We start from the raw sequence: 66078 nt of genomic DNA, 5'->3' as shown, positions 1-66078 counted from the left end.
CTTCCGCGGCATTGGGTAGTTTTTGATAATGTCTGGCAGCGTCGTGGCGGAGAAGTACTTCTTGCTGGGCTGTTCCTTTGTTCCGTGTTCTCGCGAATACTGCTCCATGGACTTGAGCCGGTACTGCTTGCGGCCGTACTCGTCCTGCGACTTTTCAAAAAACTCTCCCGATTGCTTGCCCATCTCCAGCATCCAGTGCGGCGGAAGTCCAAGCATCTCCGTTATTCTCGAAACCTGGTTGTATTCGGAGGAGCCGGGGAAAAGCGGCAGACCGAGGAAGAGTTCGACAACGATACATCCCAGGGACCACATATCGATGGCGGCAGAGTATGGCAGGCCGAGCAAGACTTCTGGGGACCGGTAGAATCGCGACTGGATGTACGTGTATACGGTCTGGCGTTCGTCGCACGCAGAACCAAAATCGATAATCTTGATAATCGGGCTTTCGAGGCTGGCACACGGTTAGCTATGTGCTATGACCCGAATGCGGCTGTACGTACTTCTTGAGCAGGATGTTCTCAGGCTTCAAGTCGCAATGTATGAGCTTGGCCTTTCCGAGCAATGCCAAACCATTGATGAGCTGCTGCGCAAACACGCGCACCAGGGTGGTCGACAGTCCGCGGAACTGGTTCTGCTTGATCAATTCATAGAGGTTGACGCTCAAGAGCTCAAACACAAGACACAGATGTTGCCTGTGGATAAAGGTATCCTTGAGCCTCAGCAGGTGGTGGTCATCGTTCTTGTCCATCTGCTTATTCAACTGTGCCCTGTTAGCACCGCCCAATGTGTCTTAGGAAGAAACACGCACCAAGTCAAGTACAGATACTTCCATCATACTCTGATTGAAGTATGCTGTGCGGTTCTTGATCACCTTGACCGCCACCACCTCCTGCGTCTTCAAGTTCTGGCACTTGACGACCTGGCCAAACGTTCCCTGGCCCAGCACATCGAGAATCAAGTAGCGGTTCTTGTGTCCAGACTCTTCCGATCCCAAGATGTCGTTGACATAGAGAATGTAATCGCTGTCCTCGTTGTCGTAACCGTCGTTCTTGACTCCTTTGCTGGGCTTGGTGAGAACACGGCGAGGATTGCGCGAGGATTGGTAGTTGAATCCGCCGTTGCACAACTTGTACGTCATGGGCAAATGGGCGGTCAGCGCTTGCAGGGGCTGTGGGGCAGGGTCAGTACATTTCGCCTTGTCAGAAGCAGACTAGACATACACTGATGAAGCCTCCTTCTGGATTGGCGCGACGAAACGGCGGCTGGGCATTGATCTTGGGCTGCAGGTCGGCCGTGTTGGTGACCTTTTCGAATCGGGGAACAGGCCCGCGGCCCATGGGCAGCGGCGGGGGGTTGGAATTAGCATTAGAAGCAGTGCGCGGCGAGCGGGCTTCTCTGTTGTAGACAGCATTGAGCTGTACGGTCGCAGACTGCGGGTAAAAGTTCTCGGGGCTCATGTTGGAGGACTGGATGGGCGGCAGCTGGGGCGCATGAGGGCGCGAGGCTAAAAGCAAAACAGTGATTAGTATACAGGCGCCCCAAGGATTCATTCAGGCTGGTACGGGGCACATTCGACATACATGGTGGAGAGTAGTAGCTGCTGGGAGGCGACATGTAGGGATTGGTTCGCGAGGGGCTCTGGCGGCTGGTCTGGGTCTGAGCCTGTTGCTGGGCCTGGGGATTGAAGCTGGTGTAGGTCTGACCGCCCTGCTGGGGATTCGCCGAGTAGGGCGACGTGGGCGAGAGGTTCATGGGCGAATACCTGCGCGCGGCGGCACTCTCCTCGTGCTGCTGCATGTACTGCTGCGAGTGCCGGGGCGGCTGCTGCTGCTGCTGCTGCTGCTGTTGTTGTTGTTGCTGCTGGGACGGCGGTTGCTGCGGCTGTGGCTGTTGCTGCTGGCCGGGGCGCGCCATGTTCAGGCGGGGCTTGTAGGCGTCCTCCATGGGCACGTCGCCGTCGCCGTCGTTGTAGTCGGGGCCGCGGGCAACGGAGCCGGCATTGGAGTTCTGGCGGGAGGGGGTAGCATACGAGTCGTGCTTCATCTGCGAAGACACGGCCGGGTCCCGTGAGGCGTGGGGCGGCGATTGCATCGTGTGCGAGTAGCGGGCACTGGGCGTGTCTGAATAGGCAGTCCACTGGGGCTCCATGACGTCGGGGCGGTGGCTGGGGCCGAGGGGACGGGAGAGGAGGGGGGGGAGGAGAAATTAGGGTGCAGGCAGAGAGCGACGGAGTCGCAGAGGGAGACGTGGTGCAGCCTGTCACTACGAGCGGTGCATGCCGATGCAACCAGACCTAATGCGCGCGGGCGGTCGGGCGGTGATGGGTGAGGGCGAGAGCGAGAGCGAGGGCGAGGGCGAGAGCGCGTGGTCGTGGTCGTGGGCGTGGGACTGTGTCGGGCGGGATAGTGCACGTCAGGTCGCCGTTAGGTTGAGTTAGCTGCGAGTTGGGTCGACGTTGGCCGTGGCGGGGTGCGTGTGTTACGTGGTCAGCGGCTGTTGATGCCCGTCGCTTCAGCAGGGGGGGGGGAGAAGAGAGAGCGCGGCCGTTGCAGAGAGGAGAGAGGAGGGCGAGGCGAGGGCAATGATTTCACGGCGAGGATTCAAAAAGGATGGGATTGCAGGTCAGCGAGGCGCTGAGGTTGGCGCCGTTGCAGCATCCATGAATTGGGCTCATGGGCTTGGGCGCGCTAGTGACGAAAGCGGCCGCCTCCTCATGCCCATGACGGTGTGGGGTGAGAGAGAGAGAGAGAGAGAGAGACACGCTATGCCATGCCATGCCATGCCATGGCTACGCCCACGCCTGTTCTCTCCCGTGCCTTGGGCTGGCGCTGTGCCGCTGCGGCTGAGAGAGAGGCAGACAGGCAGATGGAGACGAGTATCCACTCGGTCGCTGGCGAGCAGCAGAGAAAAAAAATAGGCTTATCAGGACCCCACCTGCTGGTGCTGCTGGTGTTTGCATACAAACACACACATATGTATATATATACATATATATATATATATATATATATATGCACAGAGAGTGCGAGAGAGACAATGGCGAGAGGCGGCGTTTGCAGCCATTGGAGCCATAACATGCATTGTTTGGAAGCGTGTCTGGGCAGGGAATGGCTGCAATCAGCTGTGTACAGTAATCAGGCAAGCAGGTAATTCCAGGCCGGGCACCGCACCCGCGCCAAGCAAAACAAGCGATCATGACGCGACTCGAACTCGAGGCCGGCCGCCGCCGCCAAACCAAACACGCAATCACCGTGGCACTCGCACTGGCAGTCGCTCTTGCGCAATCTGACAATAAGGCGTCATAGCCATGGTCCTATAGTAGTAGTAGTAGTAGTCATCATAGCCACAGTACACCTAGCACTGCCACATTCACCTGCTGTACTGCCTCAGTCGCGCACCTCATACCCGCCCAGCACATGGCCGTTGTCCCACGCCGCCGCCTTCTCAAACAAGCTCCTGACCATCTCCCCCCCTCGCGTCGCAAGCACCGAGAGAAGCGTGTCGCTCAGCTGTCACGTCTGTTAGCCGCGCCAGTACACCAGAGGCCTCGCCCGCCAAATCACACTTACGCCATGCGTGCTCTCGCAGCATCCTTGCAGCCACACGCCCGCGCCCTCGCCCACGCTCTGCTCTGCAAACTTGACCCGGTAGTCGCGCTGCACCTGCCACTTGGCGCCCTCGACCTCGCCGCCCGCCATCACGTGCCGCGCATCCTGGAGCAGCGTCTCGTGCACGTCGCGGTAGTAGCCCGTCGCCACAAACACGGCGTCCACGTCGAGCGTCTCTCTCTGCTCCGCCGCCCCGGCCTTGTCCGAAAAGTACAGCGGGCTCGAGTCCTGCACCTGCAGCCGCACTCCGCCCGCCATCACGGGCGACTCGCTCACCTCCACCACCCGCCGGTACGGCATGATGCGGTGCGGCCAGTGCGCCTCCTCTGCCGCCGTGTTGCCATGGCGGATGCGTTGCATGTACAGTGTTTCGTAAATGTGCTCGAGAAGAGGCAGCCGCACAACGCCGTAGTTGGTGCCCTTGTCCTCGACTAGCGTCGTCGCCCGCACCTTGGGCGCCCGGTTGTATGTGCAGTCGGTCCGTGAGGGGTTGAAGATCTCGTTTACGCTGCCACATGTCAGCCTCTTCCATGACATGCCAGACCTGGCCTGCCAGCAATGTTGCCGTGATACTTACAAAGGCGAGTCGTCGCTCGGCCGCAGCGCCCCTCCCTTGATCAGCAGCCGCGTCTGCGAGTTGGGGTAGTTTGCGTGCAGATAGTCGAAGATCTCGGCCGCGCTCTGCCCGTTGCCCACCACAGCCACCTTGTACGGCGCGTCGTGCTTCTTCAGAATCTCCTTGCACATGTACGAGAACTTGGACGAGTGGATCACTCGGGGGTGGTTGGTGGGAAACGGCGCGGGCATGTTGGGTCTGCCTCCAGCAGCAATCACCACATGCCGTGCTCTCCGTGACTCGGTTTGGCCCGTGAGGTGGTTGACCGACGTCACGCTGAACGCGGTAATCTCGCCGTTGGCCGACTTCTCGGGCATCACCTTGACCACTTCCTGGCTGTAGGCCACCACCTCTTCGAACCAGCCAGCGCACCACTTCATGTAGTCCTCGTACTCGACGCGCGCGGGCAGAAACGTGTTGAGGTTGGCAAACTCAATCAGCCGGTCCTTCTGGTGCAGGTAGTTGATAAAGGTAAACTCGCTGCGCGGGTTCCTCATCGTGGCCATGTCCTTCATAAAGGTGATTTGCATCTTTGCGCCCGGGAGCAGCATGCCCGCATGCCACGCAAACTGCGGCTGCTTCTCCAGGAAAGCCACCTTGGGCGCCCGGCCCTGCAGGCCCGGGACATCAGCGAGCGAGGCATCCGTACCGTCCAAGGCATCGTGCAGAGCCACGCCAATGGCCAGAGACGCCGGCCCAAAGCCCACGCATATCAGGTCGTGGAGCTCGTCCTGCGGGGTATATCGGAGGTGGGATCGCTTCTCCAGAGCGGGGAACTGGCTCTCGTCGAGGTTCTCCGTCAGGAAGCCATCAAAGGCCTTCTGCACCGCTGGCGCTGCGCCACTCGGCGAGCTCGACGATGACAGGTCTGCGTGAGGACTCATGCTGCGGATGCTGACGTGTGTGTGTGTGTGTCGAGTAATGCAGACAGGCAAGACACTGGTACTGCTGCTGTCAGTCTGGCTGCTCGTGCTGTCAAACCATGGCCCCGCCGTGGCATGATGCATGGATGCGTACCCTAATACTTGTCACGGTGACGGTTGATGCTGGAGTCGTGTGTGCGGACGGGTCGACTGCAGGTCACAGAGGCTAGAAGCGCCTGGAGTTGGCAGACCAGCTTGTCAGCGGATTTATCATATCAGATGGATTGGGCCATGACGTCTACACTCGACACGGACACGGACGGGCCAGGGAAGGGAGAGAGAGAGAGAGAGAGAGAGAGAGAAGAGAAGAAAAAGAGAGAAGGGAAGAGTCTGCGTGGGACAACTTACACGCTCAAGTATGCAGCCCTGGGCACACGGCGAGGAAGTGATTGTCGAGCAAACAGCTGCCGCCGCCGCTCATAATATGGGCGGCGGCCATTGTTTCTGTGCCTGGCGACCCAAGCCGTGGGCGGGGGGGCGTTTCTTGGGCCCCCTGCAGCGCTCGTCAGAGAATGGTCCGATACACGTTGCGCAGGCCGGCGTAGAGGCGCTGGGCGGGCCGTTGCAAGGTGGCACTACCGTGATGCCATTCGCTGGGCTTGGGGATGGATGGCGGGCGGCGGGCGATGAGGCCCTTGTCGCTGATCGTGCGCCTCGCACCATCTGATAAGATGGCCGGCTCGCCGCCAGCCCGCGCGCGCGCATAAGAGGGCGCAAAAATTTTCGGCGTCGCCCCGCTGCGCTTGGCCCGGCTCTGCTAGAGTTGGTGTGCGCCGTCCGTATGCGGCGTGGGGTGGTGGAGAAGGCGCCCGGGCTGAGGGCGCGCGGAGATCAGAATTATCAGATGGAAATCATGGCTCCATCTGATTAGATGAAGAGATTTCCTGCGACTTCGGAGCGCCCTCGGCTTTGGCTGGCCTGCCCTTTCACCTACACCCACACCCACACCACTACTCGATACTTGCATGCTGCTGCGGAGCAATTGCTGCCATGGGCTAGGATGCAGTCACCGCTGATCCCTTGGCCGGGCATCGTGGGTGGTGGTGGTGGCCATGCCATGACGAAGAGGCGTCTGCCGTCTGGTAGAACACCACATGGCTGACCTCATGGGCATATATACTCATGTACGAACAACAACAACAACAATAACAATAACAGGCAAAGAGCATAGTAACCCCACCAAGTGAAAACAATCGGCTACAAGGCTCGGCTAATCCGGTCCAGCCAGACGCCTCGGTTCACGTCATGTCTTACGTAGGAGCCCTTGCACTTGCACTTGCTTAGCCACCACGCCTTGTTCCGTATGCGTATGCACCCAAAGTGGACCTCGACCATAGCTTAGCACCACCCACCCCCCCCCCCCTTCCTTCACCCCCGCCAAGTCTTGCGGCACTTTCTGGCCTGCCCTTCGAATTGCCTAGATGCATCCCATAGGGCCGACACTCCAGGGCCAAGATCCATCTTAATTACCTCCTAACAAAACTCGACTACCCTCACGCTATCAGATGACCAAAACGGCAACCAAACGCCGTCGGTATGCAATGAGCCCCCCCCCCTACCGGCTGGATAAATCCATAACCAAATACAAATACATGCGTATATAATACACCCCATGCAAACGCAGAGTCAACAATGCCCTTGCACACTAACCGCACACGCCGGCACATCCGTATTCACTCCCGTATTCACTCCCGTATTCACTCCAGCTCCTGAGTCGCTACCATGGCTGCATAGATGCCTCCGAGCGCAACAAGCTCTTCGTGTCTGCCCTGCTCAACAATACGTCCCGTGTCAAACACAAAGATGCGGTCTGCATGCTGTACGCTAGCCAGCCGATGCGCAATCATAATGGTCGTTCGGCCCTTGGAAGCTGCCGCAATGGCTCTCCGTATTTCCCGCTCAGTGTTTGCATCCAGCTGCGATGTTGCTTCATCCAGCAGCAAGATCTCAGGGTCGCGAATGAGTGCTCGTGCAATGGCGAGACGCTGACGCTGACCACCGGAGAGCTTGGAGCCGTGTGCTCCAACCTCCGTATTGTACCCTTCTGGCAAGCTCATGATGAAGTCGTGAAGTTCGCACTCTTTAGCAACGCGTTCTATGTCCGCATCGCTGCTGCTGGTGCCCGGACGATTGCCGAGGCTAATGTTGAATTTGACAGAGCCGGGAAACAGATCTGGTTCTTGCTCCTGCTGCGAGTCAGCTCGCCAGCCTCATAAGCTCAAAGGCAATCGCAACCAATTCGCAAAAGAAACAACACGTCAACTTACCACAAGCGCTAGACGCGCACGGTGATCACGAACAGCTTCTTTGCGTATATCCTGGCCATCGAGATAGACCTGCCCGCTGGTAGGATCAAAGAATCTCTCGATCAAATGGATCGTACTGGACTTTCCAGCCCCTACGCCAAAGTCAGCAACGCCCGGCCGTCTCTTGAAGCCTCTTACCTGAACGGCCAACAAAGGCCACATTCTCGCCCGTTCGGATCTGAAAAGACACGTCGTTCAACGCGGGGACAGTCGGCCGGCTCTCGTAATGGAGGCTGACATTGCGAAATTCAAGCTCCCCTCGAACACCGAACGTACCATACGAAGATGCAGGCCCAGACAGCAATGCTCCCGAATCCGGTCCACTAGTAGTCGTCGAAGATGGGCACTCGGTCATGATTGTCGGCTTCTCGTCATGCAGCGAGAACACATTTTGCGCAGCAGCCTTTGCTCGTGTCACTTCTGGCGCCAGACTGAAAAGCTGCCCTGCAGACTGTGCCGAAAATAGCAACGCTGGAAGTACGATGAAGAAGTCTCGCTGACTGTAATTACCGCTGCGTACTTGCTTAGAGCCCCTGGAGAACGTGTTAGAAGTCGCTCTTGTCTTTGCGTACATACCACCACAGTGAAACTCCGCAATAATCAAGAGCGATATACTTACCACCAATATGCCAGAGAGTAGACAAAGTAGGTAATCGACAAGGAAAAGGCAAGCAGGATATTTCCGAGCATGCTGAACCTGAGGTGGTCCTCGTACGGCTTCCTGATCGCTTCCTTGTAGGCCCAGAAAAAGTGATCTTCAAGACCAAAGACGGCAACAATCTGCATTGAAGACGTTGCTTCAGATGCTAAGGCTGCTGCATCATTGTATGCCGTTTGGTGGTGATCCTCTGCTATGGCTAAGATGCGGAGACGGAGGAAGCCAGCGAGGAGCATGACGGGTACAGCTGCCAGCAGAACGATGGCAATCTTCCAGGCGACAATGTGAGCCAGAATTATGCCGCCTATTACCGACGTGGCAATAGAAAATATTGTCCCGAGTATCACACCAGATAATCCGCTGATACTTCCACTATCCGAATTCAAACGTGACATGAGCGCGTGATACGAATGGCCCGGCTTGGAAAACCAGGCAATGTCCTGTTGCAGTATTGTTCGGAAGGATACGTCTCGCACTTTTAGAGTGAGGTTCTCCGAAACAATGCCGAAAGCGGTTTTCCCAAAAGAATGAGAGGCCAAAGCGATGAGCGCAAGGGCGAAGAAGAGTAGACAATAAAACGATATTTGACGTGTGACATCATCAGATCCGCTGGTATCGTTCAAAAGCTCCACCAGGTTGCCGAAAATGAGCGCCTCTCCAATAATGACGGCACCGCTGAAAATCGAAGAAATGAGACCAACAACAATGGCTGGTGCTTCGCGGCGACTCAACGCTAGTGATCTCCCAATTAGTTGAGCGGCTTTCATTTTCGGCTGGTTGCTTGTTTGAGTAACGGCTGCAGAGTCTGAATCTTCGATACCTGGGGGATGTTAGTGAAAGCGCTCATAGAATATTGCCAGTGACGCACCGTTTGGAGCTCGCGCGTCCTCTTTATGCGAGCAGCGCACGTTGGAGCGGATAGATGAAGCTGCAGAGGGATGTCCCTTTTCGAATTGCTGTGCTCTGATCAGCTCGGCATATGTCCCATCTTGCTGTTTAACAAGAGTTTCATGCCGCCCGTCTTGCTCAATGGTCCCATCTCTCATTACAATAATGCGGTCAGCATCCCTCACTGTCGCGAGTCGATGCGCAATGATGATGGTGGTTCGACCGGTGGCAGCGGAGGAACGCTTCAAATTTTCAAGTACTATAGCTTCGCTGGTGCCTGCATGGAAGATCTCATTAGTACCGATTCGTCTTTGAGTATAAACTGAGCAGGGCGTGGCTTTCCAAAACCATGCCACTCTCGGTGTGTGAGACGTATGTGAGATGGTTGAATAAAAAGCTGGAGTACAAAATACTGGCACGTACCATCCATTGCACTGGTAAATTCGTCTAAAAGAAGCAGAGCCGGGTTTCTCACCAAAGCTCGAGCCAGGGTGATACGCTGCTTTTGGCCACCAGAAAGCTGGGATTGCGGGCCAGATCCAATCTGAGTATGGATTCCGTCGGGAAGACGGTCGAGGAAGTCGCAGTATGCCTCGTCTGCCGCGGTCTTGCATCGCTCAAGAATATCTTCCTCGGTGAGATATTGAAGCTCACTTTGGGGAATGCCGTGTTTGATGTTGTCGAGGATGGTTCCTGTGAACAGAACTGGGTTTTGCGTGACAAGCGCAATATGTGAGCGTAAAGTGTGAACATTGAATGATTTGAGGTTGTCTCTTCCAAGGCTTATGTTGCCATAGGTAGGGTCGTACAGCCGCAAAAGCAACGAAGCGATGGTGGACTACTTGGAGTCAGCATGTGCTTTGAGTGTTTTCATCAAGAAATTTCCCTACTTTGCCGGATCCCGACGGGCCAACGAGGCCTGTTACTTGTCCAGGCTTCAGACAAAGATCAACGCTGTCTAGAATCCGAACAGTAGGCCGAGCAGGGTAAACAAACGAAACTGCAGAGAGCACCAACTCTTTTTCAAAATGGGCTTTTTGAGCAGGCTTCCCTTTGGCAGAGTATACATCAATCTCCGAGGTTGGGTGGTCGAGCACATCGGATACTGCAGCACCGGCGGCAGCAGCCATGGCGAATGTCTGTATAAAAGGCCCAAACGAGCCAACGACAAATGAGGCATCGAGAATGAGGAAGACGACGGCGTAGATGGTTCCAGCTTCGGCGCTGCCATGGCGCAAGTGATCGCCGTACCAGAATGCAAGGGCGTTAGTTGCATAGGCTACAAAATAGACAGAGCCCAACATGAGGGCGCCCGCAAAGCTTTTCTTCACGCCAATTCTCAGTGCGGAGCGAAGGTAATGCACATGTTCGTCGCTGAGTCGCTCAAAAAGACCAAAGGCCTGCACAATCTGCACTGCTCGAATAGCACTTTCTGCAACAGAAGACGCCTTTTCAGTATATGCTGAGGCTTGCTTGGTCAGATTGGACACGGTCTTGGTACCGAAATAAACAACAAAAGCCATTGAAGGTATGACTGTCACGAACCTGTGTTGATCAGTCAATTGTTTGCGCTTGGTTACTGATGGCAATTACATGATTCCAGTGAGCTTTGCATTGAGCGTGAAGCCGACGGCGAAGGCAGAGATGAAATAGCTGATTGAAGCAATGAACAAGCCGACTTTCTCAGAAGTTCCGAGCTGGATGGTCTGCGTCTTTTCGGTAAGGATGCTGCACAAGTCGGGCGAAACAGTGTCTGTCAAGCATCATAAGTCCAAATATCCTGCATGTACAGCTTTGCAAACACAACGCACCATAGTAAGCCATGTCCATGCCGAGAGCACGGTGCAGAAGCCTTTCTCTAGTCTTCCTGCTGACGCGCTCGCCCGTGACAGCCCAGCACACAGCCCAGCCCCACGTGACGACGAAATAGCCAACGGCGACTGTCATGAGGCGGAAAAGCAAACGTTTCAGTTCGTCTGCATTCGGGGGGAAATTGTTGATGATGCGGCCGAGGATGACGCCTATCAGCGGTAGTGGCAGGCCTGCCAGCACGGCGAACATGATGGCCAGGGCCAGGATGGCCTTTGAGCTGGCATCGTCCAACTGTCTATACAGCGTAAAGTAGGACGTCTTGAAGGGATTCAGGCCAAGAATCTGGCGGATGAAGCGCTGGCGGAATACGGTGGCGCTCTCGAAAGCTTGAGGCTGAACCGTTGCCAAGGATGGCTCGACGTGCCGCTCCCATTGGGTGCTTTGGCGAAGAGAGCGTCCATCGTCAATCTCGCTGTCTTCAGAATCCAGGAGAGGCTGGCTCTCGGAGCTCCCGTCGTCTGTATAGTCTGGCATGGCGACACGCGCCCGGCGTCATGGAACGCGACGGCTACGAATCCAGGCCTGCGGGCGGTCTAGGAAAGGAGTGTGTGCTTGAACTGGCAGGGAACGCAAAGGGCAACAGCAACAACAGCACAATGGCTGAGCCTGATGAATCAACGACGAACCATGGAGATGGAGAGGTGATGGGATGGTTGGTCAGAGTCAGTGCTTGAGGGCAGGCTAGCCCGGCCCGTGCTTAGTGCCCATCTTGGCATCCAACACGGTACGTCACGATGCTGGTGATCACGTGCCATTGCCAGACACGCTCATCTGGCTCGTCTTTTTTCCTCTGTTCTTTTTTTTATTGTTTTTTACGTGAGCAGTGGCAGCAAGGCAGGCAGCGCGTATACATGTGGTTATGCAAGCGGCATGTCGTGCGCATTTGGGCGGCGTTGTGCAGCCACAGGCGGGACGGGATGGGGCAGAGTGCATACATGTACAAGTAATAGGGCTGGCAGCTATTATGTACACAGATGCAGGTGCAAGGCGTGCCGTTGGTCAGACGATGCAGCAATACGACTGCTGTTACGGTACTAGCAGGCGACCAGGCCAGGGGTGCATTCGCATTTGCAGTATTCCATCTGATAATCCTTTTCCGGCAATGCGAGCAGCGAGCGTGCATTATCAGATGTCGGCACGGGCGCTGCCTCCATTTCCGCTCGCAGCCCCGTCTCACCCACACGCACGCACACGCACGCCTACACCCGCCATCTCCACCATCACCACGCCCCCCCCGTCCTGCCCAGCGAACGATGCGACGTGCCGATGTCGCTATGCCGAGTCACACGCGCCTCACCAGACACAAACATGGCTGCGAACCTGCCCTGGGCCAACAGCGTCGGGGCCTGCGACATGGCGCGCCCAACCAGCGAGCTCGAGTGACATGTGGGCGCTGCGCATGTGTGGGCAAGCAGCTATTACTAGCACTAGCGACATGGCATGCCTGTGGTGTGGAGCTCTCTCTCTCTTCGCATGCCTGATTAGGCCTCGTCCAAAAATCAATTTTTTCTTCCGCCCTGGCCCTCCTCCAGTCCGTCCGTCCGCTTGCCGTGCCAGGCCGCATCATCAGCCGTTGTCGAATGACACGTGCATTCGCCAGTCGACTAGCATGTATGACGCCTCTTCGCCCACTACCGACTGCGGACAACGCGCCCATCTTCACGGAGCACCCTACAGTCAGCCATGATGGCGAGGGAATAGCACGTCCACCTTGCTCTCTGCTCGCTGCTCGCTGCTCTCTGCTCTCCGCCGCTCCACGCTCCCTCGCTCCGATCCTCGTGGCCGAGTTTTGCTCTCTATCAGACCGCTTACTCACATTACACGCATACACACACAGCAGAGCACTGCACGCTGCGCCATCTCCAAGACGCGAAGCATTATCCGAGCACAACTCCAGCACCGCTGACTAAGCACCCTCATCACGTGCATGGGCCTGGTGCACACTTGGTCGTGCGTAGGTACTTGGAGCCCCTCGACCAATCAACGTGCTGCTGTTTCTCATCACTGCCATTTGCTGCCAACCACCACCTGCAACCCGCCAGCACTGCAGCTACCGATGCATTTTGCTTACTGCTTCACTTGATTCCGTCTCTTGCCAGTGTTGGGCTTCAGCACTGCCAGCTTCTCCCACGTCGCCCGCTTTCTTCAAGTACACAATACCCACTATAATCCATCCGAAATGGCCCACACGAATCGTGTAAGCCAGCCTTTGTCCATAATAAATGAGCCTCCCTCGATTCTCCATGGCCCGGGCCTCCTCCACGAGCTAATCCCGCGCCTGCACCACGACGCGACCGCCATCGATTTCCTGGAACACGGATCGAAAAGGCGCAGGTTTTCCTACAGCACACTGCACTCTCTGAGCGATGCCTTGGCTGCTAGGATGACAGAGATACTCGCCAGGCTCGAAAGTGCTTCGCCCATTATCCCTGTCTTCTTACCCCAATCCCCAGAACTCTATGTGGTCCTTCTTGCCATCCTGAAAGCAGGAAAGGCGTTTTGCCCGCTCAACCTCGACACGCCCCCGGAGCGACTGAGATTCATCCTCGACGACATATCCGCTAACCTCATAATCACATTTGCATCGTACCATGACTACATTCGAGCAGCTACCACGATTGAAGTTGTATTAGCCGACCACGAACTCCCTAGCTGCAACAGCCATCTCTCCTGTAGCATACCCCAGCCTAGCACTGACCATCTTGCATATGTGCTGTATACCTCAGGGTCCACCGGTCTGCCCAAGGCTGTGAGCGTGTCCCATCGAGCCGTCACCCAGAGCTTGCTCGCCCACGACCGTCACATTCCAGACTTTTCTCGCTTTCTTCAATTTGCGGCACCTGTAAGTGTCCATTTCCAGACTAGTGCTGCCATGCTAACTCGAAAAGACATTCGACGTTTCCATCTTTGAGATATTCTTCCCATGGTTTCGAGGCAAAACCTTGGTTGGCTGTACACGCGCACAGATGCTCGACGACCTCCCACGCACAATAGTCAACCTCGAAGTAGACGCAGCCGAACTCACACCAACCGTCGTGGGCAATCTGCTCGCTGGCCGATCTAGCGTGCCCACTTTGAAGTTACTGCTCACAATTGGCGAAATGCTCACGCAGCCTGTCATCGACGAGTATGGCGGCGATACAACCAAAGAAAGCATATTATGGGCCATGTATGGACCCACTGAAGCTGCAATTCATTGTACCATTTGGCCAAAATTTCCGACGTCTACTTCGACCAGCACGATAGGCCAACCACTGGACACTGTCTCTGCTTTTATTCTTGCACCTTCTACCGAAGCTCACTCCTCGTCCTCAGTTGAGATTCTTCCAGTGGGGCAAGTCGGCGAGCTTGCGATTGGCGGTCCCCAAGTCGCCCAAGAATATCTCAATCGCCCAGACCTCACACGTGCATCATTTGTCGAGCATCCCACTTATGGCCGCCTCTATAGAACTGGGGACAGGGCAAGAATCAATACTCAAGGGCTACTGGAGTGCTTAGGCCGTGTCGTGGCCGGTCAGGTAAAACTGAGAGGTCAGCGAATCGAATTGGGCGAAATTGAGCAGGCGATCATGAGAATGAAGGGCTGTCGCGCAGCCACCGCCATGATTATACAGGAAAACCTAGTCGCCTTCTGTCGCGTCAAACAAGAGGCATCGCGTGCAGATGTATTCGCAACTTGTAAGCGCTGGCTGCCTGCGTTCATGGTTCCGTCGGACGTGTATCTCCTCGAATCGATGCCCCAACTACCCTCGGGCAAGGTGGACAGGAAATCGCTTGAGCATATATACCTGCACTCCGGCTCGAACGGGACGTCGTCAGTGCCGGCAGAGGTTTTAGATGACGCTGTGAGCCACTCAGTTTGGAGTATCGTCAGTCATCACACCACGCAGAGTCTTGGACTAGACACTAATCTTGCTTCTGTTGGACTTGACTCTCTCAAGTCTATTCGAATTGCATCCGCGTTACGAAGAGCGGGCTTCACGCTCGGTGCCATCGAAGTCATGTCCACAGATACTCTTGCAGATCTCATTGAAGTTTGCAGGGAAAGCCAAAAGGCACATGTTCCATGTAGCAACAATGGTTTCTCGGTAGAACATCTCGGTTCTGCAAAGACCCCGCTTGAGCCCTGGCATACTGACATCGCCTGTATAATGCCTTGCACTCCACTGCAGGAAGCCATGCTAGCAGAAACGAGGTCCAACCCCACTGCCTACTGCAACTGCATTGAGGTTGAGCTTTCAGTCGGTTACACGTACGACCAGATTCGAGATGCTCTTCTACTCCTCGCACAAGATACAGAGATTTTGCGCACTGGCTTCTATACTGATGCTCAACATGGGACAATCTTCTCCCAAGTCGTCTGGAACGAGCTGTTAGATTCTCAGATCCGTGAGGTAGCCAACTTCTCTAGAGAGTACTCACTTCAACATGACGATGACTTCCTACGGCCTTTCAGCGTCCAAATAGTACTTCAATCCCAACGGCCTCGCCTCCTGTTTCACATGCATCATGCCTTGTACGATGGTTGGTCTTTTGATCTGCTACTCCACGATCTTGACAAGCGTCTTCGTGGAGAAGTCAGCTTGGCTAGGCCATCATTCCGGGAAGTTGTGAGTTACTACACAGATTACCAACGCTCTGGCACCGACGTAGAACCAAAGAAATTCTGGACTGCCCTTCTCGACGATTATATACCGACTACCCTCCCAAACTACCACGGCAAGCTGGTTCAAAACCCTGCAGTATGTCGAGCTTCTGGAAAATCCAATGTCAGTCGAGGCAAGCTTTTCAAGTGTGCTCGCGAACTCGGCATCAATCCACAGGTCTACTTCCAAGCAGCCACTGCGTACATCCTTAGTCTGTATAGTGGCGTGAACGATGTTGTTCTGGGCAACGTCACTTCAGGACGTACTATACCCGTATCTGGAGTGGAAGATATCATTGGCCCCTGCATTGCTTCACTCCCATTTCGCATCAATTTTGCAGATGCTCGATGTGTTCGAGATATCCTGCACAAGACTCAATCAACGAACCGAGATATTCTACGTCACACTGGGCTTCCCCTGCGCGAGATAGCAAGAGCAGTAGATCTGAAACCTGGAACGCGGCTGTTCGAAGTCTTATTTGTCTGGCAACAGTCCATCGTCTCCGACGATAACGCATCACTTGCTGCAAAAATCGTCGATAGCGCAGACGAACTGGAGTTCCGGATTACACTGGAATTCGAACCAGTCCAAGACCACATTGCGATCCGCAGTACATACGACGCATCAACAGTATCAGACGATCAGATCCAATACTTGTTCCGACAGATTGATGAAGTGGCGCAGATGTTTGTGGCGAACACCAACTACAACATTGCCGAGATCAATCGAGGTTTTACAACCCCGTCCTTGTCTATAGCCAATCCTACGCCAATGTTACAGCATTTCCAGCATGGCCCTTCTTATGCTGTTGAGAAATGGGCCTCGGTGGATCCAAATCGGACTGCTGTAATATTCGGCCATGATGTACATGGGGTGATGAAGGTCAGAGACATGTTGACATACAACGTGCTGAACTTGCGCGCTAACCAACTCGCTCGCGTCCTTGCTGAACACGGGGTGGGTAATGACCAGCTGGTCTGTATCATCATGGAGAAATCGATCGATCTGTACATTTCTATTCTCGCAGTACTCAAGCTTGGCTGCGGCTATTTGCCGCTAGTTCCTGACACCCCAGTCGATAGGATCAAGACGATTTTGACAGATGCTCAAGTCGCAGTATGCGTCTCTGAATCGGCTGTATCAGCTACGCTATGTTTGGATCCTGTCGTCGACGTCATCAACTTTGATCTCATCACACTCTCCGATTATCCTGAACAAAACTTGGGTGTATCATATAACGGTCAGCATCTTGCTTATGCGATATTCACTTCTGGAAGCACGGGAACACCAAAAGGCGTTCTCGTCACGCAGGATAATCTCATAAGTAATCTACAGTATCTTTCAACTGTATATCCGTTCTCCACAAACTCGCGTCTGCTACAAGCTTGCTCGCAAGCGTTTGATGTCAGCGTCTTTGAGATATTCTTCTCTTGGTACGTCGGCATATCGTTGTGCTCAGCCACAAAGGAACACCTTTTTCACGACTTCGAGGCTGCCATCAACCACCTAGAAGTAACACATCTCAGTCTTACCCCAACAGTTGCCGCACTAGTGGATCCGCAAAATGTGCCAAAAGTCGAGTTCCTGGTAACTGCCGGAGAGGCTTTGACAGAACATGTACGGAGAAAGTGGGCAGGTAGAGGATTGTACCAAGGTTATGGTCCTTCTGAGACCACAAACATATGCACCGTAAGACCTGCAGTCACTCCCAACGATCTAATCAACAACATCGGCCCACCATTCAGCAACACCTCAGCACTGGTGCTCGATCCTGAGAGCCAAGCTATCCTACCTCGAGGTGCTGTTGGTGAACTCTGCTTTGGTGGATCTCAGGTATTCCGCGGCTACCTTAATCGGCCTGAACTCAACGCCCAGAAAATTATCACCCATTCAAGTTACGGGAGGATCTATCGGTCTGGTGACATGGGAATTCTTCTTCCTGATGACAGCATTCTCTCAACAGGCCGCACAGACGACCAAGTCAAAATTCGTGGTCAGCGAGTCGAACTGGGAGAAACGACATCGGTCGTACTGGATCATGGAGTCGTCCGAGACTGTGTCACCCTAGCTCTAGACCAGAAGAACACCAAAAAGCTCGTCACTTTCTGGGTGCCTAGTGCAGGTTTGTCAAGTGACTTCAAAAGACTGGAACCCTCAGCCTTCACAACTACAATTTCAGAACTATTCGATCTGTTATCCCGGCGGCTGCCAACATACATGGTCCCTTCCTATCTGGTGCCGATTTCTCGTCTGCCAATGACTCCACAGGCTAAGATTGACAAACGGCTCCTGCAGAGATTGTTCAACAGCCTCGAAGAAGACGCACTGAACCATACGACATATCTCCATGGTATTGATGAGACTTTTCAGGGCAAACTATCATCGCAATGGGATAAGAACGTTGCCCAAATTCTGGTCGAGACACTGGGTGTTTCTGTGAATGAACTCAGGCGAAGCTCTTCGTTCTTCAACCTAGGCTTAGACTCTGTCTCAGCTATCCGCTTCTGTAGTGAGCTCCGAAGGGCAGGCCTGGGCGAATATTCAGTGTCAGAAGTTCTCAAACACCCCTCGATTGCAGGTCTATCATCTCTAAAGCAGTCGAAATCATCGACAATATCTCTGGTCAAAGCATCATCGATAGAACTTTCAAATTTGTTCTCCAGGGATCAAGTTCATCGCATTCGTTTGCATGTTGAGCGGAATGGAGTCCGAGTAGAGAAAATACTCCCTTGCACGCCACTTCAAGAAGCAATGATATCGAGCGGTCTCTCGTCGCTCGGGTTGGCATATTGCAACGTCATGGTCTTCGATGTCAGAGGCGACAGTCGACAGCTTCAAAAATGCTGGGAAGCCATGGTCCAGCGGCACGAAATCCTCCGAACCTGTTTTATCGCAACAGACGATCCATCTTATTCATTTGCGCAGGTAGTTCTAGAAGAGCATGACGTCGTTTGGCACCAGCACATTATGGAGACCGGTCTTTCATCGCGCATCAGTGAGGTTGTTTCGGATCTCATGGCAGCCAGCAAGCCTCCAGTGTATTTTGCACAGGCACAAGAAAGAGATTCCACAAAGTTGCTGTTTTGCTGCCACCATGCTCTTTATGATGGTATTGCCATCTCGACTCTGCTTGCCGAGGTCCAGGAACTGTACTACGGCCGCCAACTACCATCACCCATTTCGTACGAAGTCTACTTGCAGCGCATGCTTGAGCAGGACCTTACAGAGGCGGATAATTACTGGTCTAAGCTTTTGGAGGGTTTCGAGCCTACGTCGTTTCCCACCCTTACTCCGAAAAGAGCACATACAGATCGAAGCTTTTCATCTTCGTCTAGGCGTCTGGATATGCCACTCGAGACCATTCGAAAAGCAAGCCGTGACAGTTCAGTGTCGCTTCTATCGGTTGTACAAGCTGCGTGGACAAAGCTTCTGTACTTCTACACCAACGAAAGCGATGTGTGTTTCGGCAATGTTGTCAGCGGCCGCAGCTTTCCTGGAGACAATCTTGACCGCCTGGTCGCGCCTTGTTTCAACACCTTACCAGTCCGTGCCAATTTTGACTTCAGCAAAAGCAACAACGCCTTGGTACAACTAATGCATAGTCATAGCATTGAGTCGCTAGCATATCAATTGACTCCTCTCCGTCGCATTCAGAAGAACACGCTCAACGAGGGTGGCCGTCTCTTCGACTCGCTTTTGATACTTCAGCAGCCCAGTGCGCCCTTGGATGGCTCTATCTGGAACCTGGAACAAGATTCAGGTGACATGGATCTACCGATAGTATGCGAAATTGTCCAAGACCAGAGTGACGATAGTTTAAGGCTATTACTACACTATCAAGACTCTTTACTGTCCGAGTCAGAGGCTCGTATCGTTACGGAAACGTTTGAAGCCTCCTTGTCATCTCTTGTTATGTCTCCCGATTCACGAGCCGCTGACACGGGAATGTTCGCAGCGAGTCTTCGGGCAAATTTCAACATGGACTTCAAGCGACTACACAGTGTATCTATCTTTCTGCATTCCGGATTCGAGCATATGGCATTGCTCCACCCGGATCGCGTAGCACTCGACTTTTGGCATGGTCATGGAAAAAAGACCACATGGTCTTTCGGGCGACTCAACTCTGAGGCGAACAAAATTGCACATGCGCTCATCAAAGCTGGCGCTGGGCCTGAAGAAGTCGTTCCGATTCACATTGTCAAGAGTCCAGTGTACTATGCAAGTATACTAGGAGTTCTCAAAGCTGGAGCTGCATTTGCACCGGTTCATCCCGAGCTCCCTGAAGCACGCAAGCAACTCATGTTCGCAGAACTGAAACCAAAGCTCGTACTGTGTGACGACAGCTCAATGGTTCCTCAAGATCTTACCGGAGCTACCACTCTCAACGTTGCAGGTCTTGCAGACTTGGAGAGTTTTAATCCCACTGTCGAAAATCTGCAAGATACCAACTTGGCGTATTGTTTGTTCACGTCCGGTTCGACAGGCGTGCCCAAAGCAGTGGGCATGGAACATCGCACTCCTATACAGACGATTGAGAGTTCCAGATCTCTTATCCCTTGGAACCCATCTTCTCGTCTCCTCCAATACGCAGCGGTCACTTTCGATATGTGCTATTACGACTGCTTCCTCGCTTGGAGCTTTGGTTTTACTCTTTGTTCTGCAGAGCAAAGCGATTTACTCAATGATCTTCCAGACGTTATCAACGCTCTTGAAACCGATTTGCTCGACCTTACGCCCTCTGTTGCAGAATCCCTGAAGAGAACCCATATACCAAAGGTGAAATGGCTCTACTGCATTGGGGAAGCTATGACGCCTTCTGTCGTGAGGGAGTGGCAGGGAGCATGTGTCAATTCATACGGTCCGACAGAAGCTGCATTTTGCACCACCATCATTCCTGTTTCTCCCGACGTGAGCACGTCGATTATCGGAAAGCCCTTCCCGACAACTTCATTTGCAGTCTTCTCTGAGCAGAGTGAAACGCCATTGCCCGTTTTGAGTATCGGAGAGCTATATATCGGTGGCGCACAACTCGCCCGGGGTTACTGGGGTAGGACTGACCTCACACAAGAGCGTTTTGTAGAGCGTTATAGTCAAAGATTCTACAAGAGTGGCGACATGGTACGCATGCTGAGCAATGGCGACTTCGAGTTTCTGGGGCGCATGGACGATCAGGTCAAAATTCGGGGACTTCGAGTGGAGCTAGGCGAGATCAACTCTGTTCTTCAAGAGTTGTATCCAGAGATAGCTTCTGTTACCACACAGATTCTACGCAAAGATGCAGCAGCAAAAGAGCAACTGGTTTCTTTTATCAAGTTACGCCAACCGATCAAAGAGAGCGAGGTTCCTAAGCTCCAAGGAAAGCTCAAAAGGCTAGCAAGCACACGCCTCCCTTCATACATGGTACCTCAGTTCTTTCTGGTTGTGGATGAGATACCCAAGTCCATGGCTGGAAAGATTGACAAGAAAGCTTTGGGCACCATCTTCCGACAAGGTACCGATGATACTCCACTCACCAATGGCGTCTCACATACTGCGAATCACCAGTGGTCCAAGGTGGAACTTGAAGTTCGAGATGTCCTTGCACATCTATCAAGAACCCCAACGAGCGATATCTCGCCGACAACATCAATCTACCAACTGGGTCTCGACAGCATCAGCGCTGTTCAGATAGCATCTGCCCTTCGTTCTCAAGGCTACACAGTCAAGGCAACCGACATCTTGAAGCACACTACTTGTTGTGATCTTGCCAAATTCCTGGCTCAAACCCCTGCTTTAGAAACGCTTTCAAGTGCCCAGCTGGATTTCCGACCTTTCGAAAGCAAGCACCGGATGCAGGTGTTGAAAGACCATGGTATCCAGGACAAAGATGTTGCTGCTGTCCGCCCGGCAACCCCTCTTCAAAACGGTATGATATCACAGTTCCTTGAGAAGGAAGGGGCTGTTTATATGAATTACCTCCGGTTGCAACTAGAGCCCGGTGTTGATCTAGAGAGGTTGAGGGCAGCTTGGTGCTCCACCATGAAACGCCACAGTATACTGCGCACTGGTTTCGCTCATGTCAAAGACTCACTTACTTCCTTCGCAATGATTGAATATACCCCAGAATCTGCAATTCCTCCATGGAGCACAACACGGGAACAGGAGAGGGTCGAGGAGGCTGACATGTGGTTGCATGAAACGCGACTCCAAGCCTTTAAGCAGCTTCATCTACCCCCTTGGGCACTGCGCGTCATTCCAAGCGGAGACCACTTCTTTCTTGACTTGGCCATTTTCCACGCTATTTTTGATGCGCAAAGTCTTCAATACATATTCAGCGAAGTTGCAGCCTTTTATAACAGCCAAGTCCTCCAGCCACCGAGTTCTCTGGAGGAAGTCGTTAGTCACATCATCCAGTACAACAAGCAGGACGACAAGAGTGGAGATGCATTCTGGACTGAGATGGGGGAAACTGCGAATCCATCTCGCTTCCCCAATCTGGCTCCTTTGAAATACGATCCAGAAGCTCCCTTAATATGTACTAGACGCTCTGCAAAGTCACTCCTTGACTTGGAAAACGGATGTCGACAAGCCAATACCACGATGCCAGCCGCGGGCATGGCGAGCTGGCTAGCGCTGCTGGCCTCCTATACGGGAGAAATCTCCGTGACGTGCGGAGTTGTCCTTTCTGGTCGAACATCCGAGTCCACTGGCAGTGCTGTTTTCCCGTGCATCAGTACTGTTCCAATCGCACTTACAGTAACGGACGAAAAGGCGAAAATGCTGGAATCGGTCACAGCGCTCAACGCGAACATCCAAGAACACCAGTTCAAACCACTCAAAGAGATTCAGACACTGATGGGCTTTCCGAACGAGCAGCTCTTTGACACCATCTTCGCGTACCAGAAAGTAGCGAGCGGTGCAGACCCTTGCCAGCTGTGGACTGTCGTCGACGAGAAAGCTACCATCGAGTATTCAGTTTCCATAGAATTGGAGCCCAAAGAAGGACGGCTGGAGTATCGGCTCACCTACTTGCCGCATGTGATTCCAAGAGAGCATGCTTCTCTGATTCTCGCGCAGTTGGACCACTTGATGGACAGTTTTGTCTTTTGTTCCGAGACTTCCAAGACTGAGATCCAATACTCGCACCATTTGTACTCTATCACACCAGCCAAGGAGAATGAGCTGCCGTCAGATTCTAGGCTTCTCCATGAGATGGTTGAGAGGACAGCTTCAGAGTACCCAGAGCGCATTGCCTTTGAATTCGTTGCTAAAGAGAGCAATGGAAACCGTTCAGTAAGGCGCTGGACATACGCCCAATTGGACAATGAGGGAAACAGGATTTCACAATTACTCGCAGCCCACCATGTTGAGCCAGGAAGCCTGGTAGGCGTTTGCTTCGATAAATGCCCAGAAGCTTCGTTCGCCATGCTGGGTATACTGAAAGCAGGATGCGCCTTTGTTGCGATCGATCCCGGAGCACCTGCTGCCCGTCAGACATTCATTATTGACGACTCCAGAGCGCAGGCTGTATTATCCATGTCAGTACAGTCTGCAAACTTCAAAACGAGTGCCAAAGTACCGGTCTTGGATCTTGATGAGGTCGAATGGTGCTCGCTTCCGAATCAAAAGCTGTTAGACAATAGCAAGATCAGTCCCCAGGACCGTAGCTATTGCCTGTATACTTCGGGTACTACTGGCACTCCCAAGGGCTGCGAGTTGACGCATGAAAACGCCGTCCAAGCGATGCTGGCCTTCCAGCGTCTTTTTGCCGGACACTGGGATGCAGAATCTCGATGGCTTCAATTCGCCTCTTTTCACTTTGATGTCTCAGTCCTTGAGCAGTACTGGAGCTGGTCCGTCGGCATCTGTGTAGTTTCTGCACCTCGGGACCTCATTTTCGAAGATCTTGCAGGCTCCATCCGCGAGCTCGATATCACCCATATCGACCTCACACCCAGCCTCGCGCAGATTCTCCATCCAGACGACGTCCCAAGTCTATGCAAAGGTGTCTTCATTACTGGCGGCGAGAGTCTAAAGCAAGAGATTCTGGATGTGTGGGGTCCCAAAGGCGTCATCTATAATGGATACGGGCCAACAGAAGCGACGATAGGATGCACCATGTACCCACGTGTCCCCGCAAACGGGAAGCCCACGAATATCGGTCCTCAATTCGATAACGTGGGATCATTGGTTCTGCGTCCAGGCTCCGATGTTCCTGTCTTGCGTGGTGGTATCGGTGAACTCTGTGTCTCAGGAAAACTCGTCGGAAAAGGCTACCTCAATCGTCCAGAGCTGACTGCAGAACGTTTCCCGTATCTTGACCGTTTTGACGAGCGCGTATATCGAACGGGTGATGTTGTGAGAATTCTCCATGATGGTACATTCCACTTTTTGGGTCGCGCCGATGACCAGGTCAAGTTGCGTGGTCAGCGCTTGGAGGTGGGCGAGATCAATTCTGTCATCAAGCACTCTGACCGCGCCATATCAGACGTAGCAACCCTTGTGTTGAAGCATCCAAGACAACAGAAAGAGCAATTGATCGCATTCATCGTCCGTGGAAAGATTCTGAAGGCTCAACCAGAAGTCTTGCTCGGCGACATCCGCGGTATAGCAGGCGCAAAAGAGGCTTGTAACGAAAAGCTCCCACCGTACATGGTGCCGACTCACTTTGTTCCTCTCACTTCCATGCCTCTGAATGTCAACAACAAGGCAGATAGCAGGAGACTGAAGCAAATTTACGAAGCTCTTTCAGTCACTGACTTACAGAAGCTGTCAGCACCATCTGGATCCCGAGACGAATCGTGGTCCACGCAAGATGAGAAACTTCGAGGTGTCATGATGCAAGCCCTAGGTGTAAGCAAAGCGGCCATCACTAAAGACTCAAGCTTCTATGAGCTGGGCATGGATTCTATCTCCGTTATAGGCGTTACGCGAGCCTTGAAACAGGCTGGGTTCACGGAAGCCACTGCCTCTATGGTCATGCAATGTCCCACAATCAGGCGTCTGGCCAAGGCTCTCACAAACAACAGTGCCTCTGAAGACAGTCGTGGATCAATACTCGCCGCACAGCAATCCGTGAATGCCGTCAATCATCGTCATCGACGAACAGTAGCGAGGTGTCTGTCTATCGAAAACAGCGACATTGAAGCTCTCGCACCTTGTACGCCTCTACAGCAAGGAATGATTGTAAGATCACTGGAAAGTGAGAAGGGTCACTACTTCAATACCTTTCAGTTCAGGTTGAACAGCGACATTGATGAGCAGAAGCTGCAGGATGCATGGGCAAATGTGTATGCCACGACCCAGATCCTCCGTACAGTGTTTGTAAACACTGAAGAAGGCTATGTGCAGGCTGTTCTTGGTGGCATTCGCTCTTTGGAAATCATCCAAACCACTACCCAGGATCAGGACCTCGCCAGCCACTTAGCCGAGCTTCGGCAAAACTGGATTAGCCCCAACGGTGTCGAGTTCCGGTGTCCATTCGAGCTCCATCTTGTTACAACACAGAAACAGAAGCTACTAGTCATGCATGTCTTCCATGGCTTGTACGACGGCAACAGCATTGGTCTCCTTCTGCAGGCTGTCTGGGACGCATACAATGGAAGGAAATCAGTGTTGGACTCGCCTTCCTTTCACGCAGCTCTTGTCCGTGGTCCACTGAGAACGGTCAATGGTGCAAAAGAATTCTGGCAGAGTCGAATATATGCAAGTACTTCACCTCTCCCTGGGCTGTTCGACAACTCTGTCCAGGAAGATGTTATCGTCACGCGGACAACTCAGGCATCGGCCAATTTCGACAGCATCAGACGCCAACTCAACGTCACAGCGCAAGCTATAGTACAAGCTTGCTGGCTCAGTGTGCTTGATGATTATGCCAAAGGAAATGTGGCAACCGGCATAGTCGTGTCTGGACGCAGCATTGACCTTGAGGGTGCAGACCATGTACTAGGACCTATGTTCAATACTATTCCGTGCCACCATCGGGCTGAACGCAGCGAGCCTTGGTCATCAATCATCAAGAGGGTACATGAGTTCAATGTCGAGGCTCTCCCGTATCAACATACGCCTCTCAGGGATATCATGAAGTGGTGCAAGAGATTACCGAATCAGCCCCTCTTTGATAATCTTTTCGTATACCAGGTCGCACAAGATAACGAGGAGTGGGCGAGAAACGATGTTTGGGAGATCTTGGATGGGGAAGCCGTCGCTGATTACCCCCTCGCCTTCGAGGTTGAACATCGGGACGGAAATGTATTGAAACTTACACTGGCTGCCCAAGCGCATGTTACGAATGCACGTATTGCAGCAGAACTTCTAGACCGGTTTGAAGAACTGCTGGATCGAGCTCTCCGTGACCCATCGGCTGTGCTCGAGCTGCCAGTTAACCTGGATGAAGGAGCTGAGAGCATCACCCCTGTCAAGTCTAGTAACCACACGAACGGTACATCGAACTTTGTGTGGAGTGACAACGCCATCGCGATCAGGGAAGAGATTGCCAGTCTGAACGCGAACGAGACTGAAAGCATTAACGAAACGACATCCATCTTTGAGATTGGCCTTGACAGCATCGATGCAGTCAAGCTCTCCTCAAAGCTCAAGAAGCGGGGAGTGCAGCTTTCAGTCAGCGGCATCATGCGTGGATTGACCATTGAAAAGATGGTGCAGAACATAGCCATGTACAGTGGTCAAGCTGAAGAATCTTCCTCGCGGGCTGACTTTGATGCTTACAAAAAGAAGCTGGCAGGATACTTGAGCGATGCGGCTCTCGACACCAACGATGTCGAGAAAGTGCTTCCTCTGACGCCGTTGCAGGAAGCTATGGTCGCGGAGATGATTACATCAAAGTACACGAGATACTACAACTACGACGTGCTGAAGCTTGACTCGAAAACAGACGCCAGCAAGCTAGAAGATGCTTGGACAACAGTTGTCGAGGCCTCGCCTATTCTGCGCACTGGCTTCGCTGAAGTAGAGGATCCAGAAATTGAGGCCTCTTTTGTACAGGTCATACAGCGTAAACCACATGACTTCTGGTCGCATATCAAGTCTAGCAGCGCACCTAACTTCAACGCGCTCTTTGAGAGTCTCCGGAAAGATGCAATCCGGCGACCGCTTTCGACGCCGCCCTTCTGTCTTAGGCTTATCGAAACCCCCGACCAATGCTATGTTGTATTAGCAATCGCGCATGCCTTGTACGATGGATGGTCTCTCGGGTTGCTCCACTCTGATGTTCATCGAGCCTACCGCGATGAATTTGAAGCTCGACCATGGTATGAGCCGTCATTGGTAAACATAATCCAAGCTTCCGGATCTCATGCTGCAGGTTTCTGGCAAGACTACCTCTCTGGGGCTCACACCAGCACGTTTCCACGCAGACTCGAATCTGACGAGAAAGGCGTCGTCCATCGCTTTCAAGAAGACAGCCAGGTAGCACTGGTCGACCTCCAAACCTTTGCAAGAAAGAACAACATCTCACTGCAGACAATTGGCCAAACAGTTTTTGCTCTGGTAACAGCTTCTTTCACTCGCTCTCTCGACGTTACGTTCGGTTCAGTGCTTTCAGGACGCGACAACGAAGAAACAGCGCAGCTCATGTTTCCGACTATGAACACGGTGGCTATACGCACAATTCTCCATGGAACAAGCGTTGAGATGCTACGATATGTGCAGGATAACTTTGCAAATATCAAGCAATCGCAACACTATCCCCTTCGGAAAGCCCTTTCGCAGGCGGGAGTTGATGGGAGATTGATCGACAGCCTGTTTATCTATCAAAAGAGCTTGGAACGGGGGGCAGATCAAGGGGAGAGGCTTTATACCAGTGTCGAGGGCCACAGCGATGTCGAATACCCGGTGTGCGTTGAAATGGAGGTAATGGACAATATGCTGGTGTGGCGTTGCGCGGTCAAAGAGGAGGTTTTCGATTCTGAAGGAACACAGCAGTTGCTGAAGCGGATGGACGATGTGTTGCAGTACTTGATGAGCCGACCGGAAGCGCCAGTTATCGAAATCACCTCGCAAGGCACATCAGTATGCGGTTTGCCAGCTTTTGAAGAAGCTGGAACCCGGAAATCACAGCGTGCCATGGAGTCTGGTGGAAAGTCAGGCACAAATGGCTTGAATACAGCAACGGCCAGCAAGATGCGCAAGGTACTGGCTGCAGTTTCAAAGACACCAGAGGATGAGATCACGAGCGATATGACCATCTTCCACATGGGATTGGACTCCATCAGCGCGATCAAAGTGTCGTCTCTTCTGCGCAAACAAGACATTATCCTGAGCGTTGGTGAGATGTTACAGGCCGGCTCAGTCGAGAAGATGGCTGAGCTTGTGGACGCCAATACTGCTACGCTTCCGGAGCACAGCGAGGACTACCGACTTTTTCTCGATCAATCAACGCAAGGTCTGGATAGATTGGATATACTAAAGCGAGCTGGAGTAGATGATTCCAATGTGGTCGAGATTCTGCCAGCCACTGCCGGTCAGCTTTACATGCTGTCGATGTGGCTCAACACCAAAGGCGGCAACTTTTACCCAGATTTCACATACCAGATGAAAGGAGAGATATCGTTTGACAATCTGCAAAAGTCCTGGCAGGCGGTGGTGACTGCAAACCCGATCCTCAGGACATGTTTTGCGTCGGCTGGCAATCACCAGGTATCGTACGTTCAGATTGTGCTGAGAGATGTGGATACCGGAATCACGGACATGACTGGATGCGGAGAAGACGAGATCCGTACTCTGATGCAACGTGCTGCGGCTCAACAACCATGGGTGAAGTTGTTCGTCTCGCAGGAATCGGACGGCTGGACGTTGAGGCTCAAGATCCACCATGCATTATATGACGGAGTCAGCTTGCCGTTGCTCGTACAACAACTCGAGGATCTTTGCAACGGCGCTGCATCACAGCCATCAAATGACATACTAGGCAGGTTCCTAGCCAGCGGCTACTCGATATCAGCACTCGAAAAGCGCAAGGAATTCTGGACGCAGTATCTAAGCAGCCCGGCAACCCCATTACCGCAGCCCCGGGAAGCGCCAACCACACGAACCGAAGTCTTCAAGCCGTCGATAGTCCCAACGTCGAACCTCGAGGCCACAGCCCGCAAACACGGCGTATCAACACAAGCCCTGTTTCTCGCCGTGTACGCAAAACACCACGCACGCCTTCACGCTGGCGACACAAATGACACCGTCATCCTGGGCATCTACCTAGCGAACCGCTCGCTCGCCATCGACGCCATCTCGTCGGCGCCAATCCCAACTCTCAATCTCCTCCCGATCCGCATCACAAGCCCGCTATCACGCCCCATACCCGCTGTGGCAGCGCAAATCCAGCACGACCTTCGGCGCCTCAGCGACGCGGCCATTGCTAGCACAAGCCTCGCTGAAATCAGCACGTGGACAGGCATCCAGCCCGATGCTTTTGTCAATTTCCTGTCGTTGCCCGATGCGGTGGCGCCATCTGTCTCGCAGGGACAACCACAACATGAATCCGCGTCTGTAAGAATCCACGCGACGCAGCAATGGCAAGACAGCGTTAGCACGACGTGTGCAGTGCAGCACTTACCTCAAGATTCCGATGATATCCTGGCGGAAATGAGGAATGAGGCGGCTAATCATATGTACTTGGTAAGTCTCATCTCCTCTATGCACACCTACCAGACAGACTATGATATTGGTACATGAGTAAAAGCACCATGCTAATCATGAAATGCAATGCAGCACGCAATAGACGTGGAAGCTACAGTTCGACATGGGAAATTAGACATTGGTGTTTTTGCTCCGGGGGAGATGCTAGGGTTGGAGCGAGCGGAGCATCTGGTCGAGGGGCTTGTGCGAGATTGTAAGCATGTTTGAATGTGGAAATTCTTTTTTTTTCTTTTCTGTCCTTGATTGTTTTTCTTTGCGGTAGTTTGTTCATGTTGTTTGGTTGAGATTGTGCAAGCATTTCTAGAATGTTTGGAGTATCTAGGAGTACTGTGGCGTCAAGTATTGGGATATGAATATTATTCGGTTAATTTTTGGAATTTCAGTCTTATGTGCGGATAACCAAAAAACACCATGCTTGGAATATGAGGACATATTGTAAAGAACAAGAATTGAATAACTATCTCGTAATCATTAAACTCATACAGGATGCATAGTATACACGTCTTATTACACTCAACCGCCACATGATGCACCCGTTTGATTGACCTACACCATGTGTTCACCCCTCGCCCCCATACCAACAGGCTTCCTGTGCATACTGGCGTCGGCATGGTGATGACCAGCGGGGCCCTCTGCTTGTGGCATCATGGACCCCTTAGGACCGTCAGCGGCATCAAAGGGAGCACCACCCCAGCTTCCGGCCTCAGGGGAACCCCATCCAGCCTTGCGGGTAAAGACATTGCTATGGAAACCATCAAAGGAACTGGGGCCAGCACCATAGACAAAGGGGACGTGGCGCATCAGAGGAATGTGGTTGAAGCGGAAATCCCAGATGGAAGCAAACGTCATGCGGTATGAGCTAAAGGCCATGATACTTCCAATGATGGCGCCGGCGAGGACATCGTACTGTGCTTGTGTTAGCCTTGCACTCTTAACAAGAAAACAAAATGACATACCCAGTTGTGGTATTCGTCGATGGTGAGGGCACCACCGATGAGACAAGCGCCGAGGATGGGAGCGTACAAGGCAACGATTTTCCACATTGCGGGGTGGTAGTTGGAAAAGACCTTGAGCTTTGCGTTGAGGTACAGGTACAGGAAGACGAAGCCGGCAAAGGCAGCCGTCGTGTGGCCTGAAGGCATGGATTCCAGACTGTCGTTGATTTCGTTGCGGTCGCCGGTGCAGATGCTCTTGTCAAACATGATCTGGCGATATCCGTTTGCGATGTTGCCGTTTCCCGTGCTGGTTTCGACGCCGTTGTCTGAAGTGCCGACGGAAGAGAGGATGTTATCGGGGATAACGGGCTTGCAGACTGCGAGGAAGTGAGGGCGCAGACCGCCAATGAGCCACTTGATGAAGACCTGGAAGACGGCGGCAGTGATGAGCGAGTAGAGGAGGCCAATGGTGGCATTGTTGATGTCCCAGAAGCTGCGGGCGCGGATCTGCACAATGAGGAAGACGGCAAAGGGGATGAAGAAGGCCATGAGGGCGGCGGCCCAGATGGGGATGATTTCATTGCGCAGAGGGTAGGCGAACTCGGGGTAGACGATTTCGCCGTCTTGGAAGATGACTGCAGAGGGTTAGATGGTGGTTCTTGTGCAGTGGGAGAGCATGGGGGGTTAGGTACTGGGAAAGCTACGGCTCGGGGCCGGGTCAGCCATGTAGACTCCAAGACCGATGGCTCCCATGGCGGCCATGGTGAGGATGTCGAGCCAGGTGGCCTTGAGCCATTGTCCAAAGCTGGGCCTGGTGTTGGAGGACGAGGGGGTGGACTTGGACGAGCGCCTGGGGCGGGTTCTCTCCTTGTGGGCACCAGATGCAGCAGCCGTGTCTGCGGGGGGCGTGGTGTTGCGGTTGAAGAGGCCCATGGTGTGGGTGGTGTGGGTGGTGTGGTGAAGTGTTGCGGGGTAGTGTTGCAGAGGTGGAAGTAGCAAACGCAGTGAGGGCGGTATGCAGCACTGCAACAGCCCACGTGACCCTATTCGCAGGAGGGATGGTGCAGGTGAGAGAGAGTAGTAAGAGGGCTGGTCAGCCACACGACGCACCCTTATACTCGCGAGCCGCAATGCCCCCGCCCTGGCCTGCACAAGCTCGTCACCAGCCGTCACCGTCACAGCAGCAGTGGGTGGTTTTGCAACGACATCATTTGGTGACCATCACTACCAGCCACGGACGGAGCCACAGGCGCGGGGCCTCATCGAGAGGGGGAAAAACCTGCTTTTTCAACACGCAATTAAACTCTTACGACGTCTGTGTGCAGTGGCAGCGATGCGGCGGCGGTTCCAGCAGCGCGGGGAGTCCAAGAAAGGAAAGCAGTTTGCAAAAAGCTTGGTTGGGCGGGTGGAGCAGCGCGGCTTGGCACGGCCTGGGTGTGGCTTCTGCGTGGCTTCTGTGTGGCTGGTGGGCGCGGTGCAATCAGCAATGATGGCATAGGAGCGAGCGCCATGGCACTGTGGCTCGTGCCGAGGCAATTGGCGTGCCGCACGCCGCGGAGTCTTGTTGTGCTTGTGCGTGTGCGTGCGTGGCTTGACCATGATTGCAGCCACAGCCCTTTCTGGGGCCGGTGATGAACGCGTGACGTCAGCGCCGTCCATGCGTCCTCTTTGGGCACAGAGCCTCCTCCCTCCTTCTGCCACCCTGCCCCTCGCCTTGCACCAACGTCCACGCATCCTGGCCACTCTTTTTTTTTAGCAGCTCCGTCATATCACATACATGCATGCACGCAGTCATTGCTCACAGCTGAGGATATCAAAATAAGGTTACTGTCAAACACACACCAGCTCATTCGCATTCAACCCCGTACTACCAATGGCCATTTATACACGACAGAAGCACCGCAGCCTAATTAACGCCTTCCAATGGGTATCATCGTCTCCGACTCGCAACCCTTGCCATAGACACTCCAAATACTGTACAAGCACATGCGGAACAGTGCGCCCCTCTAGCTGTGCATATGCACCTCGGTCGATCCGCTGCGATGATATGTCGCAAGCAGCACGCCACACCGCCCGCACTTGTGTTCGACGTCCTTTGTCGAGCTCATGACATAGGGAATGCATCCCAGGCAGCACAGGCAGCAGAGACCCAGTGCCCACGCGTGTGTCGTGTTGCCCGCCACAAACGACACGTTGGTGAGGGCCCGCTGTCCGCACGCAGGGCAGTCTGCCGGCGCGGGGCTGCGCTGGAGGCTATTGAGCGGAACCGCGTTTTGGTATTGCGTTCCGGGCATTTGCTGCGGCGGCATGCCAGGCGCCGGCGCGTCCTGGGCGTACATGGGCGGTTGGGGCTGCCCTTGGGGCGCGTTGGGGTATTGCTGCATGGGGACTGAGTGGCTGTCAGTACGAGAACAGGTACGCATGGCTGCAGCAGTGTCGCACGGCGCCGTGGCTTGCCTTCAGCTCGTGCAACCGTTAGACACTAACGGCCACAACGTGTCGAGGCACTCAGCCCGCCAATCAAACACCAGGTGCACTTACCGCTGGGCTTTTCCATAATCTCGCTACTAGTATGTACAACGAATGTGTCTGGCGTCGAGGTGCCAGCAAAGGTAGGCAGACGACTTGGTGAAGAGGCGAGTGTCGACGGCCGAGGCGCGACAGTGTGCACTTTATTAGACACTCATGTAACTTTAGGCGTACCGCCATGACTTGGTTCAAGGGGGCCTAAAGTCGGGCACAGCCCTCGCATGCGCATCAACAGCGCTCGCCGCAAGGCTCTCGTAGCCAAAGCGGCCAATGGCTTGTTTCCAAACCGGCTGGCGTCGAGTCGCGGCGTATTTGCGTCTGAAGCGACATGCAGCGTCCAGGGCGTCTATGTCTGACACGGCGCCTCGCTTGGGGGCCAACACCCAGCGCCTATGGCCATGTATATAGAACCGGAAGCAGCCTATGCCGTTCGTCTGCACCATGGCCATTGCCAACACGACGTTTTGCCCGTCTGCACTCGACGTTAGGGTGCAGGGCTGTGCTGTACATGCACATGTGACGACCAGCCACGGCGATCGGCATATGCATGTTTGTTGCCTATTAGCGCACGCCTTTATTCCCGCTGCTGCTTCTGCTGCTTCTGCTGTGCTGCTGCGCCAGACGACAAGGGCGACGGCGACATGAAACGCTCAAGCTCAGTACCGTGTGTCCATGTCTTCCAGCTCGGCTTCTTCCTCGGACTCGTCGTCAGCATGCGCCGCCGGGCTACTCTCGCTGCCATGCACCATTCTTTGCTGCTCTGGCGTCAGGTCAACAATGGTCGGCGCATAGTCGCCCACCTCGTCCTCTGCGTCGGCGCCATTCACCTCCATCTCGACCCGCTCGCCGTCCTCCAGCTCGACCATGCCGCGCTTCAGATACGACCCTTGTGGCTGCCATGCAAACTCCTTCTCCATGTACTCGTGCAACTCGTCCAGCTCATCCACCAGGTCCGCTTTCCACTTGCCGTCAAAGTCGTCGAGCGCTTTGCGGAACTGACCCAAGAGCGGTCGCAAGAATCCGCCCCCCACATCGTTCATGTCGAACAAATCGCCCTCGATATCTGCGCAATGGCTGAGCTGCATGCGCAGACACTTGAGCAGCTCCAGAAAGAGGCGGGACCGTTGCATGACTGCTCGCCGGCAGGTGAGTAGCAGCCGCAGCAGGCGCTTCCACTGCTCCAGACACGAGTTGTTGTTGAGCGTCAGGACCATGAGAAAGGCAAACTGCAGCTCGCCCAGGATTTCATTCTCTTTGCCCTGCACATCGCCCGCCTGGCAGTGCTTGTCGATGAGATGGCCCAGGAACCACGACCGATCCTGTGCTGCTTCAGTCCGTTCTCTGCCCGTTGCCCCTTCTCTCCATGTCTTCTTCAGATCGATGGGCAGAAACCTCAGCTCCTTTTCCGGGTGCAGCATGCTATTGCTCGTCTCGAGTCCCGGAATGTCGTCCAGGTCCTGCGGGGCCGACGATGCCGATGTGAGGTTCCAGTGGTCGGGATTCAGCCCGCATATCCTCGAAAGTATGGTTGGGGTGATGTGTGCAGTCAGCTTACGCCAGTCAGTCGAGTCTTCACTCCAGCCCTCCTCGGCGCCCGAATCGCCGTCGGGCACGGTTTGCCGGTAGGGCGTGAGGCCGTCTTTCCACATGCTTCCGAGATTCGCCCTGTGCTGGAGAAGCTCCGTCTGCGACGTCTCGGCGACCAAGTCGTCGGTTCTCTGGTCCCATTTCTTGACAAAGACCTGTGGCGAGCCCATGCCTGGGGTGACGTAGAACCATGCACCGTGCCTCACCGACAGAGCGCCATGGCCCGCAGCGAAGACAAAGTGCAGGCCCGGCGGGACATTCTTGACGCCGCGGAAACGGGGTGACGTGGTGAAGGACAGCAGATCGATGCCGGCGAGGGCTTTTGTCGGAAGGTCGAGCAGCAGTACGCAATTGCTGATGGTGGAGGGGTCCATGGCGGGGCTGAATATCTCGTCGAACCAGGGCCGGCGCAGAATCTTCAGCAGCGGCTGTTCGCAGAGCTCTACCTGAGCTGGGGAGAAATGGGTTATCATCATCGGGCACGTGACGGCGGCAGCCTAATGCAGCACGGGTGGGGAACTGCCAGGGTCCAGGCGAGTCGAATGGAATGGAACCAAGAGTCTGCCCGGGGAGAGCAGAGGACGAGACCAGGCGAAGAAGCAAAAAAAAGAGAAGAAGAAAGAAGAAGAAGAAGAAGAAGAAGAAGAAGCGGACGGGCAGAGCAAGTAAATGTCGCAGGTGCAGAAGGGGACGATGCTAGAGGGAGGAAACACACTACCATGTACGTATCTATGTACATGCAGACGGCCATGCCTAGGCGCAGACATGCATCCTCGCCCGCGTGCATGTCTCGCCGATGCAAAGGCCGCCATACGTCATGCAGCTACAGTATAGAGTTTGGCCTGTCTGCCGTCTGTCGTGGTCGCAGGTTCAAGCATCGCTCGCTCGCTCACTCACTCACCGGTTTTCTGCTTGGCCTCGATGGCGATTGCTGACACCAGACGCCGGTCAGACGACGACACGACACCAGACGACACGACACGACAGCCGCAGCAAGGCCCGCATGCCGTTTCCATTGGGCCTTTGCTGCAAGACTCCCCGTTGCCCATTGCCACACAGCCGTGACGCGTGAGCCCGTCGAGCCTGGCCCGTTCGACCCTGCAGCTAGTCGCAGCTGCCCAAGTGGCATCCTTCCATCCTGGGCCCCTCGATCCACTCAACACGAGCCACACGACATCCCCCACGACACCGCACGACACCACACTGCACTACACTACACTCCGCTCCACTACACCAGACTACGCCAACCTATACTACACCACACTACACCACACCACACCACACCACACGCCCCGCCATGGACCGCCGCCGCACCCCCGGCCTCTCGTCGCTCTCGTCGCGCGGCCTCCAGAACCACCACTACACCTCGCACGGCGCCACGCTGCGCACCCGCAATGCCGACTCGCTCTCGACCCAGCTGGCCGTCTTCCAGTCGCTCCTCCACAACTTCGCCATCACCCACTCCAAGGACATCCGCGCAAACCCTGCCTTCCGCGCAGAGTTTGCCCGCATGTGCTCTGCCCTCAACATCGACTTCCTCGCCTCGTCGTACCACAAGGACAGCGCCAGCAGCAGCAGCAGCAGCACCACCGTTTCCACCGCCACCGCCTCAGCCAAAGACGGCAGCATCTGGACCCAGCTCCTCGGCGGCAGCGTCAACGACTTCTACTTCAACCTCGGCGTGCAAATCGTCGAGGAGTGCCGCGCCACGCGCGCCGAAAACGGCGGCCTCATCAGCTTCTCCGACCTGCAGGCGAGACTGTCCAAGTCGCAGCGCATCGGCGGCAGCATGAGCGTCACCGACGACGATGTCAAGCGCGCCGTCGATGCCCTGGCGCCCCTCGGCTCGTGCTTCTCCATCATGAAGATTGGCCATCGCAGCTTGATCCGCAGCGTCCCCAAGGAACTCAACACCGACCAGAGCACCGTCCTCGAGGCCATCCAGCTGCTCGGCTACGTCACCCTGTCCATGCTGCAGGTCAATCTCAACTGGGAGCGCCCCCGCGCGCATGCCGTCGTCGACGATCTCATGGCAGATAGTTTGGTATGGGTGGATACACAGGCAGGCGAGAATGAGTATTGGAGTCCGGCGTTTTTGACAATGGCGGGCAAGAATGAAGGGGCTGCCTGAGCTCTGTACAAAGATAGAGAGAGAGTGTGTGTGTGTTTGTGAAAGAGACTAGAAAGATACCCGGCGTCAGCCACGATACGAATTCATGACATTTGACCTCACCCCTTTTCATACACTATCATACACATACTTCTTCACCAAAGCAATTCGGTATTACAGATCCGAGCCTCCTCGTTATCCTGCCACTCCCCGTCTCCCCCACCCGAATCCGACGGTGCGCGAAACATCTTGCGATGCCACCTCAGGCTCCACCGCCGCGCAGTATCGCCATCTGCAAAATCAAGCACCCACCGGTTGTACACGCGATTCATCACATACTGGTTCATGTGCCGCTGGCTGGCCTCGTCCTCGGCCGGCCCCATCATGTTCTGGATCTCTGGGTCGTCGTACACGGCCACCCCGCGCGTCGCTTGCCAAAATCCAGAGTGGTCAAACGACCCGTATGCCCGCGGCCGGTTCGACGACACCAGCTTGCTGTCCATCCGCAGGTTGATGACGTCGCGCAGCCGGTGCAGCGACGCGCTCGACTCGTTGCGCAGCGGGTTCAGCGTCCCCTGCGAAAACGCGTCGTAAGCAATGGCCGAGAAGACATCCGACGGCGTTGGCTCCCACCCCTCAATGTGCAGCAGCACCCTCCATATCCGCTTGCCCTTGCTGTCCACAGACGGCTCAATCGGCTGGTACCCGCCTCGTTGGATCACCGCGCGCAGCGCCGGGTTGTATGGCTGCATGAGCATGTTGAGACTCATAGGGTGGTTCTTGGGTAAGAGGTTGTACATGGTCACGGCCGCCGCCACGTCCTCGCCGTCCTCGAGAAACCCCTTGGGTGGCGGAATCGCCGACAAGGAGCTCGACGGCTGGTGCAGAGCGCATAGCTTGTGCAGTCTCGACGCATTCTTTTGGTATGCGAGCGCCGCCTCCGTGTTCTTGAAGAGCAGGTAGTAAAACGGCAACCGTTCCAGACTAATGGGATCGCGCCCAGCAATCACCTTGTAAAAGTCACTGTCACGCCGCCACCCCTCCAGGTGCTTGCCCTTGGGTATGATGCGACGAAAGTCGACTTCGGTCAGTTCAGTGCTGCAGCTTGTAAGCTGGAGCACCGCAATCTGCTCTCCTTGCTGCTGAAGCGACTCGGCCACCTTTTGCTTGAACGTGTGTGGCGGCCCGACAAAGTCTCGACGGATAACCGGCCTCGACTTGGGTAGCGCCAGTTTGGGGTATTGCTTTCTGCCCTTGTCTACGTCCCGAGGCTGTTGACTGCTGCTCACTTCTGGGAAGAGTTCCTCGAGAAGCGATTGCTCACTGAATTCATCACTGCGCTCAGGCTGCTTGGATGAAATCGTTGCCTGAGTCACGGGAGAAGCAGAAGAAGAAGTAGAACTAGAAGCTTCCGGCATGGGATTAAATGACACGCCATCCTGGTCCCCGGAGCGTCGCTGGGCCCAGCCCGTCTCATGACCAGGACCCTCGCTCTTCATGGTGACATGTTTGGACGACGTCATGGAGCGTGACTGTGAGTGCATCTGGCGCATGAGCCTCTGTCCGTCGTCCGTCGACTCGACACCGTCTGGGCTACCGCGGGAGCGAACACCACTCACGTCTTCCCTACGGCTAGAAGCGCGTCCATCTAGCCTTTTGTCCGCCAAGTCCCTTTCAACACGGGTCGAAGCCACGCTGGATTCGCTAAAACTGTTGTGGACTCTGTGCATGCTGTATTCGCCAGGATTTTTGATGACTCGGCGTATGCCATACATGTCGTAGACTTTAGGTATGCCCGGCAATATGGCGGCAAGCTGTTTCGTCAAATTATGTGTTCGCTTTTCGTAATGCCTCCATCTGTTCGCTATGTCCACTCCTTTACGCTTCATTCTGAACACAGCGTACGGTAACCGCGATTCCCTCTTAACCCGATCTTTCTCATGCTTGTCGAAACTGAGCAGGGTCAGACTATCGTTCTCCAACAACGCCTGCTCAGCTATTGCGTCAAGACGCTTACGAACAAGGTTTGCGATTGGCGCTACCACGGGAGACGGACAGTCTTTTAGCTCGTCGGCTACACCAAGTAATTTGAAAGTCGATTTGCGATACCGGGTATGGCAAGCCTCCACGGTGCTGGTAATGACATCCCCATGCAGCAGCGTCTTGCTGTAGTTGACTACATCAGGATTCGTGCGAACACCTCTGGAAACCAAACCATCCATCAAGTCGCCATCGGCAACCTGTGGATGGTGCAATCTTGCAGCAAGCAATTCCAGAGTCGGCCTGTATTTCCGACAAAGCTCACTGACATCCATGTCGTCATCCAGTATGGCGATCTGGTGTATCGAACGGAAGCGGCGTAAAATGGAGAGAAATGTAGATGTCACTGCATGACACTGCATGCCTGCAAGAGTAGTTGCTGTTTTTCCAAGAAATTCCACCGAGTCAGTATAATAGTCATTTGCAGTTACCTGAAGACGGGCGCGCCAGCGGTGGTTCAGATATTTCCTCCTAGGGGCATTGATGCGTTGTGAATTACGGTTAGGTCTCAGACGCAGACTTTCTAGTTTCCATGGCGTAGCAGGATTTTCGGTATCTGTAGCGAACTGGGAACCTGGGAAATGCTCCGTCGTCGTCGTCGCGACTGTCCTGCCACCTTGACCTCCGCCGCTCTGCCCATGGTGCTGGAGCGAGTTCGTCTGTTGTGCATGCGCCGAATGACCGCTTTCCGTTCTAGCACCCTGTTTGTATTTCTCTGCTGCTTCGCTGGGTTCCTGCAGACGGGATGCAGAGTGATCCGGTTGCGTTCCGTTATGCGACGTTTCCGACTTGGGCTCTAGAGATGCGGATTGATTGCCGCCTTCGCCAATTGAAGTGATGCGGCCCAGTATCTTCTTCCACCAGGGATCCTTCACTGCTGGCGTGTCTCTGCTTGTATCCTGACGACCAATTGAGGCTCTCTTGTCCCCATTGTCGCCTTTGGTACTCGGTGTCTGCGGGGCGTCACGGCCGGAGGACCACAATCCGACGGGGCCCGTGGCATGGAGGCAGCGGACCTGCCTCGCGGTCACGGAGGGGTGCCATGGCCGCAGATGTCGAGGGAGGCGCGGCGGTGGCATCAATTGCGCAGCTTCATTTACACTGCAGGCTACGATGGTGCGGCCCGCCATGCATGTTCAAAAGCTTCAGAGAAGACGCCGCGCTAGCAGCCGCATCGGGACTAGTGCACCCATCGCTTAGTCACACCAACTTTGTTCACCCCAAGCAGAAGCAGCAGGAGCGCCGCAAACAGCACGAATTAGGCGAGTGCGTCCAGTGCTAGAGTAGAGCATCTGGAAAGAAGGAAGAAAAAATTTCCGCTGTGTAAAGCAGGCACGTGACACGACGTGAGTCACGCTTGCGCTTTGTGCGGCATCCCATCGTGCCCAACCTTCTCACGACTCTCTCTCCCGCTCGCTCTCTCTCGCTCATGCGCCACAAGGATACCACCAGGCAACATGAGCCCGGCCCCAGCGTACACCTTGCGTCCGCTAGAGCGCAATCCGCCCAGTATCCCAACCAATACGCTCGAGGGCGGTGCCTTTCGCGTCCATCTGTCGCAAAAAGAACTCAAAGGCCTCGGGCTCGCCAATGGCGACTGCGTGCGGCTCAGCACTGCAGCAGGCTTCAAAGGCTATGGTGTTGCGTGGATGGCCTCGCAGACGAATCCCGGAAACAAACCCCTTGCCAAGGTGACTGATCTCCTGCGCGAACACTATGACCTTTCCCTCAACGATCCCGTCTTCATCGAAAAGACCGACTCTTGGAAGCCCCTCAAGTCTGTAGAAATTAGTCTTGCCGAGTCACCCACGCCGGCTGCCAAGTTTGCTTCGAGTGAGCAGCTTGCATACTGGCTTCGCCATGCCCTGGGTAAGCTGGTCAATGACTTCAATTGTCTTCTCTGTTGCTGACAATGCCCAGCAGCCGACGCCGACATCATCCTGCCAGGATGCAGTTTTCCCATCCAGCAAAAGGGCTTCAAGCAAAGAGGCTCAAAGGTTCGGGTAACAGTGCAAAGCATAGATCCGCCTCCCAGCGAAAAACACGCAGTTTATTTTGACGAGATTGCTACTCAAATCAACATTGTTGGCGGCTTCACGCCCGAACAATCGGTACCAAAACCTTCAGGCGTGCTTCGACTAAAGCCCGACGGCATTGGTGGTCTCTCGGACCACATTTCGACCATCAATGAAGATCTCGCGTTTCTTACCAACAGCCTGCCTCATCTGCACAATCGACACCTGCTCGGGCCCACTGCCTTTCTCTTGCATGGCCCAGAGGGTACCGGCAAAAGTCTTCTACTCGAGCGACTGGCAGAATGTTCGTGGGCCCAAGTGTACAGGATCAACCCCGACACAAACCCCAAAGGACAAGCCAAGGTCGTCTCTGAAATCTTCGAGGATGCCCGTGAAAACCAGCCTAGCCTGATTTTGATGGACAACCTAGACCGGCTTCTGGACAAGGCCGATTCGCTTGTAAATAGACTGCGGATTGAGTTGGCTACTTTGGGGGGAAGTCAAGTAGTCGTCGCAGCCGCTGCGCGCAGTGTATACGACGTCGACTCCAGTCTGCGGACAGCAACAGCCTTTCAGACTGAGCTTGAGTTGTTGCCACCAAATGCGAAGCAGCGGGAGGACATTATACGCCAGATACTAGGCCCTGCCTGCAACGTTCCAAGTGTCGACTTTACAGCACTTGCAGAGCGTTCGCACGGCTTCGTTGGTCGTGATATTGCCAGTCTATGCTACCTCGCCAGAAAGCGACACACGCGGCGTCTTGACAAGCTGATTGACAAAAAGGAAAAGGTCGGGCTCAGCAAGGTGGATGAACAAACCGACTTTGTCGAGCAGGAGGATTTCGAAGCCGTTATAGAGCAAGTGCGCCCCACGGTGCTCAAGGACAGCATTCTCGAAGTGCCAAAGGTCAGATGGACAGACATTGCCGGCCTAGATCACGTACGGGCTGTGCTCGAAGCCATTACCATTCGCCCATTCAAGGTAAGCATGCAGCAACTTCCACCGATCAGGCTTGCCAATAGCCTGATGCTCCACTTACTGGGCTGTTCTGGTATCTGGGTGACAGAACAAGACTGACCGCCTTGCTAGTACCCAGACCTCGACGTCAAATTTGGCGGGCCCCAATCACGTAAAGGCGTTCTTCTATACGGGCCCCCGGGTTGCGCAAAGACACTGATCGCCCAGGCCGTCGCGACCGAAAGCAAACAAAATTTCCTAGCTGTCAAGGGCTCGGAACTCATCAAAATGTACGTTGGCGAATCGGAGCGGGCGATTCGGGATGTGTTCCGCAGGGCACGAGCAGCAAAGCCCTGCATCATCTTCTTCGACGAGATTGACTCGATTGGAAAGTCGCGTGAAAAGACGCAAGACAGTGGCTTGAACGTGGTTACGACTTTGCTCAACGAAATGGACGGTATTGAGGCGCTCAAAGACGTATTCATCATCGGCGCGACTAATAGGCCCGATATACTTGATTCAGCGCTCATCCGTACGGGCCGTTTTGACGCGCACATCCACATTGGTCTCCCGACTGAGGAAGCGCGGAAGCAGATTCTACAGATTCACACCAGGTCGAGACCGCTCGCCCCGGACGTGGACCTGGACACCGTTGCCAAGAAGACTCAGGGTAGCAGCGGGGCAGACATAAGCGGGCTGTGTGCCGTTGCTATTGAGATGGCGATTTCCGACTACACGGCGAATCCAGATAGCGCACCTCTGGTGCACATGCGCCACTTTGAACAGGCTTTACAGCAACACGTCCCGCACACGATTGCGGCCGAGGCTGAGCGGTACAGGAACTGGAGGCCTGGTAAGTCGCTCTCCGAGGATTGAAGATGGTCTGTGGAGGCTGCGGCGTGGTCCAGGCAGCGAGCGAGCAACTTGTGCAGCATGATGCTCTCTTGTACAGCAGAATGGGCATTGGGTGCGGATAGCAGCATTAGGCACAGAGGCATTAAATGCAACCTTCCGCATAACGACATGGAACAATGGCACAGCAGGCCGACATGCGTGCGCCCTCCTGCTACCACACGACACACGGCACGGTGTGGGGTTACGACGGGTAAAAATGCTTGCCTTCGCCTTGACCGTGCCACGAGCACCGCGTCGACATGCTACAGTGCAACAGTGGACAATGTGTTTGGCCAGGTCGGTCAGCCACCCGTCTAGAATACATGGCCTTGGGAGTTGAGACGCCAACACTTTATGCCTGTTTCAATACCCCACGACGCTTCGACAGGGCTTCGCTGGGTCCTTGTGGAATTCACGGTGAGCGGCGAGACGTGGACGCATTTCCGAAACGTCGGGGCCCTGGGGTGGGGCTTCATTTTGGACTCACGATGCTGGCTAATAGACACAGCGACGCGCCAGTGTGTCCATGGTGCTGTGCTGGCCGTCTGTGCTTGTCTTGCGCAGCACATCAGGGGGGGGGGGGCCTGGAGTTCAGCTCAGTCTTCTTCGTACAATATGTAATGACGAGAGCCAAAGTGCCGCCACAACGGGCCGATAAGCTACAGTCGACGAACCAGCTTGGTGGTGACATGGCGCTCCTGGCGGCGGATCGCGAAATTGCTTCTCGGCAAAGCAGAGCCTTGAAACCGGGCTTGTGCACCCTCCAAGTCACCTACACACACCGGTGCTGGTCCTCGCCACAGCTACCGACGCCTGTTCTCTCGAGCACCGTGGCAGACGGTGTGGGCACAACGCCTGTCCGACCATCCCGCCCGCCTATCAGGGGTCCCGCTCTTATGGAAGATGGCGCTACAGCCAATCAATGGCCGCGCCGCCATGTTATGCTCGGCCCCCTTGTCCTCTACAGGGCTCTCGACCTGGTGCAATTTCTTTCAGACGCGCGAAAGTGGATAGAGTGATTGCCGCTGCCATGATGACGGTGAGCAGAGTGTGGAGGCGCCAGGTCCGTTTCCTGGCCAGTCTGGTCATGATACTGGCGCACATCCCGCCAGCTCTTGCATCCCTCCTTCTCTCAAACCTTTTACGATAGTGTCGCTACCCCGTTTTGTGCTGTGCTCTTTGGCTCGCTGGAGCTGTCCATTCCTTTCTTCCCTCCCTTCGGCTCGTTCTCTTTTTACTATCCTTTGTTCATCTCCAATATTCGACATCTGATACCCGCTAACGCACTTTGAAACCCAACATGCCCGGGATGCTGACAAGATCAAAGTCTTTGAGGTTTCTGCGGAACAATCGCAAAGATGCGATTGATCCACAACATGCAAACACAATGCCGTCTGTAAAGGGGTCTCGCACAGATCTTGACAAATGCAATGCCCCTCGGGTACATTCGCCAGCAGAAGGAAACCTCCGTGCTCCACAGACAGCAGTACGACCGAGCACATCAGGCGGGCCTGGAGAGCGTCCACAGAGGCCTCGCAGGAAGACTAACCCTACCCCGTCAGTCCATTCTCAAGACCATGTCCACTCCTTCCAATCGCCTACAACTTCGACGACCGTACTCTATACCTCAGATGTCACAAAAGAGCAGGGGGTCATTGGTATTGCTCTCGGGTCGCCAACTTCTGCCTCACACTGGACTCCAACGCCTCAGGCAGCTGACCCAAACACAAATTCATCAAATCCACACTTGCCAGCCAACATGTTAAGCCAGCCCAACTACTCGTCGCCACATTTGGCAAGTCAGCAGGAACCAGCCAAATCCAAACTCAGCCGGTGGAAGTCGCTATTCCGCAAACCAGTCACTCCCACTCCGCAGGAGAAGTCGACTTTTTACCAGTTGTCGCAGCCTGCAGAGCCCCCGCCTCGTGCTGATAGTCATCACGACGAGGAAGCGTTTGCATCACAAGCTTCTCTAAGCCCGGAACCAGAGAGGGAGAAACTGCGCAACGTCTCACCCCCCACATACAAGCCCGACATTCGCTCATCCCGAAAATGGAGCCCCGATGAATTTGTCGCTCCTCAGTCACCATCAGAGACGCCGTTGGCTAAGGAGCGCGTTATGACCATTGCAAATTCCACTTTAGATCGACCTGGTGCACAACGGACATTTGCGACACCTCATGTTCCTACCCAAAAATCGGCCAGCGAGGCCTCTCCAAGGTCAGATGCTTCAACCTCGGAGATTGCCAGCGGAAGGCCAGAGGCCGAGTCGAAGACTCGGACGCCCTCGGAATTACCCCTTCTGGATATCAATCTCCCTGACATTACTATGGAGAGATACAGTGTCATGTTTGGCAACCTTTTGCAGTCTGGCCCAAGCCGCCTATCGCTCCTAGAGCGACGCCAGGCAAATGCTGATAAGCTCAAGGTGTTGAAGGACATCTCTTCAAAGGTGGATATTCAAAACGTTGAACTCTGCGCACAAGTACTAACACCAAATAGGACGATGAACAAAACGAGGCCTTGTCCCTTCAACGCAGAGCGACTTCGCCAATTGTATCATCTTCCCCAATGGTAGCGGCTTCACCAGTCGAGAAGTCTTCGCCAATTGTAGCGTCTGCGCCAGCTGTGGCGCCCTCACCAGCCATGACGCCCTCGCCGGCCGTAGCGCCTTCGCCACGATTGTCACTGTTCCCTGCTACAAACGCCGGCCGCGCACCTTCTCCGCTCTCTGGATCCGCCACGGTGCGTGGAAAGAAGGAGCTCAAGCGTACCAGAACGCTTCCGGCGAAATCGCCTAATCGAAGGAACTTTGTTGATGTGCCGGACCGCAGCGAGAGGCCTATTGATGGCGGAATGCTTAAACCTGCAGCATCCCCGTATTTGCAGCCTGCGTTGACGCCAACGTCAAGTCGTAGCTTTGATTCCGACGCCGACTCTGTGACGATTATTGTTGCGCAAGCGTCACCTGGCAGTTCCATGCCCATCAGGCTCCACCTTGACGACCGGGAGCCCGAGTGGGAGATCTGCACGAAGCCAACACTAGCTTCGAACCGCGAGGCTCTAGATGCTCTGGATACGTCTGTATCCCCCCTTACGCGCTCTCCGTCGTACCGGCAACCAAAAGTTACCAAGATGAGCGCTCTCTGCTCGCACCCATCTTCTGCGCCACTCGAGGCTCCCTCGCCACTGCAACGCATGCACAGTATGTCGACACCACCGCATTCTGCTCGGCAATTTGGCGATGCCAAGCGTGCAGAGATTATGGCCAGGCGACGAGAGGCAAAGCTGGAAGATGTGGCTGTAGCCAAAGCTACTGTGGGCGTTGCAAGGAGCGTGTCTGTCAGCAGAGCCAAAAGTCCCAGGGCCATTGTGCGCACGTCAACAGCACCAAACGAGGAGCGCGTGGTAGACCAGCTCGGTCTCACACCCATGATGGTGGAAGTGAAGAACCGGAAGAGTCACCGAGTACAACTCGACGACTCGTAAACGACGCAATTTTTCTTGGTCGTTTCAATTTTTGAATTTCTTTTCTATGTTTGGCACAATTTTCATTCTCATGTCCTGGGACATTTCAAAGAAGCCCTCTTGGGGCAATAGGGCTACGGATATTTACGGTGCCATGTTCTCTTCACACATTTCACAGTGCAGCCGCACATCCGTTTATACCTCTGGCTTTCGCCGTTACTGTCGTTGTTGTTTTTCAAGCGGGGGTCGTTTTGGGTTGGATTTCACAAAGTTCCATTCGCTTCTCTCGACAGTCTTCTGCTTTTCTTTTTCTGTATCTTACTTCTTCTTCTTCTTCTTCTTCTTCTTGTTGTTGTTGTTCTTCGTCTTCTTCTTCTTTTTCTATCTGGCAAGATGCATGGGGGCATAGACAGACAAATCATGCAAGACATGTACGTACTGCTGGACGGTGTGCAGGGGGCTCTTTTGTCAACAGAGGGGGGGTTGGGGGAAAGGTAGCATCACACATATAGGCAGGGCTCTTGTCGTGTTCAACAGGAGGCTCCGACAGATGAGGGTTGAATGCAAAGCTACCGACATGCCATACCATGCTGTGCAATGAATGACATGTCGACGGCATATGCGAGTAAATGTCTGAAAAGGGCATAGTATTGTTAGACGCGTCATGGCGAGTCCCAAGGCAGGCTGCATGTGTCTAGGGCCAACAGCTGTTCGGCCCTCGGCCGCTTCCGGGAGCCAGCTTGAAAGTCTAATCTCCGTCTTAGCAGTTCATCGACTATGGCGGTGGCAGAGGGATGACCCGGCTACCGGAAATTGTAAGTACTGCCTAACAATTGCTAGCAGTATCAACCGGCTTGCGCTGTAGGCTGGACGGCCCCACCAACGATTCCTTCACCAGTTCCCCTGCACGTCACGTGACCAGCCACAACCCAACCACAGCCCGGCCGCCGCCGCCGCCACCACCACCACCCATCCACGCACCCACGCACCCACGCCTCTGTACGCGTACAAGCTTCGCCAGGCCTGATAGGCTCAGCCCTCACGTCTCGCAGCCTGGGACTCGACTTGCAGCCGCGTGCCACGACATCTCCCCCGCTCCATCTCCCCTTTCCCCCCACCACCGCAAGGCGTCGTCTTCGGGAGCCTTTTTCCACGCACACAAGTAGCTACGATAATAGGCGGAATACAACCCCGAATACATGGCTGCGATGCAATGGGCCAAGACACGGTTGGGCAACCTCGTCCTGGCAGTGCCAGCCTCCTCTGACATATCCAGTTGCTTTGGGACTAGGCGCAATCACGCAGCCTGCCTAGCCTAAGACCAGCCACCGGTCTGTATCATTGGAGCACCTCGGTTAAGTACATGATTTGTACCATCACTATCATGGCCTACACCCAGGATACTGCTGGCCTCACCTGGAGCCTAGCCAAATGTACTCGATGCCATCCGCCTGGGCGTGACAAGTGAGGCTGAGCGTTGCCCAACGCGCGACCGACCGCCTCGACGTCTTCTGCCTGGCCTTTATCCTTCTCTCTCTCCCCCCCCCCAACCCCAAGCCCACCCCACCTCTACCCCGGCTGCCCGCCCTCTTTGCTACTCGATACTTGGGTCTTGGGCGTGCGTCTACTTGTCGCTCTTGTTAGCCCCGCGCAACAGCTTGACTCGCTATCTGTCGCTCTTTTTCCCCGCAGCAACTAAGCCGGTTGATGATCGCAAAATCTCACCACAAGAGACAAGTGACATACAAGGAGTAATCGGCCCTTGACTGGGGATCCCGGCAAAAGGCATTCAAACCGTCAAAAATCTATCCACTCACACTCGCCATCCCGCCGGCGTCTGGGTCCAGCGTGGTGCAAGGCTGTCTATCAATGACCCCCATCCGGCCCGGAATCCTCCTCGAGCCCGCGGGGTGTGTGTTGAGCGCAAACTCAAAGCCCAGCCGCTACTTGTGTGCTCAGCATGTCTGGTCTAGAGGTGAGGGCTCCCTTGCTCACTCCCATGCGCCCAAGCACGCTCTTGAACCCTCGACGCAAAGAGCCGGACCCTAACCCAGCCGTTACTTACTGAGCTGCAGGTTGTCGCTGCCGTCGCGGCCGTCGTCTCCGCCTTTCACGGCGCATCAGAACTGCTCCAGTACATTCGCAAGAAACACAGTGCTCGCAAATCCCCAAACTCGGCCAAGCAAGAGCGCGAGGAGCAGCGCCTGCAAGAGTCTCTGGTAGCAGCTCGACGGCAGATTGTCGTACGTTATGAACAAGACCAACTAGAGCTCGGTGATGAGGTTCGTGTCGGTGACGGTAAGTCGCGGCCGATTGATGCTAAACCAATGTTCGGGTGGTTAAATCTTCATAGATATTGCCCGAGAGCGTCTTTACCACATTGCTCTCATGTTGCAGGCTGAGATAATCAACAGCCTCAAGCAAGCTGCTACAAGGTGCGTCGCTGGGAGCCTACTCACGCCCCGCCCCAGCTAACGTCGGCCCTCTAGCCAAGTCTGCGTGCTGGATTTGCGCCTTCTGCACGAAGCTTCAGTTGCCAATCGCAACGAGACGCTGGTAACCTTGGACGAGCTCAAACAACGATTATACTTCACTCGCCCCATGGCGCGACAGCCAAGAGACTTGGGTGAGGGGTCGCGAGAATGGCAATCTCACGTCCTCGCGCCCACGACAAAAGCGAACCGCGACTCAGCCTACCAACTATCAGACCATTACGTTTCGCCAGTCGCTGACTACCCCCCACATAGCGACTACAGCGCCACTAGGCATCCCTCGACAGATTACCCTCCACTGTATGGCAGAGACGCGCCCCATCTAGCTCCTTCGGCATACGGGCCTGCACACCCCGTCGACCCAAACTTGGCCATGGCGCTCAAAGGCCTTCCCCCCAACCTCCCGGCAGCCATGATGAGAGATATCCAGCACGTGATCAGTTCGTACCGAGACCTCACACTCGATGGAGGAGCCTATCCGGAACAAAGTCGTGCATACCACGCCGGCTATTCTGAGCGACCAGAGGCCCGCGATACATCGTCCTACAATCATTACTCATCTGACCCAACAAATACCAGGTTTCAGAAGGACGCCCAGCATGAACATCACCACATCCCACAAGCCTACTCAGACCAAGATGCAGCCCATTCTTCCAGGTCGCCAGCATTCAAACAGGACATATTTGAGCTACACAGTGAACAGTACGGTGGCCGTCCGTCGTTGGTGGCTCCAAATCCATACCCCCAGATGCAAACGAGAGCATCAACACAGAACTCTCAAGGGTCAGAATCTTCGAGTGCTAGCTCTGCTCAGTCCAACTTTGCCTCGCCCGACCGGATCAGCCCCAACCCCTCGCACGCATCGTCGAGCAGAATAGCCTATGCACCACCCCAGCACTTCCCGTCTTCTGAAAACGGTCGTATTCCTTCGCCATTGAGCAAATCATATCAGGCCGATGATGACAGCTACTGTGACTTGCCTATTCCATGCTCTCCACACTCATCTCCGGAAGACAGGGAGATGCCTCCCCCCATACCACCGTTGTCGCCCGCACGCAACCACCGCAATGCCTCTTCAGGTACCTTTAGACAAGAACTTTCTTCCACACCATCTCCTACAACCCACAGTAGTACAAAATCGCCGATACACGTACCGTGGCCAGGGACAAGCCAGAAACAACCACCCTCGACTATGCAGCATGCCGCGCCACAGCGGCACCCCCTCACAATTGAAGAAGAGCAAGCACTCAGAGACTACTACCGACTCCCGAAGTACTCTGTGTCTGTCACAGCAGGCAACGCGTCATCCAGCACTCCCAGTACGCCCAGTACGCCCAGCCATGGCCGCGAGCACGCCAGGACATACTCGGGACTCTCTGCCATTACTTCTGCTGCTGCCTCCTCTTTGAGCTCTCTCAGCACTTTAAAACCCTCGCGACACCTCAGTATCACATCATCCACCGCCTCGACCGAGAGCACCACATCCATCCCCATTGGCATTCTCCCCGGACGCCGCATGCGCCCTATCGCCCCTTCTACATCGCACTCTGGACCCGCCCCAGCCGAGGCAATGATGGCCGGCCGTCCAAACAAAGACAATTCCTATTGGGGTTTCTGCAAAGGCGCCTGGGCCGTCCGCGAAGATGTTAGAAAGGGCCTTGCCGTACGCACACAACCCTGTGGCTACTACACGACGCGCCAACTCTGGGGCTGCAAATGCTGTTCCTTTACGGGCGACCTCCTCAAAGCTCCGCATCCGACTAAAAAATCGAAACAAATCGATGTGGTAGACGACCGCATCAAGCTATCGCAATCGGGTATCCGGTACCGCTGGATTTTCCTGGCCAAATCCCACGTCAAGAAGAAGTCGATGGATGCTACAGGAGAGGGTAGTTTTGGATGCATATTGTGTTGCTTCCAGGACAGGGTGTCGGAGGTGTATTGCGGCGTCGAGGCCCTGATGAATCATATTGCGCTGGTCCATGTGGGCGAGATGAGTGAGCAGGTGCGCAGAAAGGCAAACTGCATCTTGGGTGTTGTGGCGGGGAGTGACGACGACTTTGACATCAACGTGCCAATTTTCGGCGGCATGGACGACAGGTCGAGCAGGTAGATGAGTGTGGCGTTGGTGTTTGTGAAAACACCCGATAGGTTGGTTGTGAAAGCGGAGGAGTGGCAAGCGTTGGTCGCGACTTTATGTGTATGTACATGTTGAGGGATACATGTGTCTTTTTTTCTCTACTTCAGGATACCCTATTTGCCTTTGTATATAACTTTATCATATATTTCAGTTTACTTTTGTATATTAAGCACTGTTTTAGCGAGATAGTTTGTCAACTAAGAGATTGACAAGATGTGGTACGTTATCTTAGCACGGGACTTGTTTCCTCGTCTGATTTATGATCGATCTAGTTATTGCTGCAGATGTTCTTTGTGCAGCATAGAGGGTAGTCTGTGGGATGATCCTATGGAATTTCCAAAGTACATGGTACTTTTGCACTAGAAGGTTATTAGGTTGTAGTTGTAACTGAAGTAACCGCTCAATTGTTTGATATGCACTTGTTCGTATTCTTTGGGAGAATCTAGATTACACCGTTGAATTCTCGAGTAGAATATACTTAGTAGATATAACAGATACCTCTAATCCTTATCCTATTGCTACAATGTCCAACTTTTGTTTTGTACACCAGATAGGGGAACGGAGATTATTATTATTTGTCAATGTATAATCATTAGTAAGTGGGGTCTAAGTTGAATTCTGATTGAAAGATAGTATTTGAGATAGTGCATATAAACTCAGGTTACATAATGTACAATTTATTAAAAGTCCTGTACCTAGCAAGGAGAGAAACATGGCAAAGTAGAGGGGTTATCAAGGACTAGTAATTCTGAAGCGGTAGCAAAGGCTTTCTCTTGAATGATTGTGAGTGCACTGGAAATATGTATATGTGAAGACCGCTTGTCGACGTAACAAGAGTAATTTCTCGCTACTAGTTCATTGTCCCCTATTCATATTTTGATCTAGCATACAGTAGACTGCGGTAAGGAATCAAGCATTGCGCAGCCCTTGGCGAATCTTGGTGGAGAAAAAAAAAACATAAAATACATGTCATTGTAGAATAAAGCTGCCAAGAATACAATCATCAGATTCATAACAACAGAAATTTTGGGTTACAACGCCTTCAAACACAGCTTTCAGAAGACTCACAGAGCCATGGAAAGCGAAAAAAAAGACTAGGTTAGACCTGCTGATATGCAGTCAAATGCAGATTGCTGGCGTCCATACTCCGGTGATACTGCCTGCATGGCATGTCTTGATGCTGTGACTGGGCATCATCCTCTTCCTCTTCAATGTCGAACATGCGTTTCAATTCTTTACAGGCAACCATGTACTGCTGTCTTGCACCAGGGCTCTCTCTTAAAGGATTCGGGGCCTTGTCCCAGGCATGCGGGACACCTGGAACACAGTGGTAATGGACACGCTTTCCAAGGTCTTTTTGAAGGCGGTCGCGAAAGCGCTCCCCTTCGGCAAGGAGCATGTCCCATTCGCAGCAGAAGAGGACAATGTCGTCGGGCAGAGCGTGAAGCATGTGATTTGGGGCTACACCCGGACTCAGCCACGGGTGGGAGAGGTCAAGCGAGGGCGGTTGCAGGTACGAGTCGTCGAAGAGATCTGTAAAGACGGCAGGGAGATTCTGGTCGACCCTGACACAAGTTGCTCGACGCTGTGCGCGCGTTTGTGTGTAGTCGGTGGGAGGGTAGAAGGATACTACGCCTCTGATTTTGAGGACAGCGTTGGATCCTTCCGACATGACGGAGACGCCCGAAGAGTCCTTGTACGAGGTGATGAGAGACAGCGAGGACGAGCCAGTCTTGCGGAGAATGGCGATTCTGTCGAGGCGCGACTGTTGGCGCACGAGCGGGACACGGGAGCCGGCTGGGGTGAGCGTGTGGCTATAAGCGTAGGGTGGCAGGCTGCCTGCGCGTTCATCCACAATCCTGGTGCCGGAGGGAGTGCGATCAAACAGCTCGCCCTGCAGACACAGTGGGACGGTAAAGCTCATGTTGGCGCCCGACGAGAAGCCTGAGATGGCGAAGCGATCGGCGTCGAGCATCAATTCATCAGCGTGTTGGGCCAGCCACAGCAACGCATCGGCACCGTCTTCTACAGCGGTGGGGAAGGGGTACTCGGGTGCAAGACGATAGTCGACGCTTACGACCACGGCGCCGACCTGGTCTACCACGACGCCACACCAGCGAGCATCGTCGTGGGCGGTTCCGAGGACGAAGCCTCCGCCGTGGAAGTTGACGACGACGGGGTAGCGCTTGGTGCCCTTGAGCTTCTTGTAGCGCTTGTAGTCTTTGGGCACGTAGAAGTGGAGGCGGAACTTGCCCTTGATGGGCGACACGGTGGCCTCGATATCTCTATGGAAGGCGGGTCGTGGGGGCAGCGGGCGGGCCAGGCGATGCAGCACCATGCCGATGGCCATTAGGACGCGCCAAAACTGGGCCTGGATGTGCAGGACCCAGCGCGGGCGGGGCGCCTTGGGCTGGGGTGCAGCGTCAGTCGACACGGCCATATTGGGTGGTGGATGTTTTGCGGAGAGGATGGTTGTTTATTGTGGTGATATGTGTACAGTAGTAGTAGTAGTAGTAGTAGTAGTAGTAGTAGTAGTAGTAGTAGTAGTAGTAGTAGGAGTAGTGGTCGGGCCTGGGCGGCGCGCGGAATCAACGGGACCGATGGGCATGAAGGGAGACGAAAGGGGCTTGGCAGGCGCGGTGGCGGGTACATAGGTAGATGTCGAACAGCGTGGGTGGTGGGGGGGGGGGGCTGGACGCTGGACGTGTCAGAAGCTGGAAGCGCCGTTGGTCGGCCGAGGCCAGGTCCCCGGCCGTGTGTGTGTGTGTGGGTGTGGGAAGTGGTGGGAGGATGTCGGTGTCGTGTATACGTATTGCTGGTGGCAGTGCTGGTGATGTTGCTGGGGCGAGCGTCGCATGTTGCAGCTAGTAGGCTTGACCAGGGCAAATAAGGTGAGAGCACAGAATGAGCGGGTCAGCACGAATGACGTAAGGCGGCGTTACGGGGGGCCGGCGCTTTCTCAGTGGAGCGCCAAGCCGCCCGTCACCCCATCCGAGAGCCGTCGCGCGCATTGGCCCATGTTGGGACACGAGATTACTAATCGTCGTCGTAGTCGTAGTCGTAGTCGTAGTAAGTAGTAGAATTAGTATTAGTAGTAGCAAGCCATGGTGATGCGGATGCTGATGATAGAGAGAGAGACACACACACAGCTCAGTGCAGCGGCATGAATTCATGGCCGCCCGCTAGTCCTGTCATTGCGCACCACAGTACAATACTACATGTCACATGACCGCCACGTGACACTATCCGTCCAGGACACACCCACGCGCGCAACAAGATGCTCCTCGCAAACAAACAAAAAAAAGCAAGCCAGAAATGGGTATAGGGCTGCTCAAGTCCTCAGAGAAGCGCCGGACGCTCGCCTATTGATGCTGCCATAAACTCGAAATCGCTAACAACCGAATCTGTGTCAGATGCAAGGGCGTGCAAGAAGGGACAAGGTGACGAAAAGGAAACCAAGCCGAACGCGAAACAAGAAAACAAAGACCAAGAAGAAGAGATGAAGAAGAAGAAGGAGAGAAGACGCAATCGGCCGGTGCAGTTTAGGCATCGACAAACTCGTAGTCGTCCTCATCCTCGGGCACGACGACGCGTCGCTTGGCTCGGGGAGCAGCAGTGGCGGCGGCGGCGTCGTCCAGGTCCAGGTCCAGCACCTCGTACTCGTTCTTGACCAGCTTCTCCGTTTCCTTGGTCTCGAAGCGCTCGACAGCCTTGTCCAGGGCGTAGTTGAGGGTCTGGCTGCCGTGGCTGGGGCCGCGAGGCGCATCGTACGAATAGGCAATGTCGGCATCGGGCGCGGGCGCAGCCGACGGGTGCTCGACGTCTTCGTCGGCCGATGAGTCGTCGCTCGCCGACACCATGTCTTTGGTGAAGGCGGTGCGCGCCTTCATGTGGCCAGGGAACGACGACCTGCATCTGTCGTCAGTACTGTTACGACTACTCAGGGCGGGCGTCTTACTTGATGTGAGGGTACAGCTTCGCAGGCCGCGGCTTGCCGTCTTCCTCGCGCCGTCCTGGGCCATACGACTGTCCGTACGCCCACTTGGCCCGGCTGTTCTTGTCGCGGTTGAACTCCTTTGCGCTGCTGCGGAGGTCGCCGGTGAGCGTCTGCGAGGCTGACATGATGGGCTGCAAGTCGACTCGATGCTGGCGTGTGGGATGAGGAGAGGGCGGCGAGGGCTGGCGGATTCCAAGGGGGTTGCGCACGAGACTAAGGAGCGGGCTATGTATAGTGTAGTGTGTAGGTGTACTTAGGGCGGTGGGGAGATGGATAGAGAGAGGCAGGCAGTTATGCAGGCAGATGTGAATCGACGGCGAGGAGCTATGATGGCCGCGACGATCAGCACTATGTAGGCGTGTGGAGGGAAGGAGTGGGCGATGGCTGGCGGCTGTCTTATGAATGACTCCAAGAAGTGACTCAGGCAGAGGTGACTCAGGATGATTGCATCTGGTGGTGGCGGTAGTAGTAGCAGTAGCAGCAGCAGCAGCAGCAGCGGTAGTCGTCTAGTACGTGCCGCCCTTATGAGGTCAAAGGCGTCGTGGGCGCCGCACACGGTATTCCTGGCAGCCAGTTCCCGATAAGGACATGGGCGCTGAGATGGTGGGAGCTCATGACCTCCTGGCGGTGCAGCCCCCGATGCGCCGAGGCTCTCACTGCCTGCCATTGCCATTGCCATTGCCATTGCCATTCCCGCCTTGACCCGATGCGCGTCGCGGCCATGATTCATCATGGCGGTTTCAAAGGCGCCTCGGGGCCTGGTCGTGTAGAGTGCATACAGGGGGTGCAACAGCTCCATGCTTCCCCACAACCCCCCGACACCCCCCGACATGCACCGTCACGGCATGCATCCCAACAGCCAACGCCGACTGCGTCTGATTGCATGACGCCTCGCTCGCTCTTGATAAGCTGCCGGATCCGGCCGCCGCACCCTATCTGCGCCCTTTTTCGCGCCCGTCCAGTCCATCAGCGCCCTCACATGACCAGCCTCGTCATGTAGACGTGCTCGCATCCTGCCCCGTCATCCATGTGCCCGCCATCATCTACCCTACCCATGCGCCTCGCCACCGCCGTCGCCATCGCTCTCGTCGATGCCGCCCGCCTCGCTCGGGAGCATGTCCGGGAACCAGCCGTACTCGCCGAGGTCCACGCTGTACACGCCCAGCCCGTGCTGCCTCAGCTCGACCACGACGCCCTCTCTCCGCAACGCTTCCGCCTGCCGCCCTGCCGCCCCCGGCCCTCTGTCTGCCCGTCAGCAAAAATCATTATATAACCAGGCAACAACCACCCGCCGCTCGAGCTCGCTGACCTGGGGCTGATGGCGCCTTTGGCGTTGATCACGCGCTGCCAGGGCACGTTGCCGCTGTGAAACCTCGCCTCCCTGTTCTTGTTGTTGCTGTTGTTGTTGTTGCTGCCCGCCCATGGCGAGGGCAGATGCTTGAGGCAGACGCCCACTTGTCTTTGACGTCATGTGTGTTGTTAGCCGTTGCGCAGTGACATGTCGGCGCCCTTGTCTGCCGCTGCCGTTGCCGTCGAGCTGTGGCTGTATCAGCTATCGCCTTACCTGGGACATTCGGCTGTGCGCAGAGAAAGAAGCAAGGTCAGCAACTCGTTGTCGTCATCCGGCCAGCAACGCACGCTTTCCCACCAGCCGCGCAATGTGCCCGTAGCTGGTGACCCTGCCGCGGGGGATTTCCTGCACCGCTTCGTAGACTGCCGTGTACCACAGCCACACCTCTTCGGAGCGCTCTCCTGGCGCCATGACTGTGTAGCTTGCGTGTGTGCGCGTGCGTGCGTGCGTATGTATGTACTAGTGTGCCGTGTCTATGTATGTTATGGATCGTGGATATGTAGGAGTAGAGTAGAATGCAGAGTAGAGGAGAGACGGCGTGAGATCGACAGCCAGGGGACCCATCGCGCCGCCACCCCCCCGGCGCCGACATGACGCGACATCACGTGACGCGCATCCGCCAAGCCCCTCGACTTTCCCTGCTCCGGCCTGGCAACGCGCACAACTCGCTGGCTAGCCACGCCCACCTTCGCCATCGCCGCCAACCATGTCGGGACTCGCCGACTACCTGGCCAAAAACTACCTCACAGCCGACTCGGAAAAGAAATCCAAGAAGCGCAAAAGAAAGAACAGGGATGCCGGGCTCGTCATCCAGGACGACGACAGTCTGGGCTGGCAAGACAAGGCCGGCGACGACGACGACGATGCGCCAATGATAGGTGAGGACGTGCAGCCCGGTTCTCTCACGTTGCCCATGGATCTGGCTAACCTGGCTTTGTCAGTCGGTGGCGGCACGTTCAACAAATCCAAGCACAAGTCAAAACGCTCCAGCGCAGCGACGTGGACAGCCGTGGGCGTTGCTGCACCCTCACATGCCGCACAACTTGCCGCCGACGCCGCTGCTGCTGCCGACGCCATCATCGCAGACACGGCGGCCGACCGCAAAAAGGCTGCAGAGGCCGAAGATGAGGCGCCTGAGATGGTCGACCAGGACGGCGTGCTCGAGACAGCGCCCGGCGCAAAGGCAGGCCTGCAAACAGCCGCACAAGTCGAGGCCGCAATGAAGAAGAAGCAGGCAGAAGAAAAGCGCCAGGCGGACAAGTCCCTCAAGGAACTCGGCGGCGGCGCTGCCCAGGAAACTATTTATCGAGACGCGAGCGGTCGCATCATCAACGTCGCAATGAAGCGCGCCGAGGCTCGCAAAAAGGCTGAAGAAGAGGAGCGCCAAAAGCGCGACAAGGAACGTGCAGCTCGTGGTGATGTGCAAAATGCCCAAGCCGAGCGATGGAAACAACAGCTACAAGACGCAAAAACCATGACTGTTGCCCGATACGCAGACGATGCCGAGCTCAACGACGAACTCAAGGAGCGAGACCACTGGAACGACCCAGCACTGGGCTTCTTGCGCAAGAAGAAGGCTGGTCGCAGCGTAACTGGCAAGCCGCTATACAAGGGGCCTTTCCAACCCAACAGATACAACATTCGTCCTGGTCACCGCTGGGACGGCATCGATCGAAGCAACGGCTTTGAGAAGCAGTGGTTTGACTCGAGAAACCGCAAAGCCAATATTGAGAAGCTCGAATACCAGTGGCAGATGGACGAATAGTAACCCATGGCCAAAGTCCAAGGTTTGCCCGTACGCAAACGAAGGTATTGCTATCATCTTTGCATAGCGCGGCGTTTCTAAAAACAGAATTAACTTTTTCCTGAATAGCACTCATGTACACCCGTTCGTTTTTGTTGGAATGGCGACATGCTCGGGATGTGTCTCTTCGTAGTGTTTCCCGCTGTCGCCCGGCCAAAGCCAATAAGGATGCATTCTGGAAATAATAGCGCTCCACCCTTCTGCGCCAAGACGCCGCCTGACGGGCAAATTGTATCCGAAATAAGACAGCGGCATGGACATCTCACGAGATTGGACGGCAATCTGTCCAGGAGCTTGCGAAATCTCCTCACAATATCGAGGGCCCGGTCCGCGTGCAGCGGTAATTGCCCGGTCGTAGTCCCGAACGGGCAAAGGGGCCGCCGACAATCAATACTAGAAAGTGGACGCTATCCGCAATCCCCATGCTGGCGTCTTGATTCTCTCCACATATGTACCTACGGTGAGCACGTGAGGAAATCTGACCATGCTAAATTATACCAACTGATATTGTCCTCATGTTCCAAACATCGTCACCGCGGCATCCGTGCCCCCACTAAGTACGGGCTTGGTATTGATACAAATACAATGAGCATTAGGCTGCTTCGTCAGACTCCTTCACGTCCCTAGCCATGGCCAAATTCTCATGGGCCATTACGGCCCTTTTTCTAGGCGTGCAAGCCTCCACCTCAACATCGAGACACGCCCGCCTCGACACAAATGCCATTGTCCAACGAGCGGCAAACGACACGCCCGTCGCAGGCGGCTTTCTGGCCGATACCTATATTGTCGAGTTTGCGAATGACAACGAGACCCCCGAGTCCTTCTATGCATCTCTTGCCGCGAGTGGGGTGCAAGTCCAGCCTCGTTACAACCTAAGCTTTCGATACTTCAAAGGTGTCTCGTTCCGGCTCAAAGGCTTAGGCTCAAGCTTCAATTCAAGCGGCGGCGACTTCCTCAATCGAATGAAGGCGCAATCACAGGTTGCGAACATATGGCCCACCCTCATCACAACACGCTCGGGTGAAGGCAGTGCTGCAGTGCCTGCTCAGCAGAAACACGTCAAGCGGCAAGCCAGTACACTGCAGGATACCTTTTCCCCTCATGTCATGACCCAGGTTGATAGGCTGCACGCGGAAAACGTGACAGGCAGAGGCTATCGCATCGCCATCGTTGACAGCGGCGTCGACTACACCCACCCAGCACTGGGCGGCTGTTTCGGGCCAGGCTGTTTGGTGGAAATTGGTTACGATTTCGTGGGCGACAACTACATTGTTGGCAAGAATGAGCCACAGCCCGATGACGACCCAATGGACAGCTGCGAGGGACATGGCACGCACGTTGCCGGCAGCATCGCCGCTCAGCTCAAAGACAACAAATATGCCTTTACTGGTTCTGCTCCCGGAGCAAAGCTGGGCGCATACCGCATGTGGGGCTGTTCCGCCACGTCGACCACGGAGATTGAGGTCATGGCATTTGGGCGTGCTGTCGAAGATGGAGCTGACATCATCTCCTACTCCAACGGCCGTGGTTCCTCCTGGGCACATGATGTGCGTGCTGTCCTCGTTTCCCGCATTGTCGACTCTGGTATTCCTGTTGTCGTCTCTGAAGGCAACGATGGCTTTCACGGGCTCTTCTACGCCTCCACACCAGCGGCGGGAAGCAGCGTCACGGGTGTGGGAGCCGTGTCTAATACAATGTTCCCCGCCTTTCTCGAGCAAGGCTCCTACACGACTAGCGCTAATGCGACCACCAACGGCACGCATGAGTTCGGCTTCCTGATGGGTGTCCCAGAATTTGCTGCGGATACGACACTCCCTCTCTGGTCTGTGGGCGACGCCTGCAAGCCGCTGCCCGATGATACACCGGATCTGAGCCAACGCATCGTGCTCGTGGAGTCTAAGGACCCGCAAGCAACGAAATGCTACAGCCAAGACCAGGGCGCTAACATCGCAGCAAAGGGTGGGCAGTTCATGTTGTATTATGAGCAAAGCAACCTGACGATGCGCGACGAGCCATACGTCTACGCCGACGGTATCAAGGGTGCAGCCAGGGTCGTCCCCCACGTTGCTGAGCAGTGGCTCTCACTGCTTTCGCAAGGTGCTACCGTCTCTGTGACCATTCCAGCCAACGGTTCTCAGACACGCCTCGAGGAGCTTGAGAACAACGAGCGTGGCGGATACGTCGCTGGCCGACTGTCGAGCTGGGGCCCAAGCTGGGAGCTCAGCATGACTCCACAGGTTGTGTCGCCCGGAGAGAATATTCTAAGCACGTTCCCGACGGCTATGGGTAGTTATCGCGTCATGACTGGCACGAGTATGGCAACACCGCTGGTTTCAGGCATCTACGCAATGCTCGGTGAGGTGTATGGCAAGTTGGAACCGAAACGCCTTCGCAGACTCCTTACCCATACGTCAAAGCCCCTCGCCTGGTACGATGGTAAGACTGCACATCCGGATATTCTCGCTCCAGTCCCACAACAAGGCGCTGGACTAGTGCAAGCTTGGAATGCTGCCCACACCACCCTCGAGATCGATATCGACAACCTAATGCTCAACGACACGGATCACTTCGTTGGCAGTCACACTTTTAGCGTCGTCAACACTGGCTCCGCTGATGAGGTCCTAGAGTTGAAGCATCGGAAAGCTGTCACCATGTACACTATGGATCCCACAGACAGCGTCCTTCACACTGGCTCGTTTCCTAATGCCATTGTCGAATCTTGGGCTACTGTGTCGTTTTCATCCGACCGCATCAATGTTCCCGCCGGTCAATCTGTCAAAGTCACCGTTGACATCGCACCGCCAACGGGTCTCAATGCGACCTTGCTCCCCGTGTACAGCGGTTTCATCGCCCTAGGCGATAAGCTTGTTCTCCCGTACCTCGGTGTCGTAGGCAGCATGCGCAATATCACCGTTCTAACGCCTGATAACACATACCTCGCGCAAGGATACGCGCCCGCACCTGCGAATGCCTCTTACACCATCGCACGACCAAATCCTAGTAACCCGCCAGGAATGGACGATGGTGATACAATGGCCACGCCAAACGTGTACATGAACCCTGTGGTAGGCTCACCTTTGATTCGTGTCGAGGTACTGCAAGGCGACAAGGTACTAGGGCCGTTGGCTGGATTCCCGCAAACGTACGTCCCAAGATCAGAAGTGCGTGCATTCTTCAACGGGTTGCTAGCCGACGGAAGTGTGCTCGACGAGGGCTCGTACCGGATGAGAGTAAAGGCGCTACATATCTTTGGTGAGAAGGATCGTGAGGATGATTGGGATACTGTTTACTCTGCTACTTTTACAGTTAAATATCGAACCTAATATATATATATATTCTAGTTAGAACTACTGCGTGAACGGATGTTACACAGTACAGTAGTAAGCATGCAGTGGTTGTAGTAGTGGTAGTAGTAGTGGTAGTGGTAGTAGTAGAAGTAGTAGTATATGTCAGGAATGGCGTTCTTCGAGGAAGGGAATAGCTTACTTAAGCCTCCTTAGTTAGCTTTCAATATATAATCCTTGAGCCTAGCTATATAAAAGACATAATAGCTGCAGCGTTTTGTATACTTATCTAGATACTTTTCATTAGTGTAATAATTTTTGAAGCATTTTGTTTACTAAGGTGTTTAGCTATCAAGATTATAAAAATACTATTTAGTTACTTTTACTTTCTTTATCACTATAGTAGGGTATTTAATTCTAGATCAGTTTATCTTAGGCTTTCTATGCTTACTTCAATCTATTACTCTACTCTATTTATTAGCAAATCTTGACAAGTTCTTTCTTATCTCTAACGTGTTTTACAAGCGAGCGCCGCGTACAAGCGAGCGCCGCACCCCACTAAACCTGCGCACCTCTATAAGCCTGTAGTTCCACCACAATATAGTTGTTTTACTGTATATTAATATAATAGATTAAGCAGTACCTAGAGTATCTTTCTTGCACGTACGCGAGTTGTGGCCAGTTTCTCTACACCTACTGCAGCGCGCCAAAGCCTAGCGGCTGACACCTAATCGCTCTCCTCCCTAACGCTCTTCATGAGCAATCTGCTAATTAGCCTCACGCTAAGCAAGTAGATCCTTTCTAGCTCCCTTTGTTAGCACTCCATGCTTCTGTATCCGCTTCCTTTTACGCTGCCTACGCTTTGTTGCTACCTTATTAGCCCTCTTAAGGCTGGCGATCTAATCGCGCATTAGCTTAGCCAAGAGCATTATTCTCTCTGCCTCCTTCTTAAGCTGGCCAATCGCCGCAATAATTGACGCTAGTGACGAGCTCTTATGCCGCTAGACCCGATCACGTATTAGCGTTGATTGGGCTTCAAGCTCGCGTACGTTGCTTGGGGTACGAGCCTGCCAGACGGCCTCTGCAAGAGCAGCTACTGGAGTAGGCGTACGCAGCTGTACGTCAAGCTTTGATAGAACAGTGTCTGGCTGGAAAGGAACAAGGCCTGCGCCTTGAAAGGCTGAGCAGATATTGGCTGCCGTGAAGGATCGATCGAAGGCTACCTTGAACGCTGGCAGAAACTCAAGCTTGGTGATATGGTTGATGTGGTTGCGTATCAGGCTCTCCACCTCACGGCTGTACGCGCGCTTTAATGGCGAGAAGCAGCCAACGTCAAGAGGCTGGAGTAGGTGAGATGAGTGAGGCGGCATACAGAGCGTATAGATATTGTTTGCCTTACAGAGCTCTTGGAACTCAAGTAACTAGTGGCTCTCATAGCCGTCAAGAATAAGCAGCCGGCGTACCCCAACAACCTTACTATCCGTATGCTTGACAAAGTGCTTTAGCCACTTAACTCCTAGCTTATTAGTCGTCCAGCCGTTGTCGCTAACTGCGATCGCCTAGTCGCGTGGGATCTCTGTCTCCTTATACCAGGCAGATAGGTGATGCTTGCTAGTAAAGATAAGGAACAGTGGGATAGACCAGCCAGCTGCATTAATCCTAGCGATAAACGTTACCCACTCTCGGCCACCTAGTTAAACAGCCTTTGGCCGGCCTCTTCTCTCTGACGCTGTAACGACTAGCTAAGTCGCGATCTTGCCTATTATAAAGCCCGCTTCGTCGAAGTTGTAGACGTCTTTGTTACAGATGCCGTACTTGGCCTTTGTCTTCTCCACAAGCTCAAACTAGCTCTTGATTAAGACTAGATCTTCACACAAGGCTCTCTGCCTATCGTACGCTCGATTAAAACGCGTTGTAAGACTGTCAGTACGCTTGACAAAGTTGCGCGGCCAGTGGACGCCAACCTGGCCAGCGCCGCGCGCAGCCAGCAGTCTATCAGCTATATCTCGCATAGCTACATAGGTAGGCGAAAATCCACGTAGATCCAGATTAAGTACATGATCAATTATCACCTGCTCTTCTAGCTTGGTAAGCTTCTTTAAGTTGGGCTGGCAATCGCGTTGGGCAGGCTTGCCGACGCGTTGGCGGCAGATTGTTCGTTCTGACACGTTATAGATAGCAGCAGCACTGCGATTACTCTGTATCTGACCAGATTCAATAGAGGATATAGCGAGCTGGATATCTGCTTTATTTAAAGCTAACTAACTAGCGTTGCGTTGAGCCATTATGTATTGAGATAAGAGAGGTGCACAAAGTTAGTGGGGTGCGGCGCTCGCTTGTACGCGGCGCTCGCTTGTAAAACACGTTATGTACTTTTTTGGAAGTTCTAGTTTGTTCTAGTAATTATACTTTACTTACTTTTATTATTCTTTTTTAATTTATTACTTCTTAATTAAGAAGGCGTATTTTTTGACTATTTGTTATAGTTGTAACTATAACCCTATATAGCTTAATAGATTAGAATAAAAGTTAGTTTATTCTTAATAAGAATACTGTATTGTATTTTTGAATTAGTTTCTTTATAGCCTTTATATAGTAAAGTCACTTTAATACTCAATTAATAAAGTTATTTTTCCTGGATTAGTATATAATTGTAAAGTTAAATTTAGAGAAATAGTAAGTAAAACTATATATACTTATAGTTAATTATCTGAGTTATTATAAGCTGATTAGAGTTTTAATGTGTTATAATACGCTAGACGTAAGTACTTAATAAGTAGTTTTACTAGTATTAACTCCTTTAAATTATAGGTTCAAGTTTTTAATTATCTATATTAAAGTTATTATAGCCTCAGCTGTATACTAAATTTAGTTATATGTTAGCTTAGTTGTTGACTTTGTATTAAGGCTTTAAATTCAACATTTGAATAAAAGGATTAATTCTTATCATCTTTAAAAAGCTATACTATTGTTTATTAAAGAAGGGCTAAGCTATAAAGAATTTCTATCTTAGGTTAACGTGGTTCATAAGCGTGTCAGTCACCCAAGCGAGTCAGTCACTCCCCACCAGCGCGTTGACGTTGATACTACAACGCGTTATGTCTTAATAACATAACTATTAATCAACTTATCTTACATTAGATTTTTAACTTACTCTTTTTAATATCTAATTATAATATGTTTAATTCTAAAGACGCGCTACCTTTATCTTTAATATGCCTTAAAGTATAATATCTAATCAATAGGCTAAAAAGCGCCTCTAACGCAACTATAAACTAAATTTAAAGCGCCTAAATAAGTTAGGAGAGGAGGCTATTATTAGACGTATTTTTAAAGAGTCTACGCGTGGATTTGCCTCTATAAAGGCTAAGGTTTGAGCAATAGCTAATAAACTATTAAGGGAAGCGTAGTGGCAACACTATTAGTAAGAATTAGGTTGACAACTTTATTAGGTGGACTGCTAAGCTCTATACGCGCTAGAGCTATCCTTATAATTACTAGCAAGCCGCCTATAAGGACCTAGTAGCTGTCTAGCGCTAGTTGAACTTAGTCTAGGCGATAAGGTAGAAGTAGGGTATCATAGACAATAATATTTATAACTTCAACAAAACTAGCTTTATGATAGGCAAGATTTTATTATAGTTACTAATTATAGCATTAGAAGGATATAGGAAAAAGAAGTAGATACAGCTAGGCAACTATATGTAGTTTACTATAATCTAAGGCGTAGGCGCGTTAGGTGGCTAAATACTATATTTTGTTATCTTTATAGGCAAGGTGCTTATTAAGATCTAGTTTAAGAATTTGCCTACTAACTAAGTTCTTAAAGTTAGTCCTAATAGCTAGATGAATAATCAGCTTAGTCTTGCCTAGTTAGAGCACTTTAATACCCATACAAAGAGCTATACTATAGGTAGGTATTAACTGCTTATTATTAATAGCTATAAGAGCTACTACTTTATTAATTTCCAAAATCTTTGCAAGAAGAAGAATATTATGCTTCTCTACATGCCTGCGCGCTTGTCTTACCTATTACAGCCTCTTGACGTCGCCTACTTCTTACTATTCAAGCGTAAGTATAGTAACGCTATTTTAGGCTTAGCACGTAACTACACTTACTACATTAGTAAAGAGACCTTCTTACTAGCCTTTAAAACTACTTTTAAGCAGTCTATTACTAGGGAGAATATCTAAGCTAGCTTTAGATGCGCTAGTCTAGTCCTATATAACTTATAGGCTATGCTGTCTAAGCTTAATATAGTGGTGCAGACACTTATACAATTACTATGATAAGTAGCTACCTAGTAGGCACAAACACTACGCAACGCGCGCAAAGTTAAGTCTTAGATTAGTCTTATTTAGGAAAGAATAAGAAAACGCTATAGGTCTTCTACTAATTTACTTACTAAGTAGATCGCGTAGCTAAGTAAGAGGGCCTAGTAAATAGTATATAAAATAACGCTTATAAGAGAGGTAGTAGCCACTTTTTAGAAGGCTCTAGATATAGGAAATAAGCGTAATAGCTGTAAGTAGCAATACGTATAAATAGACGAAACTTTTACTATAGGCAAAGTATAAGAAGTGTTAGCTAAATAAACACGTAGTAGATATAGCAATAGTAAGAGTGCGTTAAAGAGGGTGTAAGGAGAGTGGTATTGCAGGCGTTATAAGTAGACTAGATATAACGCTTATACCTATGTACTTAAGATAGATTGTATAAGTAATACTATTAATTCTAATCATTATTTTAGTATATTATAAAAGTTGATTAACTATGATTAAAGACTATAATAAGGTGTTAACGTTAACGCGCTAGTAGGGAGTGACTAACTCGCTTAGGTGACTAACTCGCTTATGAACCACGTTATAGTACTTTTTCTAAATTCAAATTGTTTTACTACTAAGTATTAAGTAAAACTATTTTCTAAAACAGTATACTATTTATAGTCCCTAAAAGTTTTGGGTGTAATAGGTCTACTTATATTTACATCTAAAAGATTTAAGTAATTAAATACCTTATTAGAAGATTTTTGTGTACTATTTTCGTTTCATCTAGCTTACATATAAGTGATATAATAATCAAAGGAATTTTACTAGTTTTTGTATCTTTTGAGTCTATTTTTGCACCTTCAGTATTACTAACTAAGTGCTGAATAGCGTTTAGATTTATATACCCTAGTTTATAATATAAGAAATTCATAGAATTGTTATTAACTAATGTATATGGCGAGCGAGCGCCGCATGCAAGCGAGCGCCGCACCCTACTAAACCTGCGCACCTCTCCTATCTCAACGAAGAATGGCTTAACGTTGCGCTACTCTTTTAG

At 53.4% G+C, this 66078-nt stretch overlaps 17 protein-coding genes across 17 annotated transcripts in view; 7 read left to right on the top strand and 10 right to left on the bottom strand.

Moving 5' to 3' along the window:
* Nucleotides 1-2148, bottom strand: part of SETTUDRAFT_156655 (uncharacterized protein) — a gene marked incomplete at both ends in the record, with an annotated part of 3013 nt that extends 865 nt beyond the window's left edge. Inside the window, 5 exons of the mRNA XM_008031783.1 lie at nt 1-451; nt 501-760; nt 809-1168; nt 1221-1504; nt 1581-2148. The exon at nt 1-451 is cut by the window's left edge and continues 28 nt beyond it. Of these exons, the coding sequence (XP_008029974.1) occupies nt 1-451; nt 501-760; nt 809-1168; nt 1221-1504; nt 1581-2148 (1923 nt within the window). The remainder of the gene's footprint in view (nt 452-500; nt 761-808; nt 1169-1220; nt 1505-1580) is intronic.
* A 1238-nt stretch (nt 2149-3386) lies between these two features.
* On the bottom strand, nt 3387-5108 carry SETTUDRAFT_156654 (uncharacterized protein; the record flags this gene model as incomplete). Its single annotated transcript, XM_008031782.1, has 3 exons — nt 3387-3509; nt 3570-4116; nt 4186-5108. 3 exons carry the CDS (start codon nt 5106-5108, stop codon nt 3387-3389), a joined length of 1593 nt encoding a protein of 530 aa, XP_008029973.1.
* A 1597-nt stretch (nt 5109-6705) lies between these two features.
* SETTUDRAFT_141445 (uncharacterized protein) lies at nt 6706-11351 on the bottom strand. The gene is made up of 9 exons (XM_008031781.1): nt 10811-11351; nt 10593-10752; nt 9890-10544; nt 9423-9837; nt 8980-9276; nt 8073-8931; nt 7592-7986; nt 7415-7545; nt 6706-7333 (listed from the first exon to the last, which is right to left on the bottom strand). The coding sequence occupies exons 1-9, from the start codon at nt 11343-11345 to the stop codon at nt 6845-6847; spliced, it is 3936 nt and encodes a 1311-aa protein (XP_008029972.1). The 5' UTR covers nt 11346-11351; the 3' UTR covers nt 6706-6844.
* A 1699-nt stretch (nt 11352-13050) lies between these two features.
* SETTUDRAFT_141443 (uncharacterized protein) lies at nt 13051-29356 on the top strand (the record flags this gene model as incomplete). The annotated part of the gene is made up of 4 exons (XM_008031780.1): nt 13051-13713; nt 13760-19060; nt 19175-29128; nt 29222-29356. 4 exons carry the CDS (start codon nt 13051-13053, stop codon nt 29354-29356), a joined length of 16053 nt encoding a protein of 5350 aa, XP_008029971.1.
* Nucleotides 29357-29559: 203 nt separating this feature from the next.
* On the bottom strand, nt 29560-31148 carry SETTUDRAFT_165346 (uncharacterized protein). Its single transcript, XM_008031779.1, has 3 exons — nt 30777-31148; nt 30106-30719; nt 29560-30055 (listed from the first exon to the last, which is right to left on the bottom strand). The coding sequence occupies exons 1-3, from the start codon at nt 31015-31017 to the stop codon at nt 29696-29698; spliced, it is 1215 nt and encodes a 404-aa protein (XP_008029970.1). The 5' UTR covers nt 31018-31148; the 3' UTR covers nt 29560-29695.
* Nucleotides 31149-32090: 942 nt separating this feature from the next.
* On the bottom strand, nt 32091-32507 carry SETTUDRAFT_95397 (uncharacterized protein; the record flags this gene model as incomplete). The annotated part of the gene is made up of 1 exon (XM_008031778.1): nt 32091-32507. The coding sequence occupies one exon, from the start codon at nt 32505-32507 to the stop codon at nt 32091-32093; it is 417 nt and encodes a 138-aa protein (XP_008029969.1).
* Nucleotides 32508-33269: 762 nt separating this feature from the next.
* On the bottom strand, nt 33270-34673 carry SETTUDRAFT_95402 (uncharacterized protein; the record flags this gene model as incomplete). The annotated part of the gene is made up of 1 exon (XM_008031777.1): nt 33270-34673. One exon carries the CDS (start codon nt 34671-34673, stop codon nt 33270-33272), a length of 1404 nt encoding a protein of 467 aa, XP_008029968.1.
* An 824-nt stretch (nt 34674-35497) lies between these two features.
* SETTUDRAFT_58627 (uncharacterized protein) lies at nt 35498-36301 on the top strand (the record flags this gene model as incomplete). Its single annotated transcript, XM_008031332.1, has 1 exon — nt 35498-36301. A coding segment is annotated over one exon (804 nt), but the record flags the coding sequence as incomplete, so codon positions are not given.
* Nucleotides 36302-36465: 164 nt separating this feature from the next.
* On the bottom strand, nt 36466-37728 carry SETTUDRAFT_95734 (uncharacterized protein; the record flags this gene model as incomplete). The annotated part of the gene is made up of 1 exon (XM_008031776.1): nt 36466-37728. The coding sequence occupies one exon, from the start codon at nt 37726-37728 to the stop codon at nt 36466-36468; it is 1263 nt and encodes a 420-aa protein (XP_008029967.1).
* Nucleotides 37729-39801: 2073 nt separating this feature from the next.
* Nucleotides 39802-42198, top strand: SETTUDRAFT_173589 (uncharacterized protein; the record flags this gene model as incomplete). Its single annotated transcript, XM_008031775.1, has 3 exons — nt 39802-40219; nt 40271-41346; nt 41455-42198. Exons 1-3 carry the CDS (start codon nt 39808-39810, stop codon nt 42196-42198), a joined length of 2232 nt encoding a protein of 743 aa, XP_008029966.1. The 5' UTR covers nt 39802-39807.
* Nucleotides 42199-43603: 1405 nt separating this feature from the next.
* SETTUDRAFT_181102 (uncharacterized protein) lies at nt 43604-46049 on the top strand (the record flags this gene model as incomplete). The annotated part of the gene is made up of 2 exons (XM_008031774.1): nt 43604-44668; nt 44719-46049. The coding sequence occupies 2 exons, from the start codon at nt 43604-43606 to the stop codon at nt 45703-45705; spliced, it is 2052 nt and encodes a 683-aa protein (XP_008029965.1). The 3' UTR covers nt 45706-46049.
* A 1496-nt stretch (nt 46050-47545) lies between these two features.
* On the top strand, nt 47546-50498 carry SETTUDRAFT_43771 (uncharacterized protein). The gene is made up of 4 exons (XM_008031321.1): nt 47546-47659; nt 47760-47982; nt 48038-48119; nt 48174-50498. Exons 1-4 carry the CDS (start codon nt 47645-47647, stop codon nt 50287-50289), a joined length of 2436 nt encoding a protein of 811 aa, XP_008029512.1. The 5' UTR covers nt 47546-47644; the 3' UTR covers nt 50290-50498.
* Nucleotides 50499-51187: 689 nt separating this feature from the next.
* On the bottom strand, nt 51188-52785 carry SETTUDRAFT_165342 (uncharacterized protein). The gene has a single exon (XM_008031773.1). It carries the CDS (start codon nt 52754-52756, stop codon nt 51416-51418), a length of 1341 nt encoding a protein of 446 aa, XP_008029964.1. The 5' UTR covers nt 52757-52785; the 3' UTR covers nt 51188-51415.
* A 1073-nt stretch (nt 52786-53858) lies between these two features.
* Nucleotides 53859-54895, bottom strand: SETTUDRAFT_141421 (uncharacterized protein; the record flags this gene model as incomplete). Its single annotated transcript, XM_008031772.1, has 2 exons — nt 54275-54895; nt 53859-54225 (listed from the first exon to the last, which is right to left on the bottom strand). Exons 1-2 carry the CDS (start codon nt 54436-54438, stop codon nt 53859-53861), a joined length of 531 nt encoding a protein of 176 aa, XP_008029963.1. The 5' UTR covers nt 54439-54895.
* A 496-nt stretch (nt 54896-55391) lies between these two features.
* SETTUDRAFT_60404 (uncharacterized protein) lies at nt 55392-56075 on the bottom strand (the record flags this gene model as incomplete). Its single annotated transcript, XM_008031334.1, has 4 exons — nt 55392-55554; nt 55623-55772; nt 55952-55992; nt 56028-56075. Coding segments are annotated over 4 exons (402 nt in total), but the record flags the coding sequence as incomplete, so codon positions are not given.
* Nucleotides 56076-56354: 279 nt separating this feature from the next.
* On the top strand, nt 56355-57714 carry SETTUDRAFT_165340 (uncharacterized protein). Its single transcript, XM_008031771.1, has 3 exons — nt 56355-56542; nt 56606-57473; nt 57538-57714. Exons 1-2 carry the CDS (start codon nt 56371-56373, stop codon nt 57427-57429), a joined length of 996 nt encoding a protein of 331 aa, XP_008029962.1. The 5' UTR covers nt 56355-56370; the 3' UTR covers nt 57430-57473; nt 57538-57714.
* Nucleotides 57715-58498: 784 nt separating this feature from the next.
* On the top strand, nt 58499-60935 carry SETTUDRAFT_165339 (uncharacterized protein). The gene has a single exon (XM_008031770.1). It carries the CDS (start codon nt 58575-58577, stop codon nt 60789-60791), a length of 2217 nt encoding a protein of 738 aa, XP_008029961.1. The 5' UTR covers nt 58499-58574; the 3' UTR covers nt 60792-60935.
* The last annotated feature ends 5143 nt before the right edge of the window (nt 60936-66078 follow it).

Source organism: Exserohilum turcica, assembly GCF_000359705.1.
Source record: "Exserohilum turcica Et28A unplaced genomic scaffold SETTUscaffold_6, whole genome shotgun sequence".
In the NCBI taxonomy this organism is placed as follows: domain Eukaryota; kingdom Fungi; phylum Ascomycota; class Dothideomycetes; order Pleosporales; family Pleosporaceae; genus Exserohilum; species Exserohilum turcicum.
The sequence above is the reverse complement of the archived record's forward strand: the minus strand, read 5'-3'. Positions and strand labels throughout refer to the sequence as shown.

What these genes read in the sequence shown, in the direction of transcription:
- SETTUDRAFT_43771 (XM_008031321.1), top strand. An exon ending in TGAGGTTCGTGTCGGTGACG is followed by an intron (nt 47,983 to 48,037) that starts GTAAGTCGCGGC and finishes AAATCTTCATAG; the next exon opens with ATATTGCCCGAGAGCGTCTT. An exon ending in CTCAAGCAAGCTGCTACAAG is followed by an intron (nt 48,120 to 48,173) that starts GTGCGTCGCTGG and finishes TCGGCCCTCTAG; the next exon opens with CCAAGTCTGCGTGCTGGATT.
- SETTUDRAFT_165346 (XM_008031779.1), bottom strand. Translation starts at nt 31,017, where the DNA reads ATGGGCCTCTTCAACCGCAACACCACGCCCCCCGCAGACACGGCTGCT. An exon ending in CCCGAGCCGTAGCTTTCCCA is followed by an intron (nt 30,720 to 30,776) that starts GTACCTAACCCC and finishes AACCCTCTGCAG; the next exon opens with TCATCTTCCAAGACGGCGAA. An exon ending in TCGACGAATACCACAACTGG is followed by an intron (nt 30,056 to 30,105) that starts GTATGTCATTTT and finishes ACACAAGCACAG; the next exon opens with TACGATGTCCTCGCCGGCGC.
- SETTUDRAFT_165339 (XM_008031770.1), top strand. Translation starts at nt 58,575, where the DNA reads ATGACCCAGGTTGATAGGCTGCACGCGGAAAACGTGACAGGCAGAGGC.
- SETTUDRAFT_165342 (XM_008031773.1), bottom strand. Translation starts at nt 52,756, where the DNA reads ATGGCCGTGTCGACTGACGCTGCACCCCAGCCCAAGGCGCCCCGCCCG.
- SETTUDRAFT_141445 (XM_008031781.1), bottom strand. Translation starts at nt 11,345, where the DNA reads ATGCCAGACTATACAGACGACGGGAGCTCCGAGAGCCAGCCTCTCCTG. An exon ending in GGACGCGCGAGCTCCAAACG is followed by an intron (nt 8,932 to 8,979) that starts GTGCGTCACTGG and finishes AACATCCCCCAG; the next exon opens with GTATCGAAGATTCAGACTCT. An exon ending in GGCCTTTGTTGGCCGTTCAG is followed by an intron (nt 7,546 to 7,591) that starts GTAAGAGGCTTC and finishes ACTTTGGCGTAG; the next exon opens with GGGCTGGAAAGTCCAGTACG.
- SETTUDRAFT_165340 (XM_008031771.1), top strand. Translation starts at nt 56,371, where the DNA reads ATGTCGGGACTCGCCGACTACCTGGCCAAAAACTACCTCACAGCCGAC. An exon ending in CGACGATGCGCCAATGATAG is followed by an intron (nt 56,543 to 56,605) that starts GTGAGGACGTGC and finishes TGGCTTTGTCAG; the next exon opens with TCGGTGGCGGCACGTTCAAC.